This window comes from Danaus plexippus (assembly GCF_018135715.1).
Source record: "Danaus plexippus chromosome 22 unlocalized genomic scaffold, MEX_DaPlex mxdp_33, whole genome shotgun sequence".
NCBI classification, from domain to species: Eukaryota; Metazoa; Arthropoda; class Insecta; order Lepidoptera; family Nymphalidae; genus Danaus; species Danaus plexippus.
The window spans coordinates 2,423,571-2,486,899 of NW_026869856.1; the positions used below are offsets into that span (position 1 = coordinate 2,423,571).

The window sequence follows — 63,329 nt, forward strand, 5'->3', positions numbered from 1 at the left end:
TTTTTGTGAAACGATAATACAATGTTAATAACATTTTAATAGCAAATCGTTTTATATTTATGATTTAATCCAAAACTTTCAACCCTTTTCATCACATAAAACCGTTTAGAAGTCGCCCAGTCACGGAGTAACGTGATATTTTTCATCATAACAGGTATTAATTATTAACGAAAAATATTTGAATTCATATTGAAGTTATATTAAATTATAATTAATATGTTTATTTTAAATATAAAACTTAATATTTTTTATTTACTTATTAATAAAATGCAATCTTGATTTTCTCGAATTTTAATTTCCTTAAATAGACGACCAGTTTACGTATAATCAGTTTATCTATGTCAAGTAGATTGAATCTGACGTCTAGCAGACGTTAGTTCGTTTCCGTTACGGCTATATATACTTGTGGCTTTCCAGACTTACCGAAATAGTCGCATTTTAAGATTTAGCTCCTTCTTTTTAACACAATATCTTAAAACATAAAGCAAGCTCTATTAATTTAGGGTCTTATAAATTTCGTTCCGTAATTTTTATTTCTGTGATATTAATAACCGCTTTTAAAGTTTTATCATGCTATTTCGGAAAAAACAACTAATATGTATTTAATGGAACAGAAAATTTAGGCGTTTTAATAGTAAATTACAATAACGAGAATGACAGAATAAATTGTTTAGATTTTATATTAGAGTTATGAACTGTTTACCAGGACTATTAATTATGAAAATATTATATTTGTCTATATACCATAAAATTATTCAAAATTCCATACAGATATGCATTCCAGAAATATAATTGACATAGATTTCACTCGAACCAAACCAAAATGCATTTTTATCGAGAATACCAAATAACAACTAATTTTTTTTTTATAAATAAAACAATGCAGTTTTTTTTCGACACAAACAATAATGTACATTTATAAAGAATACTAAATTCCAAATTTATCTGTATATAAAAAATTCTTAACATTGAGTTGTAGAATATAACCAATGGATTGTACATTAGTAATATTAAGTATAAAAAAAAAGTCATTTAAATTCCATAATATATTCTTAATGTACATTGATAATTTTATTTTTTATAAAAATAAAGCGGTTTAAAGATTCTCTCCAGCCTTCTTTCTGTTGCTAACGCAAATTACAATCATTTGTTTCATCATGTTTTCAAATTTAATTTATATCGAAATAGAAACTCAAATGAATGGAAACCAAACAGAAATCAAATCAAAGTGAATACAATTTCAGTCTTTTACTTTGATGAAGCTCTTACAAGAAAATAGAACTTACCTTGAATAGCGTTAGATGGTAGTCCGGAGACGGTAGTCTTTTAGTTTTTCATTTTCGTTTTAAAATTTTTGATTTTACCCATATTTAATTTCTACAAGGCCTTATTTAATTTGCATTGTATGTATGTATGCATGTAATATATTTATCTATGTGTGTGTGTGTATGTATTTGTCCAAATCAATTCTTGATTATTAATTTTGAAGAAATGTTCAACAGACCGAACTGAAATCATTTATACATACTCAGTTTGCACGAGGACACGTGGAAAAATTTGTGATATGATGCTTTATCTCACATGGCTCCATATTTAAAATGCGCTTCTACAATATCAAATCAAATGAAAGGACGTGCAAAGAATAACTCAAAAAAAAAAATGTCCAGTGATGACAACTAAGGCAGAAATATAAATGTACTTTAAAAAATCCTATCTTTTTAAAACGACAGTCTGTAATTTATGTGCTATAACAACAGAAGGTAGAATAACTTGTCTAGAAAAGCAAGTATATTGACAACCTTGATACGTGGCATTTCAATTTTTTAATTTACAAACCAAGTAAATAGTAAATTTTCAAACCAACTTAAATTTAACAACATGCATACGTTTCATTTAATATATTTTAAAGTTTTTATGTATAACATATATATATATGTATTATTTAATTTTAGATCATTCTAATAACAGCTTATTTTTATATTATTTTATTAAATTACTTTTTTCAATTTCGAAGTTCAATTAATATTTAACTCCTGTTAAAAAAAGATTAAAAATTCTAACATCATTATGTATATTTTAATAATTTATAACCTAAACGAATAGAATCATATATTAATAAACATTAATAAAATTAATTATTTAATAATTTTTTTTATTACATAACTAATATTTACACTAGATAAATCACGTAACACAAATTTCTTTAAAACAACTTCCATCAAAATCAGCAACCTAACGATCTAGTTCAGCCGGACAGTGCAAGCTCAGCACTTCATTTACATAATGTTTAAATTCAACGAGTTTAACTTCTACCTACGAATCAGACGTTTCCAAAATGAAAAATTAATGTAGCTTTATTTCGTTAACATTCGTGGTTATTTCATTTAATTACTATTAAAATAAGCATAAAATAATAAATGATATGAAATCATTTAAAACGTAATCAGTTATATTTGGTCAAAAAACCACGCTTACATTACGTATGTATTAATTAAGTTGATTGTACTTAAACCATACCCGGATATTCGATATGTTAGTTAAAAATATTATTTAATTGTGTGAATGGTTCGGACGAGACTTAATCTGACATCATCTCATTTGTTTTGCGGATGAGCTTAACCCTGCGTTAATGATGTGAAAATAATTACCAGGACAGTTCACAATCACCCTAATTTTATCGATGGTTACAAAAAAAGACGCTTTAATTTTAATGAACAGTTTTTTACGGCACAAGTTCATTTGTCAATGAAGCGGCCACTAAAAAATTTAAGGAACAAAGAAGATTAACATTGAATAAATATGTGTTTCAAATTTGCCCTGGGTCATTGTCTTTTTATTAACCGAATTATCTTGTTACTGTCGAAATGATTATTCTTTATATCTATTTGTTTCTATTACCCTCTAATTAAGATAAATTATTTATACTATCTTTAATAAAGATTCTCCTTGTGGTTTAAACATTAAAGATATTTTAAAGCTAGTTATTGCAACTGTAGTCGGAAAGTTGAAAAGTACTATCATTCTTTCTGTTCAGCTGTTTATAGTTCAGTCTAGCCGATGGTTAAGTTTACTCGACAGTTTGCTTACTCTGCAGTATATGTGAGTTCGGCCAGATGAAAAGAGAGATAACACTAGAGATACCACTATCAGAAGTCCGGTGCCAACAAAAAAAAGAAATGAAGTCACGTAGCGGTGAAAAGTTAAAAAATGATAAAAAAATACTTGGTACTTTTTGTTGCAGTTAAGTCACCTGCGGTACTTGGCCATGGCAATTGTATAGAGGTTAATTTTATATGGTATAGTTTAGTATGGACATAATAATATGTGAAGAATTTTCTTTGAGAGATCACGAGGACGTGTACAAGCAGGAAGATCGTGTCAGAGATGTCATTATTATGGCAGAGGATTTCACAACGAGGCACAACAGTGGTAAAGGTCGCCCTTGATTAATTCTAGATTAATATTCACACAAACTGCGCATAACTACAACGCTTTTAGTCACCATGAACACAGGAGGGCAAAGTTCTCATCGTCGTGCGGTCTGTAGTTATTTGACAGTACGACCGAACCGACACAGAATGAAGTATCATAAAATCTGGTCGGCCACCTCACATTCGACTAACATACATGTTCGTTTTGTGAGATATATATATATATCTCACAAAACGAACATAATTTCAGAAGGTCGCAATAAAATCCAGTTTCCTCCCATTTACCAAAGAAAGTTAAATATTTCAAGGTAATTTATTACACTCTTTTCAACTCTGATTTAGAACCTCCGATCTCGTGTTATTTTTTGAACATCTTCTTGAGCGATCCTTTCAAATTAATTGGACGACTTTCTTCCGTCCGATTAAGCAAAGCAATAATGAAAAAAATTGTTTTAAAACGTTGGAGTTTTTTTTTTTTTTCATTACAATATTTTATTAATCCTAATAATCCAGAAACGATTTAGAATGAATGATATCTCTTTTCAATATTATTTTCAATAATGTTATATTCAGAAACGTATTTTAACGTTTAAGTGCTTATTATTATCTCTTCGCATTCTTTTTAGTTGACTTTCAGAAAATATAATTCAAACAAAATATTTTTTGATAAATTAGTAAGACATTTTAAGATTTCAATACTATATACCTCTGTATATAAACAGTGCTACGCTTCATGACAGTGTGATAATAAAGGATCTATATGGAGCTTATTTCAAAACTAACTCAAAACCAATTTCCTGAGAAAAAGTAAAATAAAGTACAGAATTTCCTTTTACTATCCTCAAACATAGAAATCCATGTAGAATTGCTATAAATATTGAATATCAGGATTATATAAATGTATTTTAAGAGTTTTTTAGTAAAACAGTTTAAATTAGGTTACCTATTAATATTTAATTAATATTTAAAACGTCATTGTTTAATAGTGAAAGAAAATTTAAATCTAAGATATTTAGTTAGTTACCAGACGGTAATGAGTGAGGAAGATACTTTTATATCGTCTGCCTGTGGTCACGGCTGTTGTAAAGGAACCTAAACTTCGGAATTAAGTTATTATAAAATGATAAAATACTCTCAGAAAATCTTACTTCCGTTTAGATGATTACATTAAAAAATAATTATATCATTCAGTAAAACAGTATTAAAGCAAAACATATTATATTATCATTAAAATAATTTTAATTTAGTACTAAAATCCATTTATTTAAAATTATCTGCAAATTTTATTTTAGTCAATATCATAAACGTGGAATTGTCGACAGGCAGACATCTTTTGTTCTTTCGATAGACAGATATCTTTTATTATCACTTTTCCGAAATATCCGTATATTTGTCGCAGATATTTATTACTTCCATTCCCACCTGATTTCCCAACCAACTAACTTTCCTAATTTGGAAATATATTTTTAGTGCATTAACAGAAATTTCATTTAAAAATAAGTAAAACTTAATTTATCTAACTTTGAATACATATATATACAAAAGAACACATTACTAAGAAAATAAATCATATATTTTAGAGTATTTTAATTCTTGTAATGTTTTTAAATTTGAAGCAATTAAATATTTAAACCAAAATATTGATATCTTGGTAAAATCAAAAGAAAAAATTATCGACACGAAGATATCCCCTCAAAATTGCTTTTCAAATTAAGAATTTGTGCCCTCACTTAAGACGACGTAGAAAAAATATTGAAAGCCTCAATATTTTTTTACCGCCATATAAAATTATTCATATGCTACAGTCAAGATAGTCAAAAGTTAGGGCGTGATTTTTTTATTGTTCATCATTTTATAGATGACTAAATAATATGTATTGATTCTACGCTAACTTATGTTAACAAATTGTCTGTCTATATGGTAAAAGCTAACAATATTCCAACCGCTGAACTTTGACAACACCAAAGAGAATTTAAACGAAGCTTTTGTAGAGTTGCCAATTAAAACGAACGAATTGCATGCCGAAGCTAAACGAATACAGTACAAGTCGGTTACAAGTCATTTTATTACATAAAAAAGGCAAATTATTATTACTTGATATTTTTTTTTTATTTTTCTAATCTCTGACTGATCTCCATTATTAAAATATATTGTATGTAATATCGGAAAATATATTAGTCTCTATAACCATTGTACAAGAGACTGGAATACATTGTGCGCATAAATCAAAATCTTGGATTTGTGTAGTCAACAGAGTTCCAAAATGAAAATATGTTTTCTTTACAGAAATACCGTTTTCGTTAACTTATTATGATTGCTAAATGAATAATGTCAAACTTATATTTATTTAGTTATTGCAACTGTAGTCGGAAAGTTGAAAAGTACTATCATTCTTTCTGTTCAGCTGTTTATAGTTCAGTCTAGCCGATGGTTAAGTTTACTCGACAGTTTGCTTACTCTGCAGTATATGTGAGTTCGGCCAGATGAAAAGAGAGATAACACTAGAGATACCACTATCAGAAGTCCGGTGCCAACAAAAAAAAGAAATGAAGTCACGTAGCGGTGAAAAGTTAAAAAATGATAAAAAAATACTTGGTACTTTTTGTTGCAGTTAAGTCACCTGCGGTACTTGGCCATGGCAATTGTATAGAGGTTAATTTTATATGGTATAGTTTAGTATGGACATAATAATATGTGAAGAATTTTCTTTGAGAGATCACGAGGACGTGTACAAGCAGGAAGATCGTGTCAGAGATGTCATTATTATGGCAGAGGATTTCACAACGAGGCACAACAGTGGTAAAGGTCGCCCTTGATTAATTCTAGATTAATATTCACACAAACTGCGCATAACTACAACGCTTTTAGTCACCATGAACACAGGAGGGCAAAGTTCTCATCGTCGTGCGGTCTGTAGTTATTTGACAGTACGACCGAACCGACACAGAATGAAGTATCATAAAATCTGGTCGGCCACCTCACATTCGACTAACATACATGTTCGTTTTGTGAGATATATATATATCTCACAAAACGAACATAATTTCAGAAGGTCGCAATAAAATCCAGTTTCCTCCCATTTACCAAAGAAAGTTAAATTTCAAGGTAATTTATTACACTCTTTTCAACTCTGATTTAGAACCTCCGATCTCGTGTTATTTTTTGAACATCTTCTTGAGCGATCCTTTCAAATTAATTGGACGACTTTCTTCCGTCCGATTAAGCAAAGCAATAATGAAAAAAATTGTTTTAAAACGTTGGAGTTTTTTTTTTTTTTCATTACAATATTTTATTAATCCTAATAATCCAGAAACGATTTAGAATGAATGATATCTCTTTTCAATATTATTTTCAATAATGTTATATTCAGAAACGTATTTTAACGTTTAAGTGCTTATTATTATCTCTTCGCATTCTTTTTAGTTGACTTTCAGAAAATATAATTCAAACAAAATATTTTTTGATAAATTAGTAAGACATTTTAAGATTTCAATACTATATACCTCTGTATATAAACAGTGCTACGCTTCATGACAGTGTGATAATAAAGGATCTATATGGAGCTTATTTCAAAACTAACTCAAAACCAATTTCCTGAGAAAAAGTAAAATAAAGTACAGAATTTCCTTTTACTATCCTCAAACATAGAAATCCATGTAGAATTGCTATAAATATTGAATATCAGGATTATATAAATGTATTTTAAGAGTTTTTTAGTAAAACAGTTTAAATTAGGTTACCTATTAATATTTAATTAATATTTAAAACGTCATTGTTTAATAGTGAAAGAAAATTTAAATCTAAGATATTTAGTTAGTTACCAGACGGTAATGAGTGAGGAAGATACTTTTATATCGTCTGCCTGTGGTCACGGCTGTTGTAAAGGAACCTAAACTTCGGAATTAAGTTATTATAAAATGATAAAATACTCTCAGAAAATCTTACTTCCGTTTAGATGATTACATTAAAAAATAATTATATCATTCAGTAAAACAGTATTAAAGCAAAACATATTATATTATCATTAAAATAATTTTAATTTAGTACTAAAATCCATTTATTTAAAATTATCTGCAAATTTTATTTTAGTCAATATCATAAACGTGGAATTGTCGACAGGCAGACATCTTTTGTTCTTTCGATAGACAGATATCTTTTATTATCACTTTTCCGAAATATCCGTATATTTGTCGCAGATATTTATTACTTCCATTCCCACCTGATTTCCCAACCAACTAACTTTCCTAATTTGGAAATATATTTTTAGTGCATTAACAGAAATTTCATTTAAAAATAAGTAAAACTTAATTTATCTAACTTTGAATACATATATATACAAAAGAACACATTACTAAGAAAATAAATCATATATTTTAGAGTATTTTAATTCTTGTAATGTTTTTAAATTTGAAGCAATTAAATATTTAAACCAAAATATTGATATCTTGGTAAAATCAAAAGAAAAATTATCGACACGAAGATATCCCCTCAAAATTGCTTTTCAAATTAAGAATTTGTGCCCTCACTTAAGACGACGTAGAAAAAATATTGAAAGCCTCAATATTTTTTTACCGCCATATAAAATTATTCATATGCTACAGTCAAGATAGTCAAAAGTTAGGGCGTGATTTTTTTATTGTTCATCATTTTATAGATGACTAAATAATATGTATTGATTCTACGCTAACTTATGTTAACAAATTGTCTGTCTATATGGTAAAAGCTAACAATATTCCAACCGCTGAACTTTGACAACACCAAAGAGAATTTAAACGAAGCTTTTGTAGAGTTGCCAATTAAAACGAACGAATTGCATGCCGAAGCTAAACGAATACAGTACAAGTCGGTTACAAGTCATTTTATTACATAAAAAAGGCAAATTATTATTACTTGATATTTTTTTTTTATTTTTCTAATCTCTGACTGATCTCCATTATTAAAATATATTGTATGTAATATCGGAAAATATATTAGTCTCTATAACCATTGTACAAGAGACTGGAATACATTGTGCGCATAAATCAAAATCTTGGATTTGTGTAGTCAACAGAGTTCCAAAATGAAAATATGTTTTCTTTACAGAAATACCGTTTTCGTTAACTTATTATGATTGCTAAATGAATAATGTCAAACTTATATTTATTTAATTGAAATTTTTCCAATATATTTCGTAGGTAAATCAAAAGGCATAAGGAACGTAAAATGATTGATATATTTGTACGGCGCTCTACAAATAACAGTTTTCTAAATATTGGAACATGAATGGCTTTAAAAATATTTATCGAACTCAAATTACAAAAAAGTAGAATACCTAATTATTCTTTTTTTTATTATAATTAAACTATTTTTTAAATTAAAAGTATTTCTTTTATTCACTTCATTTTTACTAAGAATATTAATATATACTATAATATATTTATTATGGTTATCTTTGAAAAGATTTTTTTTTGTAATTTGGCTGGGTACGAAGATATATGTCTATATCCTTAGTACAATTTACGCTTTAGTTCGTAAATACCAATTTATCTTCACTTAACATACTTTATAAGGGTGTTAGGAAAATATAAAATTATTACTCTACTTCCTAATGTTTTTATTTGAAACGATTGAGACTTTTTAATGAGCTTTACAGGAAATACTAACAAGGACTTAGTTTATGAGCAAATTTATCGGTGTTGATTTCATATTCATATAATTAATTTAATTGCTTACAATAATAGTAGTTATAAGGACATTGTGATCGACAGGACACCTTCCAAAACAGATTCAGTTATCATTGTGCTTAAAACATCGATTAAACAGATTAAAGAAAAAATAATAACAGTGACTTTGACTTTTCATTATTCCTGTTCCTAAAGAATTTGACGTTTTAATGAGTATGCCGCCAACTTATATTAGTGGGTAAAATTAGAAAGAAATAATTGTTGACAACATTACGGTGACGAATAAAAATCGCAATATTTTAATTTTAATTTTTTGTTTAAAATTATAATTTACTGCCTTATATATGACTCCTTGAACTTTTTTTACATTTCTTGACATCTCGAAATACATTCAAATAATAATAAAATTTGTAGCTTAGTACGAACACCGAACTGTTGAGAAATTGTGATTTTTGGACATATCTTGAGAGTATCTCACTAATACGAATTTACGGACGGTGTAAGATAAGGGCAGCTTGATATAGACATTCGTTAATGAAAAATATTTTTTTTATGAATGAAATGAATAAAACAGTCTATATTGATAAATGTCAAGTGAAAATTTATGTATTAATATTATTTAATGATCTGTATAAAATATTACGAAACAGAAACTAGAAAAACGTTGACGAAATCTGTACAAAAAATTTATATTTTATTTTGAATTATAAATATATTTTTATAAACAAGCAGTCGTTTACTTATTCATCACATTAAATTTGTGACATTCAAGGAATAAGGTATAAAACAAAATAGCGAAAAAAATCTCTCTGTAATGTAATTATATAATACAGAAAAAAAAACGAAGTAATAAAAAAATACTATAATAATAAATAGGTGTAAATATAGATCATAGCATTGATCCACATTGAGGTTGTCGTACTCGATAACAGTCATCAGAAATAAAAATCATATTATTATTAAATAATTAATTATTGGTTAGTAATTACAAATTTCTTCGTAATTACAGATTTTACGTCTGTAATTAAATATTTCTTTGTAATAGTTACTTGTATATCTGTTCATAAAAGCTTCAGTTTTAATGGGTGTGGAACGATAGACTCCTTCTATTTTGTCATATTACAATAACTCGAAATCCTCAAGAAAAACTATTTTTTTTTTAATATTTGAAGTTTTGTAATCGTTATTTTTGTCAGAGAAAATTTCTATTTTTATTTCGCTAAAATAAAAATAAATGACAAAAAAAAAAACATTAAATATTCGCCGTCGTTTTAGTTTCATATATAAAATAATGAGTTTTAAGTCGCTATATCTATATTTAAAAAAAAATTAATGAAATATATGAAAATAAAATTTAAATGTATGAGAATGAGTTGATTCTCATTCTACCATAGTACAAGAGAAGTTAATAATAAGTACACAAATAAACATTCGTTAATTGTCTTTAAACATGAGTAATTTAACTCAAAACAACTATTATGTCTCGGTAATAAAGCCAAACAGTAATACAATTACTAGACTGAGAATTTCAAAGAGAATGTGAGCTGGTAGCTAGAGGATGCGTATTAAAATAAGTAATTTACATACGAAAGATATTAGAACAAGGTAAATGTTATTTTATAAATATATGTCGCGCCGACAGCCTTCTCGTATCGAAAATATTCCTTTTCGTGTATTCGTTCATTATAATTGTTTTCAAATTACCCTCTTCACCGATGTTAATAACTTTATTAATACATCAGGTGATTAGTTTTTTCCAAGTACCCACAATTGTAATATAGAATTTACCATATAAAAGTCAAAGCATAATCGTACTGAATTCATTCTACATTGGTCGCTCTTAGGAGCCACAGTGGTAGAATCTCCGCTATACAATTCTTGACATTCATTGTAAGAATTTGTTAGCAATAAACAAGTATCATTTTGAGTAAAGACTATCTTTGCTTCAAAATGGAAGTCTGTCCATTGTCATCGGTACTTAACGCCCAGACTCGAAAGCCTTTTAAAGGACTAGGGTCTTGGCCAAGGTTCCACGAGGATCCCCGCGCTCTCACATATACTTTTTTATTCTTATCCCTAATATTGTTATATAATTAAAAGATTCAAGGTGGACATAGTTTATTTAAGTTCTGACCTTTTAACATTTATCAATTAAATTCCTAATATTTCAACAATCATAAGCTCATATACATTGCAACATTTAAGATGGTTCTTCCTCAACTGCAATACAATAGAATGATTGACAAATCCCATTCTACTTTACATATAAAAAATATCTAGTAGGTGTATTTTTGCTTTTTATGGTACTCTGAATACTTTATGTATTATTATTTATTTATTTAAAATCGAATAAGATAAACGAAACTGATCCTTATTTGAGATTATATAAAATATAATATATACACACTTCACATAAAACACCGTAACTTTGTGGTTAAATAAAAGCATGTATAAGATTTTAAGAACGCTTTGGTTATAATGGGTTCCAGAATTTATTACCTTTAGCCTTTATAACAGTTGTGCTGAGAGGGAAATGCAAGGTAGTAATATAAATAACATTTTCAAGCGCCTATCGTGGACACTAAATGAAAGGTACATTTGACAGGTTAGTAAAAAAAAATAAGAACTCTTTGTAACTATAATATAAATATATTTATACCTATTTATAAGCAATTGTCAATCTGTACACGCAACAAAAATGTATCTATCAGTGTGTGTACAAAGTTTTAGGTGGTCTTTGTAGAACCAGTACCCAAAACGTTTTTTATTACAACCTATCTCCTTAATATTCGTTATCGTATCACATGAAATAGTTTAAAATTGGAAATTAATTTCTCAGATAAATTCTATTAAATTATTAATTTAGCTTACAAGTTCATACATTACTTCCAAATTAACAGCTTAATGAATTGCAAAGCTTTTCTGTACATAATATTCTAACAAGTTAACGACTACAGTTCACTTTTAAAAAATATTAAAACGGAATATTTTATAAATTTTACAACATTTTTAAAGATATTTTATGTTAAAATCATTTCATCAACCATTTCTTATTTATGTTTATCTACAATAACAATAACAATAAGATACAATAACAATACAAAAATAAATGTTTTTAAGTTAATATAACAAAGTTTCACTTTGTATGTAAAAGTTAAAATTACATTACTATATTTAAGCAGGTATATTATCCTATGTTTATTTGTTATCACATAAAAATCTATAAAATTTTAAGTTGACTTGCTTAAATTTTAATTGAAATCATTTTATAAATCCCGAAATAAATAGTACATGGGAGCTTTATCCCAGTCTTTGTCTCAAAGTAATGCCTGTGATAAAACAAGGACAGGTTCAATTGAGCGTGTTGGCTAACCATCAATTTGTAGGAGTCAAATCTTTTAGATAACAACGTTGAATTCGGAACGTATTTTTCCTGCAATGAAATGATATTAAAGAAGAGATGTTACTTATTACACATAAATAATCCTGAGTATTAAAAACTGCTCCTATTGAATTTATTATTAAAGAAAAATATATCACATTATATAATGACAAATTTGATAAAGTAAATTAACGTTTAAAAGATATTACACAAGATAAGATAAGATTAGATAATAAAATGTACATAGTATTTTAATACTCTGAAATGTACGAAGAAAAGTATTTTCACTTCCAGTATAATGATAATGGAAGTAAGCAGGGATGGGTGACAAATAGTTGTTCGAAAAGCACGGTAATATATTATATTTAAATACGTATGTATATGTATATTATACCACTTAGTATATTAAAAAAATAATATAAAAAATATTTGAAAAAAAAATATTATACCTAATGACACAATAGTGTTTTGCGAGAGAAATGCTTAACAATAATTTATGTAATCTCAGCTCCAGATCCTTAGATAACTGGATAAAGTATTAGGTATAAAAAATATCAAAGTTTGAGCATAAAATTCCTAGTTGTTATAGACTCTAATGGTTTTCCTACACGTTTATAGAGATGAAATTATTTTATAACAAGACAAAGTTCTTATTTTCTCTCAGTTTATAAAAGGTACTTCCTATATTTTTTCTTTAAACACTATATACTATACTTGTTACCAAAATTCATCTGAGATTATGTAAAATTACGATATATAAAAAATTCATTTAAATTTTAAATGTTACATTCAGAACCTTATTTCCAATACTAAAAAGTCTATTATAGCAATTTACTGGTTCATTTAAAAGTATAAAGAAATATCACGAAATGGTAACATTATTAAAAAGTATAATAACTAAGATTTTCTTTAAACGACCACTTCGAAACTTTTTAATTGATATTATTAGTTTCTTCAAGTTTCTTCAAGTAATTAGAGCTGTTAACAACGAACAACCGTAATATCTTTTCTAAGTGTTTCTTGGAAATGCTATAATTGTGAAGAAGATATGTTATAAATGTTCATTAAAGAAGATATTGGTGTGAAAATATAACAATTGTAAAAAAAAGAAAAATTTGGATATAATTTATCTTAATATTTAAATTCGTTGTCTTAGTTTTCTCATTTACTCATATTAAAATTTAAAGTTATCTTAAATTGTATCACATTCTAAAACTTAATACTAAGTATAAAAGACGCTTCTTTACTACAAAGGATTTTTATTTAACGTAAATAAACTTACATACAAACACATCGCCAGAAAGAAGCATTAATTCTATATTTTTTAAATAAAATTCTCGTATTGGAATCTAAACGTGATACATATATACATATATATATATATATATTGAAAGACAAAAGGCAATTGCCTTTTTAAAGAAATTATATACCATAACCTTGTCAGTAAAAATAAGCAGACAAAATATAATTTAAAATAATTGCATGTAGTGTAAAACTTAACGAACAATGCATTTATTTGCAATGATAATTATAATAAAGGTCCCTACTTGTTTAAAAATATCAGTACACAGATTATTATAAAAACCAAACCAAAAGTATAAAAACTTTAAGAATTAGTTCCACTTCAAAATTTATTAACATGACTCAATCGTGTAACATATTGTAACTCAAGTTATAAGGAGAGATTTTTTGTAAAACAATATGATAATTATACACACATTTAAGCACGTACTTTTAGGAAATGGGAGGGGAGGCTTACTTAGAAAATGACATTAATTTTCAATGTTGAAAAGACACCTACGTATAGGATACGAATACATATAGAGATCTTATGCACTCAGATATATAAATTATGTATATTATTTATAAACAACTGGTGTCAAAGTAGGTGAAGACTTATATGTTGATATTTTGCTTTCCTTTTGACAAGTAAATTTTAATCAGCTCAGTCCTTTAAATTCTTAAAACATAAAATTAATAAAATTTATTTAATTTAAAATTAACCTGAAATGTCTGATTTTTGAATTTGAATTAGCCTCAATTACTTACTTGGCCGATATATGATATTAAAAATATATATAGATTATATTAAGGTTCCCTGCTGGACATAAGCCTTCCTCATCTACATCCTTTAGCTTCAGTCGGAAGTGGCCTTCATCCACCGTGAACCCTCGGCCTTGACTGAGTCGTCCGTCCATCTCGTGGGTAGAAGTCCAACGCAGCCTTTTCCGATCCATGGTTCCCATTCGAGAACTTTTGGGCCCCAACGAATTTAATAATTTTATTAATAATTGATTGTACTAGTTTAGATTCAGATAAACCTAAGAAATTTCAATGACCATATATAGATTTGTTTCGTTTCAAATATATAAAACGAATAAATTATTATATACTATTAAAAGAGCCAAATTAAATAACTAATATTTAAGCAGAAGCGCCTAGAAAAGTTATAAAATTATATTAGTGTATAGTAGATTTGTTTCCTTCTCCGCTAAAACTTATAACTTAATTATGCTATGGTATGATTAATACTAAATAGAAAACGAGTGTTTAAACAAATTTAAGATTGTTATTTAATAATTATGATTAAGTCTAAAAATTTTAAAAAAAATGTTTTTTTCAAAATTATCCAAAAATATCAGATAAATTTATCGGAATTTCCAACCCTACACCCAAATCCTTTCTCCCTTTTCGTGCTAATAGCAATAGAACTTTAAAATAAAACAAAGTTATTGTTGATTAATAAAAATAAACGAAATATGCTTTTATATTTTGAATTAAAATATAATCAATGGCTTGGGAGGCAAATATAGTACAATCAAATCATTTAATAATTGTTAACTTCTTCAGGCACTTCTAAGGAATTACACTGTTGAATGAATTTATACGGCTTAAACCAATTAAAAGCTTACATAAACTAAAGTAAGATTAATCTCAAGACTCTTATTAACAAGAACGAACGAGCTTAATTTGCAACACTGTCTTTGTTAAAGCGTTCCTTTCTTGAAATTAAAATTCTATGCTATTTCAAAATTATATTCTCGTCATAATATTTCCTACCTATCCTAAGAGTAAGTTTAGTCTTTAATCTTAATCGGACATGTCGGAGAGCGCAAATTCATTACATAGTTTCTGACTGATGTGACTTTAATGGTTTTATTTTAAATCGGTCATTAATCATCTTAGAATAATATTTTTATCATTAATACAAAACGCCTCACAGCTGCCGTTTTGTTTTTATGTTTAATTAATTTATTGCTATTATTTTTTGTAGACGTCCTCTTAGTTTCATGACGGTGAAAAATGTCGGTCCAAGCTTATATTGTGAGTGGAATATAAGGTTCCTAGTTTGTAGTTTATTAATTCGCAGTAAAATAAATTTATAATCGTAAATTTTAGGCATCAAAATCGTTTAAAATAACCTCTGTTTGAAGTTCTTAAAATAAAAAAAAGAGAAATAAACAATTTTTTTTCTAAATTGATTTTTAACTCTACCGTCATCCTAAATAATAAAAATCTACTTTATATTATATACCAATTAGATTTGTCCACAAATGAAAAACTTTTTGATTATTTTGATAAAAACGTAATTTAGGTTACATATAGAACAAACAAATATCTCTTAAAAATATATGACCTATAGTTACAGATATGAACAAAAGTCTAAGAGCTTAACTGATCTCTAGGTAATTTTCACCTCTTATAATAATAACAACTCTGTCTATTATTTGAATTACTTTAAGGAATTACTCAAGACATCTGACTTTTGACGGCTCTTTTGAAACTTTTAAGTTAATTTGGGATAAAATATATGGGGTTTAAGTTATAGTGTTATCAGTATTGTTTTTCCGCCTTTCATGAAATAGGATCAATTGATATCTACACAGGATATAATATCTTCTTTTTTATGTTCCAAAGGGGAAAACAAGCAGACGGGCTACTTGATGGGAAGTAGTTACCATCGCCCATGAACATCTGCAACATAAGGGGTGTTGCAGATGCGTTGCCGGCCTTGATTGTGGCGGAGGTATCCGAACACGTTTAAAAGACACCACATTGTAGCTCTCTGGGAAAACCTCGGGCAGAAGATCGTTCCACAAACTGCACGTTCGCGGAAAAAATTACCGCGTCTTACGTTGCACCTGAGTTCGTATTACTTTAAGAATTTTCGTTAAATTGTTTTAAATCTTTACATATTACTGTCATCTCGGATAAGATTGCAGATAAGCAAAATGTTTTTTAGAATAGTGCGTACAATTGAAATATATATAATTTTGATCACCTCAATATTGACGAAATGGGTCAAACATCCATCTAATAAAAAATCTCGAAGATTTTAATTATTTAAATCATATCTTTATTATACGTTCATTCAGATAAATATATGATATAATTTAGTGAGATTAGACACAATTTCAACTACAATAAAATAAGATAATTTACCTATTCAGTTTTAAGACCTATACATTATTTTGATTAAGTTAAATGGGTCAAAAAATAAATTCTCTCATTTTTTATTTCATTGTGATATAAATTGCGTTTTAATAAAATAAAAAACGTAATAACAATATACATATGTTATTGTAATAATGTATATATATATATAGTACAATAATTAGTATATAGACAAGTTTTTTTTATTTAATATTATCTACATATACTAAAAAGAAGCTGAGTGTTTAGACTTTAGATCATATTTATAAAATAGAACAAGTACCGAATCCTTAGAAACACCAATGGATATAATATTACATGCAAACGAGTAACACGATACTGTAGCCCGTTATCAATGTACGATGTAAAACATTTATTTAGTTTAACACAGACGACAAAGATTATTATATTTATTTCTCATTTCTTGTCATACTTCTAATAATAATCAACTTTAACAAAAGGTTGACTCTAGTCGGTAAAAGTAACAAAGTTTTCTTTCATCTCTTTTCAGAAAAAAATAACTGTAAATATTATTACCTAAATACCTCCAACGTAACGTTTATTTTTAAGACGAAAAATAACCTTTTTATAAAGATGATTTGCAATCACAAAGCAAATCAGCGCAACAATTAACAAAATACATTTTGCGTCTTAATTATGTTATAAAATATTTGCTTAAACACTGTATATAAAAGTGTAGAATAATTTTAGGAAACTTCGAAGTGAGTTACCTTTTCAGAACATAGGTTTTTTTTTTATTCAATAGTAATAAAATCAATTTCAATAGGTTCTGATTTGCATTTAGACAATTATTTTGGAATATCCCTAAAAATATAATTATAATTATAATTATAATTATATTTTGAATTATAATTCATGTTGTAATAATAAATAAACAATTTAATATCCAAAAATAATACCCCTAAACCATAGTCTACTATTACTTATATAGTATTATTAAAGCCTTTCAAATATTCACTACCATAATATAAACTACAAAGTTAAATTGAGTTCTGACAATCATTTTAACTACTAACATCGACGCGAACTGTTTCATTTCGTTTATACATTTATCCAGGAATAAAAGTCTGCTGAAAAAAAGCAAGACAAGTAGTATTGAACGAATGGATTGACGATGCATTTGTAACGACCATATATTTTGGTAATAACGTTGAATTCAGGATACTTTTTACGGCGTCGAAGCAATTTTAAGTTCGCCTTTTGGTTTAAGAGAGGTTGGCTTGTTTCCCATTTGCTTTTCCACGGTGAAATTTTTAGAACGTTCGAATACTTTACAACGTCAAACACAATTGAACCAGATCTGACCTCCATATAATCTGGGAACCAATTTCCATTGCATACTTCTGAATAATTAATTAATACCAATATTTGTAAAAAGAATAATAAAATAAATTAAAGATAAATCTAATAATTCTTATAAATTTTGCAATATGTTGCTTTGTAACTAATAACATTGCAGCAATTGAAGAGATAAACTAAAAAAACCCTTCTCATATTTGAAGTAACGTTGCTTAAATAGAAACTTTACTTAAACGTAACATTAATTAAATATTTTAATTTCATAATTTTGCCAAATTTATGGATTCTTTATAGAATTATCTACTACATATTTTAAATATGATTTTTCCTATAATCAATTCAGTCAAATTATATATTAATCTAAATTTATTGAACTCATTAATTTTTGTTTAGGTACTCAGAAAATTCGATGGAAATAGGTCATTACATCCCAGTTTAACAAAGAGAATGAACTTAAGTCCATTCATCAAATTGATCTTATGTAAACAATAATTTTTTAATCTCATCATAATTTTATCATTGTTAAACAATATAAGAAAGAATCATTCGAATATATTAAAATATTTATTTTAGATAGTCATGGAAAAAATTATAAATATAGCGTAGTAATTTGGCGCATATATTTACATATATATACATATATTTTTATTTACATATATATGCATATATTTACATATATTTTTTGAAATATAAGTCACCCTTAAGTTTAAATCTATGTGAAATTTAATACCTAATTTTGCTTTATTTCAACCTACTACATATTTGAGTCTAGTGTATCTAGAATATTTTACATGATTTCTGGAATCAATCGAAGACCTTTGATGAAAAAACTTTAAGACAATTATCATTTACATAATTATATACGGTGACAGTCTCTAACAATACTTCTGAGTCCAAAATCATACCTTATACAAAAATAATTTATTCAAAATTTAATCCTTAAGTAAAAAAATATATATACCACTGAACGTTAAAATCCATGTTGCTGTTGATCCTTTCAATTAAGAAATTTTTTTTTTTTTAAACAGTTAAGCCGTTGTAAGCTGTGCTTGTTAGTGTCCATTGAAAATATAGGCCGATATAAACTTTTTTATTGTTTCGAAATGTATTTATAACTCACCGTCACATAAAAGCGACGATAGCTTTTGTTTAAGTTGGAATTCATCCAACCCCACAGCTTCATAGATACGTATATTAAGTGACTGCCTTCTAGACATTATGTAGTAGTAAAATCTAAACTTAGTCATCCATTCCCTACAATTCTTAATATTTTTTTATATTAATTCGTTGTCAACATCACAGCAAATTTAATAAGTAACTAACTATATTATTGTTTTACATATGTAATATTATTCTTTTTCAGAATTTTAAGAGCAACAAGTAAGAGTCTCTTAAATAATTTTTTCTAGTGAGTTAAAATATATAAGGTAATTCTTTCGTATCATTAAAAAATGCAATTTTCTATAAATAAACATTACGCATATGTAAGTAACATTGCGACAAACTCTTGAATTATATAATTATAATTGGCAAAGTGATTTTGTAGGGACTTTTAGGAAGTCACGCCGCAGTTTAATAGAAAACGATGACGCATATGCTGCAGTGCTGCTGGTTTTATGATCGATAAATTATTTTTTTTTTTAGTAATCGTAAACGGTGAAGGAAATTATTTCATTATTTCAGCTGTAAATTTTGTATAAGACAATTTTTATTTATACTTGAATAGGATATGAAGATAAGATTAAATTTAACTGTATAAAATTTCCTGATGGTACCTTTTAAAATGTTTATATTCTAGGTTTACAAAAAAAAAATACTTTGTACCAAAATTAATCTTAGACGTTGCAAGAAAGCATCATTTATCTTTATGAGATGTTTTTCCACAACTCTGGATAAATGGGCTCTACGTGTCTTTGAGCTCCTAAGTGATAAAAAAATAATGACAAGTGCGCACATATTTAGACAACCACAGTGTAGGTACAATTTTCTTTGCTATTCATGCCAAAAATGATATGACTATAATAAATTAAAAAAATAGAAAATATAAAACTATTAATTCCTGATTTAAATTGCATATATGTTCTATAAAATTACAAAAAGATATATGTGTTTTAATTGATAAAGTTGCAAAAAAATTGTATAATAGATTAAACAAATATTGTATTTTCGAAGGGATATTAATCCTCATACCGTTATTATAATTAACCTCCTGAACCTGAAGATTAATCAAGTAAATGTGAAACTTAATACAAAACCTTTTGACCTTTTCAGTTGTAACCAGATTAATATAAAATTATCATTTTTTATTTTTATTTTTCGGAAAAACTCCTTCAATTGAATTGGCCAGTATCTCCATATAATTACTTTTAAAGCATATGTGCAGAGCACGTTAAAAAGTACAGGGAATTTTTTATTTCCGTGAGTTATGTATGTATATAATATAATTTTGTACTTTTTGTTGTTTTATGGCTAATCATATTTAAAACCTGATGTAACAAATTTGATATTGAATAATAAAATAAATTACACAGCTTGTTTTCTTTCTTGTTTTCTTTTCAAAAAAAAAATTCAAAAATTAATAATTCAATTAATAATTCAAACAAAATTAACTGTAATAACAAATGTTAACTAATTGTAAATGTTTATACTTACATAATATGATGAAGACAAAACAAGTCTGTTTTTTTTAGTTCTTCGAAGATTGTGAAAACAGTAGGGAAAATTTGTTTAGTCTCTAGTGGGAACTACCTTGAAGGCAACAAAAAAAGATATTCATGAATAAACAAACAATTAAAAGAAAATAATTAGAAGTTGATATATTATTGTTAGTTTTGAAGTCTCAGGTCTGACGATTTTTTCTATTGTAACACTTGCGTTTCAAGTTAAAAATGTAAAATTTCATAATATTTTAAAAATATTTATATATATATAGCCCTTGATACCCCGTAGAAAGCCCACCTGAATCCTATTATTCCCTAATTGGTTTATACCTAAAAAAATATTGAATAAGCTATAAATTGCAAACAGCAATTTATGTAACTAGCTCGTAAATTACTAAATTAACATAAATGTTACATATTGGAACTTATTTCAAAATCATATCTACCCCTAAAAAATTTTTATTGGATATCATATTAATTTTTAAATTTCATATCATTTCTCTTATATTAAAACAATTTAAATGGAAAAATTTTAATCTATTTAATCCAAAGAGCTAACTAACAATTTATATTTTCTAAAATAAACTGGTGTGATATTGTATCTCATCGTAATTAGTGTGGAAGCAATTAATACATTACACTCGGATATTTTTATTATCTTTAAAGGAGTTACACTCGAAATTCTTTCACGATCTCTTGTTATCAATAATTCATAACACAATCAGGAGACTTTCAAAACATCAACGATATACGATAATGGTTCCATATTAGGAAGGATAAATTGGGAAAGGCCATGCAAAATTGTTGTTAAAATGAACGGCATTAAATATTTTTTATTGCTAATACTATGTCATAAATATTAGAATGATATACTAATGGTTTATTTTAAATGGCCTAACTGGAATTACTTCCACGTAACCTATATTCATTTACCTTCGACACGCAATTTAATTTTAATTGGCAGGTCGACAAAAGCCTATGTCATTTTCTCTTTGGAATTGTCAAGAGTTTGCGGTTTGGCTTTTGTAACACAGTTATAAAGACTAAAATAAAATGACAAATCAGCAGTTTATTTATAAAAATCTTATTATTGGTAAAAAAATAACATAAACAATGATTTAGGTCAAAAAAAAACTCTCGTAGAATATAAACTTTTGTGTATATAATAAATACATATATGTCGAGTTCAAATCATGAATATTGTGTATTATTGTCAGATAAAATCTTTAATAAAGGACAACTTCTGAAGAACCGGGTTGTATCACAAAAATAATTCTTAGGACTTTGCGAAAGGCAGTATTTTTATAATAATAAAATGATAAGCATTAAATAACCATAAATTTAAATTATGGTTTTTAGAAAAATACACATCAGATCAAAGCAGCATTTTAACAAAAAATTAATTGTTTCCTTGTCAACTAAAATCATTGTAGTAACTCTGTCAAATATTGTATTTTGTTGCTTTATAAATTCTACGAAGCCAAAGCTTTTCTGGAATTTTTCACGTCATTACCGAAGAGATTCAATTTCTATAAATGGTCAGCCGGCATATTCAGTAAGACCTATCTTTTTGTACCGGAATTGCAGCTGGAAATTTTAAGCAAATCGTACCTACAGTGAATTTCAAATTTAAGCAAAAATGAAGGGAATGTAAAAGTTAAAATCAATATTATCCAATTTTTATTCGACGAAAATTAGAATTTCCCTTCTTTGGATTTGGTAAAAAAGAAAACAACAGATAATATGCAATGTTGAAGTTTATTTTTAAATGATAATTATATCATTTATTGAATTCACAACAATAATTTAATACCTCTTAAAATTATCTTAACTAAGTAATATCACATATCACCAGCGACATCTAGTAGAGTTGAGGGTGCATTTCTTAAATGTCCTCAATTTGGCAAGTCAAGACAACGATATTGTTGATTTGTAATCACGATAGTCAAAAATACTTAAAAGTTAACCCTTCCTTTTTTGAAATGGGTTAGAAATACACTAAATCGTTTTAGCACTGCCTCAACATAACGGCATTCAATAATTATATAAATCATTATAATACCATGTCTCGTTAAACAAAATACAAATGAGAATTTCTTATTTTCTTTTACGAAATCATTTTAGCAAAGGTATCATAAAATCAATAAATAGATATAAGTACGGCCCAATAAATAATTAACTCTGAGTATGATAATAAATACAAAAAAAAAATAGAGTTATAAAAACTAAATGGCTAAAAAAATATAAAACAATGAATAAGTACGAAATCGTATTTGATTTATTAGAACTAAATTTAACGTTTTTATCAGATAAATATTACGTTCCAGTGACAAATTTTAATATCCATATAATACTTAAAAGTGGTATCGAAATTTGTACGGCGGTAGCCGAAGAGGTGCCATTGACGTAATAAATAGGCCACCAGTGTGTAATCTTGATTACCTGGTTATCACTTGGATTTGGTTTTGGAGTTGTTTCATGCTCCAACATATTATCAGGTAGATAATTTCCGCAGGTTGGAAAATCATGAGGGATCGGCGCCATGTCTTTATGTTCACCGACTTTGAAAATCAGGGCCATGCCAACTTCAACATGGAATTCTATATGACAATGGAACAACCAGTAACCAGGGTTGTCAGCTTTGAACCGTATAACAGTGTACCCACCGTCTGGTACCGTGACGGTATCTTTGAGCGGCGCGTTCTTAAGGTTGCGCTTCAATAAACCAGCTTCATCGAAAGCCTTGACTTCTTCGATTGTCGTCATATTAGATAGCCGTCTCATTCCAACAACTCTGAAGTTGTGACCGTGCAAGTGGAATGGATGATTGGCATCGAAGGTCACACCTTCATCAACAATAATAACTTCAACAACAGAGTTCAACCTAACAGATAACACGTGTGAACATTCACAGTAATCTTCTTTGCAGGATTCGTCTATACTGGATGCGTTGCAAAATTTGTCTGGGGACGGTCGCGATAATAGCAACGGACTTGATGGCATTTTCATACTGATGTGGTTTAATTGAGGCGTGTATAGACGATTGTCTGGGTTCGGTACTGTAATGGGAAACTTCGTTCAACTTTTGTTGTGAGACATGTCTTTCATTTAAAAGAACATTTTTATGTCCTATTTTCAGATTGAAAATTTATTATTCAGCATTTTACTAAATTTAGACAACCTTTTATTTAATTAAAAATCAACTAAATAAAAACAGAATTCTTAATTCACAGAGGCGAGTCTGGACTCGACAGCTTAATTGGCAAAGAAACTCGGACGTGATATTAAGGAGGTGGCGGGTACGAATCCCGCTCGCATCAATGAATTTTTCATTCTACATTTTTTATTTTAATTTTATTTCTAGTATTAATTCAACAATAATTTTATATAACAAAAATACGTGATCGTTAATTAATCTTAGAAATGAATTGGGTAAAGAGGTTGAGGTTTAACATGACCTAAATAAACAAAAAAAAAATAAAAGTTAAAACTTCAACTCACCCTGGTAATACCCATAATATGGTGATCGGTGGTAATGCGAATTGTTCTTAGCGTAGAAGTCATATGCCACATAAAACTGATAATCAGCTATTTCTTTCAAACTGTCGTCATAACCCTGAAGAGATCTCATCTCAGCTACGCTTATCGTTTCATTCTCTTCCTCGGCTTTGTTAAGAGCATTTAATTGCTATAATATATATATTTAATTATAATCTGATATTATTTTAAGCAATAATAAACGATTTATGCTATCAAAAACTCACCAATCCTTCATTATGCAATTCCTCCCAAGTAGGATCTCCCGATGGTTCCAAATCCATAGCGCCTTCGTAATGTAAAACCGCCACTTGCTTTGCTTTTGTGAATCTATATATAATGATATAAAATACAATTAATGAAAAATAAAACAAAATGGAATGGTATGAACTTTGTCAATCAAGCCTTTGTCGCGTCTGGACTCAGCTAGTTAAACATTAAATATATTTTTACTATCATAATGAGATTTTAATTAGTGATCAAAATCTAGTAACTGAAGCTGTAGATGTATTTTAACTCTACATTATATACTTAAAGATCAATTTAGTTCATAGAATTTCAAAAACAAGCTTTCATAATCGAAATGTCTAGCGTATTGTGTTGTATGATAAGTTTGACCCCAACCTCTCGTCGCAATCCATGAGTCCTCTGAAGCGAATCCAATAGTTGTCTATTTCGTTATTCGCTTCTATCACAAAGTCATAACGCTCGCCCGCGTATGTCACTAGAGACGTTGCTGAAACAATCATATACATATGTACGTCTACAGCAAATCTTTGAAACATAAATATTCATATGTTTTATATAATAGTAATAATATTTTTCTCGAATTTCAGATTAAGGTTCGATTACTACAAAGTAAAATATATTTTCTTCAAATTATTCATTTAAGTATTATATTTTAGTCATTTATGAATAGAAACTAGGATTAAGGTATCTATACAAAAAAAAAATATAAACGGTATTTATTAAAAATAGAAATTTATTAAGGTTAATAGAAAATTATTTTCTCAGATTATTATATATAAAATCACTTTCGGCAAACGGAAAAAAGAATTGCGTAAGTTTTTAGATTAGCGTTACAAGGAGTCTTACAAGTCGATTAAATTTTTCTCATTTATGTTAGAAATAGAAAGGTATTTCTTTATTAATATCGATGTGTTTGAAATACATTTTTTTTATATTATGTTATATTAAAAACTGTTGTGATTAATGAAACACGTCTTAAAATTTTGCTTGAATATATAACACCTATTCTTGTTCGGTGTCACTGTTGTTGGCAGTAGTTATTACACTATTGTATAACAAACAAAGATATGCATTTCAGAGAAATAAACCTCGTATTTTAATAAATAAATTTCGGACATTTTCTTACACGAATGGGTTGTCACACAATTAGCTTTCAAGATATGGGACAAATAAATAAAGATTAGAATGCGAAAGGTTTACAAATTGTGCATTTTATTTATCACTGACACAAACTTTAAGACAACCTAAAGGATTGTGCTTTTGCCTTATATTGAATTGAGGCGCAAAGATAATAATTATTGTGCTTACAGATGTAATCATCTGAATGCACAAATTAATTGATAATATAACTTACCATTAATAGGCTCGAGATCGTATCCGTCTGAAGCGATGACTGTGATATTGTGTCCATCGACAGACATTTCGATAGGACAATTTAGGAACTCAGCGTTGATCACTCGAAAACGGTACTTATAGCCCTGCATACAATTGTATTAATTTACTCGGTATTGATTTGAAATAAAAACCATAGTTCGCTATTAAGTCTCGTGCAACAAAAGTTAAAAACAGAAACATGAATTTTATCAAAAGTTAATTCAAATTTAAAAATCTAATTAAATAGTCGATCGAGTTCCTACAAACCTGTTCAACGTTGAACCTAGCAGCTTGCATGTACATAGGCTTCACCGTTTCGTTGAAAATCCTGAACCTTCCAATCCCATTGATCAGTAAGGTCGGTGGTTTGTTGTCACCAGTGGAGTGATGATGGTCAGTGAACATACCGACAGACAGTTCATGTATCCAGTCCGTTACTATCATCACGTGATCCGATCTATGTGTTAATAAATTATATATATATCACATTTCATTCACATTTATCAATAAATGTATCTTGATATTTGGTGACTCATATGAGCCGGTTTTACTGTAGTTGACGAAGATGATGAAGTTATATTTTTAAGATAAAACTCATATGGAAATTCAACATTTCAATAATAAAATTATCGTTCTCAAAAATAATAAATGAAACAAAAACGATATTTTAATTTAGGTATTGAAAAGTAAGCATTGCATCATCAAAGTAATTTAGGTCTTGTCTAAAAAGGTAAGGTATAAAATGTTAGTCATCAGTTACAACATTCAATTTTCGTACCTACAAATGCGAGTAGATAAACTACAATAGATATTGTTTGGAAGATATTTTAATTAGTTATAAATATATTTCAAATAAAATTCTCCTTTATTTAATAGTTAAATTAAAAAGATTGCTTTTGGGTGAAAATTACTGATTATAAAGAAAATAATTAAAGTAGTTACCCTAAATAGCCGTTGATGTTTAAGAGCTTTTCGTTTTTTAACTTTAGTTCGTAACTTAAAAAACTAGTTACCAATCTAAAATAATCTCACCTGTCGTAATCATACAAAGCGCCATGGGGGTCCTGCGATTTTGGTTTCCGTATGATAAGCGCGCCAGCTGCTCCATCAGCTCTTTGCATCCCGGAGTGTGAATGCCAGAAATGTGTACCGGAGTGTGTCGCATTGAATTGATACCTGGTAATATGCATCTATTTGGTAAAACCAAAACTTGCAAGGCGTATTTTACTTCAATTAAATATATTTAAAGTGTTCCCATAAAACACCAATGTGTAATAATACGTATAAGTTAACGTCAGTATCATATAATTTACCGTTGTTATTGAGCTTACCTGAAAGTTGATTCAGGTATTATAGGACACTGCGTGACGTATGGTGTTCCATCCATAAAAGGAGTTCCCCGTTGATGTTGTCCGTGCCAATGAACCGTCGTTCCCTCAGTCATCAAGTCATTCTCGACGTCCACAATTATTCTATCATGTTGGCATACCTAAATTTAGTTAGTATGATTTAAAAATTAAATTAAAAAACAAACAACAATCTATCCTATTTATATATAATAGTTTAGTTGACTAAAACCCAATATTCCTGGAGTCGCAAATTCAAATCCTCTTTCTATCAAATTAGTATTTAAATAAAATTTTAAGATATTTTGTAGTTTAATGCAATTTCATTAGAATTGTTATGTTCTTTAGTCGTCTGATTGCAACATATTATAGTGAAAAATATCATTGCCTATATAGTCACAATAACTCTTAAGTCTATATTTTACCTCAATAGCAGGTCCAGGCATCTTTCTATTGATAACATTGAGGGGTCTGCTCATTCCATCAGCTGGTATACAATCTAAAAGCTTGCAATCGTCGGGGTTGTAAGGACAATTATAACACGCCTTGCTCATAGTATGATACCATTCTAGATTGAAATGATAATAGCAAATCATTGGATCCTCCCCTTCTTTACACTCGCGGTGACAGGGATGATCACCGCCCATCAATTCCCCAGTTACTTCATCGTATTGAACATGAGCTCTTATATCGTTCTTCTTCTGAATTCTCTGACGTTGCAACATATCAGCTATACTTAATTTAGGTTTTACCTCTTTGGCTTCTTGCTTAGCGTTGGCCTGATATTTAACGTTATTAAATGATAGGTTTGTTACAATCGGTTGAATAACTTTGTTAGCGCTTTCTGGAGTTTTTATTTCACCATTATCTATTACTTTTATGTTTGGTGTTTCATTTTTGTTTGTGTTATTGTCTATATAGGTATTTTGATTTTCAACAATGGTTTGGTTTGTATTTAAAATATTTTCTGTTGTAACTGGTTCTGTTGTTGTGTCTAAATCTGTTGGGTACGTCACTGTTAACATACCATTATCTGCAACACTAAGGCCTTTTGCATCTGAAACAAATCAGAACTTTAATAAATAAGACAATTTAAACAAATTAAGAACTAAATATATATATTTTAAGCTATAAAATAAATAGCATATAGATATTTTATTTGATACAAATATTTTTTCATTTCTTATATTTTTTAAAATTACTGTTTTAGTTATTGCAGAAAAAATTACATCATATTATACAAAGAAAAAAGAAAATTATTTATTAAATAATAAAACAAAAAATAAAGGTCAGTTAACCTTATGACTTTAATACAAGAAAATATTATTTTGCATAAAAAAAATATTTTCTGTGAAAATTCATATGAACTAAAAAATTTTATTTTTCTAAACCTACCTATTTTTCTTTAAATCTATTTTTATTAAAATATATTTTATTTTAAAATTTTTGTTTTAATAATGAATTTTGATATTAAAAAGATTCATCATTAAAATATATTTCCATTGTATAGGCTATCATAAGTATATTATATTAGTATATAAGCTTTTGTAAATAAGTCGAAATAATTGAAAAATGTAAAAAATTATACTGATCAACCTCACTCACTTGAGTTAGAAAGATTTTAGATATCACACGAAAAATTCCGATATTACAAAATGTATATGAAACCAATTTAAAAATAGACAAAAAAATAGCGAGACTGGTTTAAAATATATTTAAAAATAAAGAAGAAAAACTCCAATACATAAAAACCTTCCAATTAAGAAACTCATTTTTTCAAGTCATTTATAAATGAATAACATCAACTATTAATTATTTGTTATATTTTGTACGACTATAAAAACATTTTTCAATACTAATAAAACATTCAACAAATTAAATTTAATTATCTATACAAAAAAAATTAAGGATCAAAAACATTTTATCCTTATAACTTAGACTAAAAAGGTTTTTGTTTTATAACAGATTAAAAACTTATATTTTATATTGTAATAATAAAAAGATATAGAAATATTAATCTCATTTAACTATGTGAAATGTTTGACCTTTTTGTTTTTTATCCTTAAACAATTAATTAAAGGAAGTATTAAAAAAAAAAATAATAAACAAATATAATTGAAGATTTTAAGGGATTACTTTGGAGTAAATTTGATGTAAGAGTCCTAGTAATGAAAATTTCAATATCAACAGTTAGGAATAATTTTAAAGAGTTGAAAAAAGATCATAAAAAAAGTATTATGACGTTTTTGAAAGCTCTTTTCGGTGTTAAAAAATATACCACTATTTTAACACTCACAAATAAAATAAGAAAGAAATCTTAACAATTCAACAAAATATCACCAACTATAAGTTTAGACTTTATAATTTTATTTTACATAAGGGAAACAATATTGGATTTCATGAAGATTCTAGTTGGGAATACAGGGACTACTGTTATATTAGCAATTTCATCTCAATACCCAAAAAAGTCCCAAAGACTGCAATCTTCCGAAATGTAGTAAACGTTTGACTGAAAGTGTCCGAGATATAAGAAACATGACGTCACTATAAGAGACGGCAAAGTACTTAATAACAATTGTCCCTTGGAAGCGTGTGCTTTATTTTTTCAAAATGTATATTTCTAGGTTCATTTTTATTTTATTCATTTCTATTTATTCAACGTATACTAAACCAAATATTGGGATTGCTAACATTTGTATATATATTTGTTTATTTTCCAAGGAAAAATTGCTGGGAAAAATGAAAGTTTATATAATAACATTTTTATAGTTCTAAATATTAAATAAAAAAAGTTATGAAATGTTATACATTTATTTTATTGCCACAGAGCTTGAATAATTCACAGATACTTCGGTCAAGTAAATGTTTAGTGTGGAAAATCTATATATAGTGCATTTCAAAGGCAAGCGAATCCGTAGATAATATCTGGCACAAATTTAGGTAATATTTTAAATATCCGCAAAACTTCTCGCTGGCAAACCTTAATAAGAACCGCGCGGGGATTCCTTTTATCTAGAAAGCATTTGTAAACATGGGAAAGACAACTGGTTTCCGGTAATTTTAAGATCGGCTTTCTAGCAACAAATTCCCCGTCTGAATCATAGTGCTATAAACAGATTAAATATATAGGTTTTATCCAATATTCACAAATACTAGTATAAAGAACAAAATGAATAGCAAATGATAAATGCAAATGAAGTCTAATTGCTGTACATTGAGTAATACTCACTGACTGACACAGCCAAGGCTAGGAGGCAGACAATGTCGCAAACCTTCGGGCTATACATCGTGATTCCTGTAACAAAATAATTTAGTTGACTTAAAACAAAGAACTCGTATCAATTGAGTTAACTTAAATAGAACATTTCCTTAATATAAAAAAACGAGACTGGTTGAGTGATTGAAAAGTTACAAATTGAAATAATAAAAGAAATTATGTATAGTATATTAAGTAATACTTTATATAAATTATTTTTAAATCGACTAGTATTTTTTATATAAAAGCTCACTATTTATTGTATTTTTGGCAAATATAGCTATAGTATATTCAAAATATGTATCTTTTTTCCTTTCTTCGTGTGTTAATTTTATGTGACGGTTAATAAAAATAATTTAAACAAATACAATACAGAAATAGTCGGAGCTTAAATAAACAAGAAGTGATCGCTATTTTATCACAATCACGCCAAAGTGAATAAGTAGAGTGTTCATTTCGTTATTTGAACATTGATACAAAAGTATTCTATTAAGTGTGACACATTGAAATATATATAAAAACATAAGTTTTTAACATTAAGTATTTATTACAAAAATAAATATATTCATTGTATAAATTTATCGAAAATAACTTTGCATTCATATATAGACGGTAGTGTTCATTTAAAATGAAAAATTTTACAGTGTATTGGAAGTGACCGTTAAATTTTAACGGCATGTCTGCAAAAGGAAAATTAAAAATGAAAAGGATTTTAAATGGTACGCAATAAAATAAACGTGTAAACTACAAAGATATTAATATACAAAATGAATTTTTAATTTTCTGCTCGAATGTTTTCTTCTCCGTTGTGTTCTTCTGATTTTTTGGGTTCCGTAAATCAAAGAGAAAAACAGAAAACTTCGAGAATACTTTATTAACTCATTTCGAACGTGGTCAAACTGTCTGTCAAAGTAATCTATCTCAGAAACGTGTGGAAATATTAAAATCATATACCTACTTAGCCATAGAGTCTCTTAATGACGATAGAAAAATAGGCTAACCAGAAAACAAAATGTTATTTTATTTATTTTTTTTTATTTATACCGCAATAGTATATTTAGGAATAATACATTTCGATACTTACGTAAATAAAAAATTACAGGGTATTTTTCGATGACTTATAAATATAAAATTTTGTAAATAAAACTTTTAATATATTGCAACTGCAGAAAAAAATATTCAAACCAATAATTTATTTGAAATCCGTCGTTATGTGAGGTAAATTTATCCGGTATAAGTTTTATGTAACTTAACTCTGCACAAAGAAACAAAGTGGAACAGATATTCGAATAGATCAAGCAGTTAAAATTTATCGAGACTAATGATCGTAAGTTGCAAATACTAAACATTAATATTTTATATTAATTCCATATACATAATTTAAGTATTACATTTTCTCAAGTACATGTAAGCTGGTTATAATAAATTATGCTTGTTTAGAGCTAAAATCGGAATGTCGAAACAGCTCGTGACAGATGTATGTACGTTCCGTTGAATGACCTCACGTCTTATTCTGATAGATTTTAAAATCCAAGGTTCGAAATATAAATGCATTTTATCGAAATATTTTTAAGTTTATATATATTAAAAATTTTATATAACTACTATGAGATCCGTTATAATAATGAGAACGTATTGAATATTGATTTGCGTTAAGTTAAATTACGTCTTCTTAGTAACTGCGATGACAGAATATTTATATACAATAAATATAATTATAAAACATACATATACCCGGATATGGTTCATGCAATTATATCAATGGGTTATAAATAAAATATATATCAAAACAATATCTAAAGTTTTAGAAGAAGTTCTTCTGTTTGTAATAGGGTTGTACATTAAAAGAAATAGTAGTTTGTAAATGATTTTGACATCATAACAGACAACCCTGGAAAGCTAGAAACGTAATAAAACAAGCAGTAACTTAAGCAATGTTTACATTACATTTTTTAATCGCAAAACCATCTCAAATACGTGTATGTTTTCCGTAATAAGTACGCATTACGTATCTTTACGGCAGTATGTGTGTCAATGACAGTCGCCATTACTATTTCGTTGACCGATCAGCTGATTTGCTGTGGCATATCAAATTTGTTTTTAAGCATAACACTATTCATAATTTCGTACTTGACTTTTGTTTATTATGTAACGTATGACATTTTTTTTACTATTAATACGAGTTTTTTGAGATAATTTATAATAAAAAATTTGTTATCACCTTCCTATGAAATCGTATTTTAATGTTACATTGAATAAATTAAATTAAATATATCAAATAATGTTTGAAAATGCACAAATATTTTTCTATTTTGGAACATTGCAATATATTGAATAAGCATGTAATTTTTATTACAAGTTATTTTAAAATAATATCTAACGATAACGTTATTGAGAATACCAGTTTTTTACTTTTACATGATATAACAATTATTATTAACAATACACGGAAACGGAGTGTGCCTTGTGAAGGTCGAGAACATCGTTGATAAATTTTATAATTTAATTAAAATTATTGGAAAAAATAACAGCGATGTTTTCAATACATCAGTTATATGTACATATGTTGGGAAAGATATACCACAACTAAGTTATAATATATAATTTAAAAAATTTAATAAATATATATATAAGTTTATATTCGAAAACTATTATCGTATCCGCAATTCCTATCGATAATTTTCTGATGATTCATTCAGTTCATAAGGGTAACGTATAGCATTTTAAAAACTCCTTTTGTTCCTTTACATGTTCCCATTTATGTGTTCTAACAAAAACACATTTCAAACTTTATTCTAAGTTCTTTAAAAGTACCTATTCGTCATAAAGTAATCAACATAAAATATTAATACTGATGTGATGTTTCCATTCAAATATTTGAAAAATAACGAGAAACTCAATTAATAACATTAATAATATTAAAAGTGCCATGTTTATGATATACATATGTAAACACGGATTTGAAGGCTTCAAATCTATTTGCTCAGTAACAAAAAGTTCGATAATATACAACAAAAAACCCCAAATTAGTTTTTATTTGATATTTTACGATTGCGCAATCGGGATATCCTCATAGGCGGTATGAATACAAATAGTTGTGCAACTTCACATTGTGAAACAATTCCATCTAGCATCTTGCCCTTTAGCGAGATGACGTCACTGGTTGCCATGGTTACTCGAAGGCGGAAAACGTAAACGGGTTTAGAGAGAGGATTTAAAGTGTACCGATTTGTAATACCTTTCAAATATCACAAGTAATTGCATACTAGGCTATAATGCGGCGCCGTCTGCGAAAGAACTACATTTTTTTTAATGTACGCAATCGCTATTTATGTTAAATTCTTTTCGTTACTCTTGATTAATCGAAATTTTTATTACCATTCATTGAACGAAAGCGTTAACCCATGTAGATTATTCATAAATTTAACTAAACAGCTCCTAAAAACTGTTTTTACCTTATTAAATCTTAACAACTTAACGTTTGGGAACGGTAACAAATTCATAGGCGAATTTATAGGATGACTAATAAAAGTGACTGTTAGGACAAAACATAGAGCCTTGGTAAGAAGGAAAGTAATGATGCATGTCCAAGTGACGGGTAATGGTAGATATATTGTTTCGATTCGGACACAATACAAGGTTAAGTGGAAAAAATTAATTACAATGACGCTTTTGGAATCTAAACAACTATGATAAAACTATAATAATATGTCCATCGGTGAGTCTATAAATAATTAAAAATAAGACAACAGTTACTGAAAAAATATAGATCAGAATGGAAATACATGGAATGAGTAATATCCTGAGCAAGAAGTTATAGTTGCTTCCTCACACAGTTTTGCTGACAGACGAACACTTATAAAGTTCTTATTAAATGAAATACAATTTGCATACCTACAGAAATGCAAAAAAAATAAATGCCTTACATATTGTTTTAATTACAAACAGATTATATATGAACATAAAAATGCGCACACTCGTAATTATTAAGCATTCGTTTATTCATATGTAACTTTAACACATTGAGTTGGTCAAGGCAACAGTTGTTACGGATTTAAGACTAGATAAAGTTTTTCTTAAATAAAGACCGGTATATTTTACATAAAACTTTATGTTATACGTGATGGCTTATAATTCAGTTTATGTTAGACAAAAGGCCTTACTTGAATTATAATTTATGGAACATAAAAAACTTCGCAGATCAGAAGCCATTCATTACACATGGCTATGTTTAATTCTTCGAATTAAAGTCAAAGTAAATTTTACAACTTGACTAAAGTCGTAAACTGAAGCTTCGGGGTTAAAAACTTTTATTACTGTCAAACATTTTATGGTGAGAATTTAAGATGTTAACTTCATTGTCTCGATTCTATTTAGTTGTATTGTTCTTCTTTGAGTTCTAGTTACTTAAATTGCCTCCCATACCATACTACATTTGTTGATTCGTGGTTTGCCTTAAATAGAAGAAACATAGAAATGCGTGTAAAAGATTTGCTCTGGAAAAATATTACTTGCTGCGAACGCCATACCAAGTACTCTAACACTAAAATAACACTAAGTAAAATCTGATGTAAGAGTCACAAATAGTGCTACTACGACTATGATTTGTTGTGACAGAGTTTTCAAATGAAATATCCCAAGCAAAACAAAAAATACCACAGTAACAGTAGTACCATAACTAAAGGTTACTTTAAGTTCAATTTGAACAACCTTACTACAGAACTGCAAAATTCTATACTTGATATTTAATTTAATATCTTGTTTGAATTAATAAATAAGCTTTAATAAAAAATTTTGTTACTCTCAAATGACCTTGAACTACATGTAGTTGGGTCAAACGATACTTATCTAAATAGTGAGAGTCTATTAAGCATAAATAAGTAATATGTTTAACATAATTCTTATCAGTTCAATAACTGTACATCAAAACCAGTGGCTTGGAGCATGGATATTTGCAAAAAATGTATTAAAACATAGCAACTTCTCAGTCTAATGATCACGTTACTGTTATAAAATAAATATTCAATAGTTTGACACCTTTGATCATTAAACGGATTTATTGATAACATAATAACTATAAAATTCATTAAAAAAGCATTACCTACATTTATTTGAAACTAAGACAACGATATATATGTAGAAGGGGCTTTATTTTGTTTGTAACTGTAATCTTGTATCGTACGTGCTTTGTACATATTGTATGCATGTACATACAATAAAAGAAATATTGTTGAATACCCGGCTCGTCAGATGTAAATTTTAAAACAACAATAAAAGCAAATAACACTATGTATCCCATTTTAGATGAATCATTATAATCTTATTTTTCATAAAAACATATAGCTATGTTTTTATGAGGAATAAAGATCCTTAAACCGAACTATTCTTACTTCAAATAATTTTTGTTTTTTTTTTTTCTAAACATAAGCATACATCCTTAGTGATATGCAATGTACTTCACCATTGAAGATTTTTTTATACTTTTTTTTTTAAGATTCGTGAATCATTGTTTGTGGTCGATAAACAGTTGTCTTACCTACAGCTTTTAATATCTAATATTTTCTCTATATCATTATTCATATTTACTAGGTATGTAGAGATGTCTTAATTACTTTTACAGGTTCTTCGTTGGCTGGTTCTTTAGGCAATAGTTTCTAAATGTGAGTCGGTTAACGTAGAAGTGACACTCGAGGGTCTAATTTCAGTTAAATTTCTGAATACAAAGACTAAAATACAAATTGTGCTCACCCTAAATACGTCCATTTCGTTAAATTATGATTATCAATATTGTGCCTTGCTGTGAAACAAACGTTATTTTGCTTTTACTTTTCAAGTCCATATAATAATAGAAAAAATACTTAACTTTTTTAAATTATTTCTGGATGATAAATAACGAAATTTTTAATGATAAGGAAGTTAGAAGAAGCCAAAATACACCACATTTATTTTGTTTTTCATTACTACATAAATATATTACTTTTAATTCTAGATAAAATGAATACCTTTATTCATAGCACTCCTAGATGCATAATGTGGGTTTGTGATACATTGACGAAATTTTAAATTACAATTTAAGAGCCACAATAAAACTTGTATTCGTTCGTAAAAAAATATGTGTTAACTCTGCAAATAATTCTGTAATTTTGATAAAAATTACATCAGAAGTTAAAATATTACAAAACTACCTGGACACCAAGTTAAAACTAAATATTCGAGTAATGTAAGTTAGTCATTAATTAGTAAGAAAGTAAAGCGTTTAGTAGAAAAATTTACTAATTACATCTTAATATTCGCAGAGGTTTGAGATAATTTTTTTTTGGTTATTAATTTAAATAGTTTTACTAAGTTAACGTAAAGCATACTCAATGTTTTGGGTTCCGCAGTTGAATATGAAAAAAAAGGTTATATGGCAACGAGTTCGACATAAGTTTATATCTCCATATTAGAAAAAAATATTTTTAATTATTTTCAATAGTCAACTTTATTTAATTTAGACAAATAGTTTTTAATTACAATTCAAAAGAAACTCACAAGAAACGTCTCTTTTTTTAAATGAATAAAACTCGCAAAAATCTTAGATCTCATAACGTCACATTGTTACTACACTACAGTAGTTTTTGTCTCATTTTAAATATAAGCAAAATATTCTTTTGTTATCAACTTTTATCTCTAAATGGTCACGTTTTTGTATAACAACACCGGTAATGTCTGTCTATATAATAGAATTGTGATTTAGTTTTAAATAATCACTTAAAGGAAAGAAATGGTTAAGGAATGAAACGATTACGTTATTCATTTCCCACACATTTTCCTCTATCATATTTTTATTACACAACAAAAAACCTTTCCTTGCATATTAATAAATAATTAAGATTTTTAATTTCCGTTCATATCAAATATATTTTTAGTTCTAACACTAGAAAGGAAACCGGTAAGAAATCTAAAAGCTTAATATTGTCTTTACACTAACTTAAAATACTACAATAATAAAAAAACTATATCATAATATATAATTCTTGGAATGATATTATAAAAAAAAATTAACGTAATTTGCTTATTTTTTGCATCCAAACCTTGAGTAAGTCCTTTTTAATGGGAAAACCTACGACCGGTTAATGGCATTAACACCAGACCTATGTCGTATCCGGGATAATCACAATAAAATGTTAATAACCACAACAAAACAAATTAAATGCCAAGTGTGACCTGGATAATGATTATATATTTAACCAAGGAGGTTGATCATATTAATGATATAACAATTCTGCCTTTTTTTACTCTTCCTTTTTTCTTTACATTAATTTCTTTAGTGCTTAATGTTATAGAAATATTTTTATGAAAACAATTGAAACATAAGAGATCTTAATAAGCAATTAAATCTTATTAAACAGTCTTAATTACGTAGGAAGTTAAAGTACATAAGTTGATTTGTTTCAACATCAAAACCAAAAATTATACACGTAATATTCTTTTCTATTAATTTCACATTATTTAATGTTGGTTAACTTTATGCACATTGTTATAATTTCTCAATGGGTTATTTTTATTATTTTATGATAAAGAATATTTCAATTCGTCCTGGATATTTCTAAAAGCTCCTTCATAATTGTTTATAGGTTTTAATCACTTGTATCAATTTAATGGAATGTAAATTAATGCACGAAAGTGAGAGTTTATTTGTTGATGCCGGTTTTACGAAGTGACACAATCTGTCGATTCAGTTGTCAAAACCGTGTTATAGAGTTTAGAATTATTTTATTAATATTATTATTTGTACAAAATAATCGATAAATTACAAAAAATAAGCTGTATGTTTACTTAAAATAAAGTGTTAAACAAGATATTTAAGTTTATTTAAAAATAGATAAAATCACTTACAATTAAATATAGCAATTTAAATAAAATATCCCTTGTATAATCCGATTATCATGTCTCAGAACAGAACCACAGTTAAACAATCACAAGCAAAAGCCACAATAAAATAAATAATATTTTCGAACGCCGGCGTCCGAAATGCGTTCGCCCGCGAACGTTACATATGGTTGGTGGACTGTAAATGACCATAGTGCGGTTGTATCACCTGTTGAACGCATCTTAACTGGCATCAAACAAAAAAATAATTATAAAAGAAAAAAAAACTTTATGTACACAACAATAGGCGCTATTATAGAGTGTGCTGTTACAAAGATAAAAGTACGCAAAGATATATAAGACCTTGATAGGTGCGATGTTGGGAATTCAAGACTATAGTTTTCAAAATGTAACATTTAAGAAAAAAAATATGTATTTTTTTTATTATCTTATTGAAGCCTTTTTACATGTATTCAGTAATACATATATGGAAATGTTTATAAAATATTAAATAACGGCTTATTATTTTTGCAACTGAAAAAAAATGGTAATATGCAAAAATTCAGGTCATGGCCTATTAATTTATCATTTGTACCCTCAAATTAATACACTCACCACCAGCTTCATACTATGTCATTATTTAATGAAATTATATGTATTTGTAACTTTTTTTTCGACTGGATAGTGCTTGACCGTCATTCCACCCGCTGGAAGATGGAAATGAAGTCGTAGGTGGTGAACACATTATCTCAGTATCAACCTATTCACCCTTTTATTGAAATCACCCAAATTATAGCTCAAAGGCAAGAAATCCCATTACAACCTTTATAATACTTTAGAAGACCATTTTAATTTCGTGTTGTATATAAACAATGAAAAATAGAAGATATAGTATTTCAACAAAACGCTTAGTATAATATTTATAAAAAAGGTTTTAAAGACTTGACTTATATTTAAAAAAAAATTCTAAGCCGAAAATGACCAATAGAAATATTTTGAGATATGATAGATGAAGATTTTTTTTTATTTGTAATGGTGGTAAACATATTGAAGAGATTTTGTTAATTCGGGCCTTACCCTTCTATCGGATTTTATGAGAACAATTTGACAATAAGTATATAGTTATTTTTACGCAATAGAATACTCCAATATATTTTTTTCATTCAGTCATTTCCATTGGTTTTAAATAAAATATATATATATATATATATATATATTTACATTAAACAAACTATATATATATTGCTTCTTTAAATGCAACAATAAATTTCTTCAATACCACTGATGAGACTCGAGTTATCAAAACAAATCAAGGTTGAAATTCAAATTACTTCTAGGACGTTTATCTATAAAATAAACACATTATAAACCAAGTATTGAATTCCAAAAAGATGTTGCAATAGATAATAGTTCCTTCAGTTTTATGTATCCCAAAATGCTACTACCTTTATTACCTTTACTACTATAATAATTGTGACAGTAACCATAGAAAATAAGCCTGCCACAGAATTATATACATACAAAAGAAAGGTTATAAAATAGAATTATTAATCTTCAAGCGAGAAAGTTTAAATGGGGAAACAAAATTGAGAAATCCCAAACAGTTAAACATATGAATCTCCTTATCATTAACTCTATATCAGTAGCTCTGGTCGGCAATAAAAATGTAAAATAGAATAAATTTCACACTAAACTACCAAATTCAAAACAAATGAAAGTGTATTCATTTAATTATTTTGTTTTAACTAAATATTAAAACAGCTACAAGGCCACCATGACCTCCGATCACATGACTGTTCAACAGAAAATCGAACACGGATATATGACGGATGCCGTGGCAATGAAAACAAACACGAATTCCAATAAAAGACAAATAATTTAATCAATATTAATGCAAATTTTACAAGGAGATTACAATATAAACTTATTGTGTCATCAGTGACGTACAAACTGACATTTTATTTTATGTATTTTTATACTATTACGAGGATGCTTATAAAGAAAATAGTTATATTAAATTAATTGAAATACTTATTACGTGTGAAAAAGTATGAAAGTGTCCCTAAATATAACGTGTTTGTAAGGTGGCAGTTGTTAATTGAAGCAAAACGGCTTGTCTAAGTGATTTTTACGAAACTTTATGGATAATACATATATTTATTGTATTTAACCATTTTTCCGAAATTACTTTATTTCAATACCTTTACAGGAAGACCTTTAATTCAGTTACAACTTAATCTAAGATAGAAATGTTTTTAAGACAATAATATGTAATTTAAGCAAAGGTATTATAAAATTTGTTCAAAGACTTACGTATAATCATTGTCTATTTCCGTGTAGTTGTAGTTAAAAGTTCTGTCTTATAATTTTTACACAAAAAAACCGACTTCAAGTAGTGAACTAAAAAGCAAAACATAAATTTTCTTCGCTCAAAGTAATACGTATTTTTATTTAGTTAAATAAAAAATAATATTAAATAATTATTTTATTTTTGAAGTCGATGCCAAGTAAAACAATAACTGTGTAGAGATATGCCTATTCTGAATCTTTATAACAACTGACGAAAATATTAGTAGGTGATGATCACGAATTATCTCTTCTGTGGTGATTAATTAATTTATTATTTGGCGTCCACGTACTAGCACAACTACGCTTCCCTTCCCTGCATCAGCACCCAGTGCGCGTTCGCGGTGCGGGAAGGAAGGCCTGCTTGAGAGAGCGACCTGAACGCGGACAGACGTGTGAGGGCAGCCTTCATAAATGGTTGTGTCTAGATGCGCAATTTTCGCTATTGCTATAACGTTGATTTTTCAGGTTTTCTTAAAATTAGTTTTCATTTGCAAGGTTAGGTTAAGTATTCGTAGTACTTATATTGTTTCCAAGTGATTTTGGTGTCGTACTTATTTATTACTTATTTCTTTTAATTTATCTATTCCATTTTGAGTATCTTCATTTTTTATGTAAATGTACAAATGTGTTTTGTATGTTCTTTCATAATTCATTACTAGTAGTTCGTAAGCCAGTACTCAGGTACATAATATTTAAAGAAAGTTTTATAATTAGTAGGTACCACCTAATATATTTTTCTAATACTGTTGTTGGTTTGTTATTGCTTACATATTCAATTATGATTGTGTGTACTTAGTAATTTTATAATGTAATAAGGTTGTTGTAGCATTAATTTGGCACCGACTTCAAATTTATAAATTAATAATTTAATATTATTTTCTATTTGCTTTTTTTTCTTTTTAGTTCTGCTACTACTGCTTGAAGTCTTTTTTTTGTATAAAAATTATTTCATTTCACGATTTTAAGTAATGGGTAGATGGAGCAAGGAGCTTCTCGAATGAAAAAACGACGACTGCTTGAGACGCAAAATAATGGAAGGAAACGATTAGAAAAATTAAAGAAAAAACTAATAAGAGGAGAAAAAATTAAACTCCAGAGGAGCGCAGAAATAGATTGTTGGCTATGAGAGCTTATATATCAAATAGATTAACTAACAAAAGTCAAGAAAATAGTGATCATCGCTATTCATTGATTCGTGAGAGATTATGAAATAACACCCAAGAAGCCCATGATCTCCAGCTGAGTTTGATCCGTGAGCGACTATCAAAAGAAACTGAAGAAACCCACGCTAACCAGCTTAGTTTGAAATGTGAGCGACGATCAAATGAATCTGCTACACAGCAATCTCAAGGATCAAGTTACTTACGCAACCGCGCTGCAGAGAGGGTGCTTAATGAAACTCCAGAAGAAAGGGGTAGTCAATTGATCGTTAAAAGACAAGTGTAAAGTCGTTTAAAAAATACTTGTATATTGGGAGTTGAAAAATTTTGAGCCCAGATTAATTTTTTTGCAGATGTACTATGTGCTATATGCGATAAACTTACAGACAGTAACATTCAGCTCTATCTTACCATTAGAGTTAATCGTAGTTGATAGAATAATAACGTGTTCTGGATGCTCTAATACTTTAAAAAAACGAAAAATTCCATCTCATGCCTATTGGAATAATATGGTCGTTGCTAATGTGCCACAAGAATTAGCCGATTTAAACGAAATTGAAAAAAGATTTGTTTGCAGATTGGTACCATTTATTAGAATAATAAAATTGCAGAATCAATTTAGCCAAAATTGGTGTAAAGGCCAAGTAGTCTTATTTGCCAAAGATGTCGTAGAGTTAGCTGAACAACTACCACTTCACCCAAACCAGGCTGGACTAATACTTATTGTAGAAAGTCTAGAAAACTTTCAAAGTTTAAAGAATAAGTAGTTGATACTGATAAATTAAAAATTGCATTAAGTTGGTTAATGGGTAACAATGTTCTTTATAGGGATGTTCGAACTTATTTCAGCAATGCAATTGATATTTCGGAATCAATACAGGTAGCCGGTGAACTACCGAATCATGAAGAAGAAACAGACGCAATAACGAGAACAATTAGAAATATTGAACATTTTAAGCAATTAAATAACAATACAAGTATTTTGCATGTTTCATATCATCAGGGTGATGCAAGATTTAGTTCCGAATCTGAGGACAGAAAATTTACTGCTATTACAACAGTTTCTTGTGTGGCATTTCATCTACTTGATCCAAACTCATTGTGCTAAAGTGATATTGACTACAATTTGATTATAGGTGACAAATATTATTGTGATTGCATAGCAGCTCGACCGGCACCTAACACCGACGATTCAAACTCCGATTATTTAACGGCTACAGAACTTTTATAACAACGGTAACAAGTAACCTATTTATAATGGTCATTTAGTAAGTGACGACAGCGAAAATCCTTTTCCCCAATTTAAAAGATTGCTCTTAATAGATTTTTAATCAACATTAAAAAAGTTGAAGATTGACAAGTTCACGATTATAATGATTTAATGACAGCAGCAAATTCTTAAGTTCATAAAGTTTATACAATAATGACTGTAGACGAGTCTCGTGAGGTACCCACTTATGGAAAAACACTGTCGCCCAACGTAATACTGAGGGATGTAAACAACTGTGGAGGTTTATTATGAACGTTAAAGTTAGCTCAAGAATCTCGCGTTCTGCTAAGGCGAATGTGTCGGTTTCAAATGGCCTTATAAACGAAGCAATGGGTATTGTAAAAAAAAATGAAATAGCCTGCTCTTCGGAGAGAACCAATTGAAGAAGGGGAATTATCGGAAAGTGTGTTAGTTCCATTTGATGATGATACGATTGGAAGTAGAACTAAAGATGAAAATGACAGTACCGATAACTCCTACTGTTGTAACAGTTCAGGCAACTAAAGGACGGAGATGTCGAGCGCTGAATGTAACGTTTAATTTTATGATGGGTAGTTACGGTCCACGAACTATAGGGAACTAAACTAGAAAAAGCTGTCATTGATCTAGGCAAGAAAAATTTTGCCAACGAACAGGTGTATGTTTTTCTGAGTCGTATCAAAACCTTGGACGGTATGGCGTTGTCTGACTTAGATGCAAATAAATTATGGAGTAGACCACACGACGAAAGAGCATTGCTAGAGATGACGCGATTATTCAACTTTAATTCATAGATTGACTCATCAGACGAATAGGTAATTGTTGTGCTGTGTTAAACTTTAGTGCTGTAAGTTGTTGAGGAAATCCCTCGACTGTCAATGGTCTCCATCATTAAATATACGGCGGACTTTCATTATAATCCATAAAGGTACAAAGTTCTCATCAATATAAGTGAAATAAGTCCAAACACAAGGTAACTGTAAACCGTCAAGGAGTTCCCTGCACTATCCTTCGTCTTCACCATCAGACCCCTAATGACAGTCACCTTCTAATCTATCTGTAAAGTTCTTATCAATACAAATTAATGAAGCGGAAACACAAAATATCTGATATTAAGCGTTGAAGAGTATCCTCGACCGACACTCATCTCATAATGTACAAACTGCAAACCCAGAATTATGTATAAAGTACCGCGAACAGGATTCGAATTCACAACTTCCGGGATACCATGTTCCAGTCGCTTTACCAATTAAGCTGTCATGTCATGTATACGAGACAATCAATTAAGCATTGTATATATTTAAATAAAATGAAATCACGACAACGCTATTACGTTACGTTATATTTTTTACTTAAATTTTATTCTTGTGCCTTAAATTAATCGCTTATAAAAGCATACTCCTATTAAAACGCATACGCGTATGTACCTTGAAGGCGATCCTGACAAAATATTTACAGTTTCCAATAAAGCAATAGATATTTTAATGAATATTTAATTATTTTATATAAATAACCTACATGTAATTAAAAATTTAATCATATAATTGAAATTCCTTTACATACATTATGATAATATATATTTTTTTATCATTTCTATTGTAAAGATTCATCCAAGTTTCAAAAAAAACTTATTCGTCCACTCAGTATGTAAACCCCTATAAAAATACAGCCCCTATAATACTCGTAATATAAAAGTTTGAAATTGAATGAAAATAATATCATTCTTTACAAATCAGAAACCTTTGTGTCTATTTATTACATTTATTTTCTTTCGACCAAGAAAAGTATGCTTTAGATTTTAAAATTATAACAGCTTTTGTATATTTAGTGCTCACAGCCGGAGAATTATATGAATCTGCGTGGATTCTTTAAGTTTCAGGAGACCTTTATCTCCATTAGACCGTAAGTAACTTACTCCGTAAAAACACCAAAGACACATATATCTCCACAAAAGTACGCATCTCTTAAAACAAACTGTTACGAAGATAAATTTTGTCTTATCATACCTTTACTTAATTTTTACCCCTAGACCGATAATTAGAACGTATTTTTTTTTTGTTTTTAGTAACAATATATCACAAAGATAAGTTTTAATTTTGAAATACACGAAAATATAATAAAATAATTTCAATTAACACAAAATAAATAAACAATTATTTTCAATAAATTATATTATAGGTACTAATAAAATCCAAGGATAATTACAGAATTATAATTAACAGAAGTCGTAAAAGATTTTAAGTATCATTCATTCGTCATTATCAAAGCGTTTTTTAATAACAATTTAAATGTTTATGAATTTAATATAGTTTTTATTTGTAGTAAACTAATTTATAGGATATGCACAATTGGTCCTCTTATTGTTGGATCCAAAGCACTTATCCTCTTACTTTATATCAATTATTTAACGTACTGTAAAGTTTTTAGGTCTGACTGAAAATTAGAATATAAAAAATTAAAATAATACTGTAGAATTATGTTTTCTTTTTCAAATCTAACGCCAAATTTTCGAAATAGAATCTTATAAAATGTATATAACATTTGTAAAACCTATTTATTTATATATATATATATATATATATATATATATTTATATTTGTAAAACTTATTTCATCACTCAAACTTTTATATTAACGAAAACCAATTATTTTTCTCTTCCTTCAATAGAACTTATCACAAAATATATATAAGAAAAATATAAATTGAATAATGCGCTGTCATTAAGTCGCGTCCGTGACACACAAAAAAAAATATTATTAATTTACAAAAGGAAATACAGAGCACATAATCCAGAATATTCACACGGATTAAATGTACCGAGACTTTATGAAATAGTAATTAAAATTTCTGTTTAAGATTTACACTTGAAAATTGTCGCCGTGTTGAAACTTTCGGCGCCAAGATTATGTCTCGTGTGATATAGGATATGACGTTCTTAGGACGTAAACACAATATACATTTAAATTTAAAATTTCAATTAATTCTTACATTCTGATTGACAATAGTTATATACAAAAAATATTAATTCTATACAACTAATTACTTAAATATTAGTTTGATATATTTATATTATAGTAATAAATGTAACATTATATATATTTATTATATTATTTAATACATTACATTAATTGCAATATGACAAAGTAATTTTAAGTGTTTATTTATCGTTGGTGTGCATGCTACTTTATTCGCTATGTAAATTAAGTTGAGTCAAGTAACGAAAAGAGCTCGGATATTATGTAATACATATACATTGTATTTTAATGCAATATTTTTATCTAGGTGTAAAATGAAGGTTAATTTTCAGTATTTAATAGTAATATATATTGCATAATTGCGGTTTAATGCGTAATAAGTACCAATAATGTGGTAAGTCTTTGAGTCTATTTGCTTTTTTCTTGTCTTTAAAGTGTCAAACATGACTAAGGTTGTGAGAAACTTGTCATATTCTATTCAATAACTAAGATCCATGATAATATAAAATTTAATAGCTATTATTTGTCACCATAAAGGAAATCCCCTTTATCTGTAATATTGTCAAGATATACATCATGTAGCCACAATTGGTTAAGTCAAACAAATATTAAGGAAGGCACAGTTACCAATAAACTGTATTGAAAGAAATTCAGACTTTTATTAGTTTTATTCATAACTTATTAAGTATAACAAAAAAATTACAAATAATATTTAATGTTTCAAGAGAGCATTCAACAAAAGTTTCTGTAAAATATATCTCGTATTCATGAAGTTACTGGTTACTTTATTAAGTTGATAATGTTTGAAGCACGTGACGCGAACATCATCACATAGTTTATATTTAAAAAACACGTGACTTGGTTTTCCTTAAAAATTCCAATGACCATTGACAGAGAACCGGTATTTTTATGATTCTATAAAAACCCGCTGAATTGTTTCCATTGTTTGATCGTCTTTTTTATCTGCGGTACGATAATAGATGTGTATTTGCGAACTTGTATCCGTAACTAATTACGACCAAAATTTAAGATATAATGTATTTTATTACACCCATCGAAAGCTGTATCAAATCACGAATCAAAAATCACGACGCTGCGTAAGTTATTGTTAGTCACAATAATCACGAAAGCCGAAAAGAAAATCAAAAATTATGTTTCCGACTCACAATTCTATTGGATTTTATATATTTTATTTGATTTTTATTTGGCGATTTAAAAATCTTCAACTTACTTGTTTTTATAACGATTTACAAAACTTACGGACTATTGCACGTTATGTTAAATAGTGTACTGAAAAATTGCTATTCAACAACACGTTACAATTTTTAGAACGCTTTAATTATGTTAGCGTCATTATTTATCACGAATTTTTATATTAAATTAGAGAGATTTTTTTGCGAGATAGCGATCTAAGTTTAGATGTGAGCTTTCAAACTATTTGCGTAAAACTACAGCGACATTTCGGTAAAGCATTTTAGAGACTAGACATAGACTTTGCTCACAATATAATTATATTCAAGTAATACAACTTATTCAGCCACAATTTAATACTGGTCTCGAAGTATGTTTAAACTAGGCTTCCGAAAAAAACCTTGGAACATCTCCATTATAAACCAGTGATTTTTTTCAATTATATATAATATATTTTGTGAATTTGTTCATACCTTAACGTAACACGGTTCTGTTAATTATAATTTCCACAATTTAATTAGAAAACATATTTTTGTAATAGATTTAATCATATTGATATTAATTCTATAAAACCAAATTAAAATCAAGACTTACATAAAATAAATAAATTATATTAACAGCTGAAGACAAACAGAAAATATTAAGACCATAAAAAACATTTAAAATATTTTAAAATCAATCCAAATATAACGGTCTGGGTTTTTACTAAAAGGATTGGGGTCAATGTACTTTAAATATAATTAAATATCTCCTTTTTATAATAAAACTATTATTTTAACATTCCTCTTACGATTCAGGACTTATCGAGAATAATATGTAAATAAATATAACAGGTAAATACGTAATGATATCATAATGATATCATTATATCATAGAGACTCAGAAACTAAAACAATTATACACATAGAGTCACATACACAAGAGTTTGGTATGTAATAAATGATTTTAAAATCCCCACAAGATATATTATAGTGTAATAATTATACTATGAGTCATCAGAAGAAAATATATAAGAGGTACGTTTAGAAAGAGGAAGTTAAATTAAGTCATCTTGCTACGTTTTAGATAAAACTCAGCTGATCTTTATTTCTTTAGCAAGTCGTGATGTTTTAGGACCGAATCTTTTTATGCAAATCCGGTAAAGGTTTTGTCGGAGCTTGAAAAAACGGACTTTTATAACGAGGGCGATTATCGCTTTTTGGGAGATTTTATTTAACTTGAGCTGTACGTTTATTAATATGTTGCGACTTTCTTTCAAATAATCTAATTAACCGACTTCAACTGCAAGTACTTCGAGGTTTTAATATACACTCACATCTTAATTGGAATTTTGCTGGTAGGTATATATATGTTTGTCCATAAATTTCTTAAAACCCATCTATCTGTTTATGGGACACGATAAAATAAATTCTCCAAGCTTCTCAACTTTGAATGTTTGCATGGTGCTGAATGAGCGTGTGCATATGCATGACATTGTTGTATTAAGCAGTAATAAATATGCAACAAGGTATGCAGGAGTTAGAGCAGTTCGTTTATCCTCATATCCAGGATTCGGAACATCAGGAAACTAATTATTGATAATGATAAATGAGCAAAAATTATAACATAAATACGTATTATATTAATTACTCGATAAAAGACAAATACACTAATAACATAAAGAAAGACAATTGGACTGTAAAGTGTCTTTTATTTCATTGCATCTTTATATACAGTCGTTAAAAATATTAATTGACTTTCTTCGATGGTTGAATAAAGATAGTGATTTAATACAAAAACATTTCAATTATTTATTTTTAATTCGTTTTATTATTAATTCAATTAGTTTTAAATCAACAGATTTTAAAACAACATCAATCAATTAGGACATTTAATGATCTTTAATGGAAAACATATAGCTATAAACATACATATAGATCTAGATTTAAGGCTTTGAAACTTGCTAGGATATTATTTTATTCAAGTACATTATGTTATTTTCTTTATTTTTCTATATTTACTGCCTATTTCAGAACGGCATTGTTTTTTACAACAAGAAACAAAAGGCCCTATATGTAAATAGTCACATCGACTTTATTCCATACGCTTTAAACAATAAATTCTCAATCTCCGATTCTCATCGAAGTCTCGTGACCGCAAACTTTTGTTCGCCGCTACCAACGACCTTAATTACTGATGTTAGAGATCATTTTTGCTCATCAAATATATATCACGGCTTGTATAAGCGGATCACAGATTAATTGGAACAAATAAGCCAGCAAAACCCCGCCGGGTAAACAATGTCTGAATTATGACGTCACTTACGTCACGCGCCCCCGAGATTATGAGATAACTGGCTTGTTAAAATTTGATTGTGTTCTGTTTTATGTAATATAACTTGAAATGGGTATTTTTTAAGATTATGAACAAAACGGATTTTCTATTACATTTTTAAAAACAGCATAGACGACAAATAGGGAATGTATTTCTTTAGTGATTCATTGATATTTATCATAACAGTTTTAATGTCAGTTTCTACAATATTCTTATAATTTTAGTACGTGTGTTAAATTCTAGTATGTCATATTTATTCCACCCAAGGATTCCCTTCAATGTTGTACATATTTTCCGTGATGATAACAGGTTTATCGCTTGTTTTATCTAACGTAATTTTGGCTTGATAACATCATAAATCTTGTTAGAAAAATTTAAGAGTAGAAAGAAAAATATTAAAAGAAATTTATTATTCCAATCTCTTAGACCGAATTTTTGTTACCTTTTTTCTGAAAGCTAAGTTGTACTTATATTCATATAACCACTACTATCAATGTTCCACGTAAAACTTCCATTATGTACAAAATTCTCGTTAATTTAGTAGCAAAAATTTAAGACTAAATGTAAAGAGATTTTACAGCTTGCAGTGTGGGTTTAATAAATTAAAAATATCCTAAGATATTCTAAAACTAATTTAAAAATATATCTGTATGTCTATGAACGTTGTAAAGAGTTGGAACGTACCAATAGCAATTGTTTTATCAACTTTAAGCAACCAATTTAAGTAACGTTCGCTTTGTATATGGCTAGTTACATGGAAATTTTAATCTTACATAAAATGATCCTAATAATTTATCGCAATTAAATAACTTTTACACTCTATTTAGATTTATATAGCGATAGCAGCATCTCTTGCTTGGTAACAAGAGTCTTTTAGTCTGTGCACTTTGATTGATTAATATTTAAGAACCGTTCAGTCGTTTTTTTTTATATATAAAATAGTTAAAACTATACAAACATGTTTTTAAATCCATCTAAATATTTCATGACAAACAAATTTACTTTAACTTAAACCTGTATTTATATTGGGACAACTTTGACAAGCTATAACCTTTAAATGTCTCGGATATTACATACTTTGTAGACTCTGTTGCTTGCACTGTAAATACCCATACAGAACTCATGTTCTCCGTTTATTTCCTTAAGCAAATTGATGTAGTTGAAATTGAATAAATTTTTAAACATCTTCTATTGAAATGATGTTTATTTATGAGCACATATTATGATTTATAAGTTGTGTTTAAATACACTTATTTACTGGTAAAGTATGACATATCTTTGAATAACATCACGTTATTTGTAACGTTAATCTTAATGTTGCCATATGTAAACGTTTTTCTGTATATATATATGTATAGTATTGACATAAATATGCACTAACTACCTGAAATTATGCATCTGTGTTTTCATTGTATTAGACAGAGGCAGCCAGGATCTTGATAGCATGTATGTATATATTATGTCAAGTATGAAAACTACAGAAACTAACAAATGTAAGTCTTTTATTATTATAAAAAAATCTTTTTTACAAAAAAGTTAACTGCAATATAAATTTAATACTGAAACTATTTACAGTTACTCTACAGCGTGTGAAGTACAGAAATGCTTATTTCACGGAACTATTTTTTTTTTGATGACGCAGGGAAACTCTTTTTACGAGCCGTCTAACCGGCCTTGGTGGGGCCGGAGAGGATGTGTGAGACTCGGCCTGGGCAGGCCCCTACTCACAAAAACCACTGCGAAAGCCATCGGCCGCTATGTTAGTGCACCCCGGATCTGTCAGCGACAGGGCACACCAGCGACTGGCCGGTCCTGACAAAGACCGGACTTACTCCCTCGGAGAAAGGGGGCGATCCCGGCAATTAGGATCACCCCGACGACGCCAGGCTTACACAGGAGCCGGGTTACCAGCCCGACCCCAGCCCGGAGTGCAGGAGTTATTTCCCGGAACTAACTTAATCGTTTTAAAATGTTTCAATGAGTTACAATTAGTACAAACTAATTATGTACTAAAATATTTTTTCTATTACATGTGGTATGTATGAAAAGTGACACCAAAACCATTAAATAATAAATAATACATGCATGTTCAAGGTATTTATTTCATTCGATTCTCCAAGCAATTTCCATATAAATCCTATGAAAACTAGTAATAAAAAATGTGTCTCTTTTATCACACTCGATGAAAGATTAAAAACTTAAATTATGTCGATTTTTTTTTTACTTTTTATCATATTATAACTAATAACTCCGTGAGATGGAAGCTTAATTTTCAGCATACATAAGTATAAGAATATTGTATAAAAAAATTACACGCCGTATTATTTACGGTTTCGGTGGTAAAATAACGAGCATAAAAGTTAAGAAAATCAATGATGTTTAATTTAATACTTAATATATATGTTTTTGAATAGTAAGTAAATTATTTCATAATAACATATCACAACCCACACAAATTTAACATGGACCCAATATGTAATTGTTATAGAATTAGCTGCAAAAACATTTATGAAATACTGGTTTTTGCCTGCGTTTTATTTTGAATGGAATTCGAAATGAAGCTCATTGAAAAATGTATAGATTAAGGAAACAACTGACAGCGCCATCTGTTATTTAAATCAAGTGATTTCATACACGATTCAACTGTTACGCCTTGAACCTGGAGTAAACAAATGAAATATCAAGATAAATTATAACCTATGCCCCATTCGTATTCCAAAGCTTAAGCTACTTCACTGTAAAGTTACATCAAACCCTATTTAGTATTTTTTTTTTTGCATGAATGTATAACAAATAAATATATCTACATACATAAAATATTCCCACTAACTTTTGCATTTAATAATATTAGGACAGTTGAAAGATTCCGTTCTCAGGAATATAAAGACGTCCTGTTTATCATTAGACGTCAATTAGACAGACAGACAGAAAAAAAGATAGCTTTCATTAAGCAAAAGGGCATGCCCTATAAAAAGATCTCGGTAATATACACATTTTTTACATATATATAATAATCAATCAGGACGTCACAATCAAATAAAATAAATTTCAAATATCTTTAATAAAACATTTTTCCACAAACGTCCTTTAAAAACATGAAAAACTCAAGAAAAACAACGTTTTAGTATGATTAGCGTTAAATGTTTTAGCATACATTAACTAATAACAATATACGTGCTAATAAGGAACAGCAAAACTAATTTGCAGTCACGTAGGTGGCTTTAAAATAAGTAATTTAAAATTTCAAATGACAAATGATTATTTGTTACGTGCATTAAATCTGATGTGACAGTATCAACATTCTTATATTACTGTATAGACGGCATACCTACTGACTGACAAATAGATTTAATCGATTATATATTATAAGGATATCCGTTTCGATGTAATTCCCCTTGCAATCTATCAATTTAAGATGGCTCATATATCGAAATAGATTTTCTCTGAACCAATTAGCAACGGTGATGTTTTAAATAAATAATTATATTATAATAATCTGTTCATAAAATAGATAATAGAACCTCTTTATCGATATTATTCAAGTGGCTTCTTTTTTATTCTTAGGAATTCGGAATACAATAGACTTAATGTGAGAGCGATTCATTTAAAACCAATCGATTAAAACGCTTTAGAGAAAAATTTGTTTGAATCGTTGGCACCTTGTATCATGAGGCGTAATAAACTGATTTTTAGTATAGTATAGGGAGCCACATTTTTACATATTCGTTTCTCACGTTCAAGGTTTTCAAATGATGTTCCCAATACATGAAAGCCTTAATTTCATTTCGTTTTTTTAGAAAAATATCAAAAAGACCTGTTGGAGACTTTGGAATGATGCATACGAGTAAAATTCAGTATAATTTCTAGTATTACACTTGAGACGATGCTATCCGGCAATCAACGCACTCCCACGGAAGAATTAAGAGTGGGTGTCTGGCCAAAGATTCATTGCTGAGAATTTGTTCAAGTGATTAATGTTTAGTGCAGGAATTGACAACATTTAGAAGCTATAAATTATTATTAATATCTCATTTATCAGAATAACGCCGACGTGCCCACCGAAATTCGCTTTAACATTTTTGGTAATAGTATTTAATATCATTACTCACTTAGATGCATAGTTGGACTAATTCTATTAGTAGTAATTTTGCATGATTTTTAAAATACTTAAGATAATGCGCTAGATGATATCTATTTTCTGTTTTTCCCAGTAACATTTCACTAATATAAATTGAAATTAAATTTAGTTTAAATAGAACCAGACATAACTAAAGCCTGATAAGCATACTGAGTTGAAGCAGACTCTCAAGTTGATAATAAATTACTTAATAGACATAACGTAAAGTACCCGATCAACAAACAATTTTTTGCTACCGCTAAGTGTTATACAATATGTTCCTGTATCATCTACGATAACATTGTGAAGCAATCACTGAACCAATTTGTCTTATTGTTGCCCACCTTGGTATAAACGGTGATTGCGTACAGGAGAATAACTGAATGGCCTTACAAACGTGCTAAAATTGGATTAAAATTTATATGAATGAATATTTTCATTGATGTTTTCGTTAAAGCAAAGATTGTTACGAATTACTACTTTAATTTGTTCATTTGTAATATATGTGTTCCCGCTAATTACGTATATAATTTAAATGAAACTAAGTTTTTCGAATAATGCTCATGACGTTTTGATGACTTTTTAGCAACCGTGATCAAAGCTATCCGAGAAACATCTTAAATATTATTAACTTTTTGTTTTTTTACCAACATGGATATATTTCTTTATCGGGGAGTTGTAACTTTTTATTTAAATTATAGATTATAGATAAATAGTTGCATGATGATTTTCAATGTTTTTCCAATTCCTGTCGTCGTAGCGCAGTGTTCAATTTCAACTTATTGTTAGTAAACTACAAGTCGTACCTAAAAATGACACGTAACAGATGTACAATATTTTAAAAGAGGATATCACTGTTCTATATTATTTGATTGTAAACATTATATTTTTGCCCAATATTAATGAACCATATTCTCAAATAAGGAAAGTTTTAATAAGAAAAATTCTATATATTTAAACCTGAAAAAGGAACCCCAAAAACTAAACAGCCATAAGCAGTCTGAACGCGTGATAAACTTACTCTATATTGAGAAAGTTTGAATGATAGAAAACAAAATTTGCCGAGTTAATACAGAGCATTACGTTTGATATTAGCGACATCGAAAGATACTGATTATGATAAGCCTGTGATATTTATTGACTCTGAGAGTAACTTATTCTGTTATATAATTAATGAGAATATTATTATTTGTGCCTGATACAATTATTTTTCCAATATTATCTATTGCTATATCCAGAACTCATCACTAGCTTTTTTAATCATAATTTTTAATTTTAAATATATGAATTCGAAAATTCTGTAACCAGCCAGTACTAGAAATTTGAGTATAAATGATCATTAAAAAAAGATATACATAAATTTTCATTAATAATATTTATTTCTCATAGTTTTCTTGAAAAAAAAAGTTATTATGTTTACTGCGTTTATAAAAAATGTTGAAAAAAAGGCTACCTAATTAAATATATTGGAACTTTCGAAAATAAAAAGCTAAATCTAATTGGTCAATTCAATTACTTACTGGTCCGTCTGGACAAATTTATTTTGTCCAAAAAGCGTATACGCTATATAAAGGTGTAATTCAGTATAGGGTCAATTTTATTGGGAGAGTTCAAAGAGGAAAATTTACTTGTAATCGCATGATTCTTTAGAATAGCGTTCTAAAAAAATGTATCGGAATTTTAGAATGTCTATATATTTTTTTAAAAGGATTCTAACAGTTTAACAAATTTGTAAGGATTTTTTTCTTGATATTTATTTCGAAAACCTACGCAATAGTATATTTTACATACATATTAACGAAGTGGTGTTATAAAGGTGATAAATGTAGATAGAGTTAAAAAGAAGAAAAGTGTTTTCGTAAACACACATAAATGGAATTTTCCTAAGAATTAAGGATCTGTGGTTTCAAAAAAAAATTGTATGACTTATTCAAGTTCATGGTGAATCATTTGATGGTATTATTAAACGTAATGACAAATGTATTGTTTTCTATATATATAGAATACACAAGATTTTAATTAATTAAAAATTGTTTAAGTATAACCGCAAGCAATGTAATGTTAATGGTATAGGAATTACCACTTCAATACAACATTGCAGACGTACAAGGTTGCAGCTTTGAACAAATTATATCAACATTTAATTTTGATCCATAGAACATAAAAGTTTCCAACACAAGAAAATACAATATGAATTGGTTAAGGAAGTCTTCTTTTTGTTCTGCTTTGCAACTTTTTTACGCCTATGTTTTATAGTCTAAATAATTACAAAGCTTGAGAGATATGACTCGTCCTTTTTAATACAAAAATTATCGACTATGTGGAAAATTTAAATCAGACAATATAACACATATATTTTTGTTGATTTTCACGGAGAAAAGATTCAAAGAATTAGAATTAAGTTCAAAGAAATATATTTAATGATTAATTTAACGGACAAGAATCTCAACAGAATAAAACAAACTGAAATTATTTAGTTTAACTTTAATATATTTCGTTAATGCAAAAGATACTCGTAGACAGAATAAGGCAGACCATAAATTCAACTATTCAAATGGAAAATTTGGCTGTTGCTTATAACCCATTTAACTGTAGATTTGAATATATCTTTACTAGACTAATGATTTAAATTCCCAGTATTTATAATTTATGTTCGCAACATAAATCCTATAAAAATACTATTATTATATAATTTGAAATTGATCACCGTTTGTGATGAAATAAGAATTCAAAATATTCACGACCATTATGTTTTTCAGCATCTACTGTTTCTAAGCGGGACGAAGAGAGTAAATGAGTAACACTTAAATCCAGACATGTACATAGCTTCATATAACCTTTTTTCAGATATTAATAAAAAAAAAGTTGATTTCAATCTTTAAATTGGTTATCTCCTTTCAAATTTGGATATTTTTCTCAAGGTTTTTTTGTCTGAATTATGTATCTTAGTCGGGTTTAAAATATTTCCATTTTCGGTTTTTAACACTAAATTAAATCACACTGCAAAAGTTATTGTGCTTTTTTTGGGTATTTTTTTGGACGTTTGACGAATCTATTTCAATAATATTTTTTTTATATTTATTACACACCTACTGTCATATATATATATATATATATTTGTTTAATGTATGTCCATTTATTAACAAAGAATACGATAATTTCCTTCACTACAATAACTGGAAGATGCTTAACTTTGTAATTAAGAACAGACAAAGCGTAAAGTCACTTTGAATTCTAGTGAATCCTAGTTAGAGAATAACAAAACAGAGGAAGAGATTAAAATATTATCTACGCTGTGACGTCATTTTCAAAGAAACAATTGCTAGGTATTTCATGAAGGAATAAACTATTGTCCGTTAATCAAATTAATTGTTGTAGGAGTACCAGACAATGCTTGTAGATTCTGCATGAAATAGTAGGAAAAACTGAGAATTTAACTACTATTTCTCCAATGACAAAAGTTATCCATTCTGAATTGGGGAGCTAGAAACTTTAAGATCTGTGAAATACAACAATTGTCTTTCTTTGAAAAACTGTCTAGTAAACTAGTAAGTGAGACTTGTAAACTTTTTAAAACAAAAAAAGAGATTAACGCTTAATTTAATATTTTAATTTTAAGCTTAATTTAATGATATAAGTATTTTTTTAAAGATTTAATATACATTTATAAGCCATTGTCTAAGTCTGTGCTCGTGCAAGTAGTTTGATCATTTAATATTGTATTTCAGCACAGGTACCTACTGAATTATTTATAAAAAAAAATAATTAATTACTACATGTAAGGCATTATAAAAGATTAAAAAAACTAAATACTAATTATTTTTAACGAAACCCTAAGCATTTGTTAATAAAATATGACCTTAATGTTTCATTATTCAATAAAAATTATCTGTTCTGGTTGAATTATTGTTGTATCACAAATACAAATAAATCAATTAAGAACCTTAGCTTCACAATACGATAGCTTGTAACCACAAGCACTCCAATCTGTCTGAAACCTTAAGCGAGGAAAAGGCTAAACGATAGCGTGAATCCACATTTTAAAATATAATAATAATAGTTCAAAAAATTAACAAACTTAACGAAATTGTAGAAGGAATATTTTCAATATTGTAAGCATGATTAAAAATTTACTTGAAATTTAAACATTGAACATAATGTTGAGTCCATAAGTTTCCTAGAGAATACAAACGCTTAAAATGAAGTCTGAAGGTCTTGCTATCAAAGTTTATAAGTTTTTTTCCAATGACAGCGATTTTGTTAACATTAGGTCAGATTACTTTCCGATTAAACCTATTTCCTATTCCTTTGTGAGTTATACTAATTATATCTGCAGGGTATTTCTTCCAACTACCCCTAAATTTGAAAACTAATATAATACCTTTATATAAAGGCCACACTAATATTCAGAAAATGATATGCAAAAACCCGTGAACTAATTTTTGCTTATAAGATAAGTAAACAAATTCTAAAGATATAAGTATGATTTTACAAATTGTTTCTAATCTTTTATTAGCAGAAAACTCAAGTGCACTTTAATCCAGAATAGTTGTAGCAATGATATATTTTATAAGTATTATTATTACCTTCCAGTTCAATGTGTGCGGAATATCTTGTGCGAATTCCATCTGCATTTAGTTTTGTCATGAAATCAGCCAAATTTGACTATGTTTAAAGTTATACTAATATCATAAATTAACTTTATATCTATGCTTTTTAAAATAACAAGAGGAGAATTCAGATCTGTATGCCTTATAAATTGTTTTCTCGATAAATTTCAAATATTTCCTAAAACAAATTGAGACTGTGGACTTTTCTAATATCATAAGGAACTTTTAAAACACAGATTATTTTGTTACCCTTAAAGAAAATAAATCTAATATAATATGAAAGGGCTAACATTCTTTATGAAGAATGTTTATAAAATTAATATCAAGTAACATTATCCATGTTTATATGCCCAAGTTTGATCTAATAAACGCCGTGTCTAATTTATCTCAATAGAAGTTAACCTTAGGTCTATTGAATTTCATTTATATGCTTTAAATATTGTGTTCAATAAGCGTACAAAAAAAAAGTCTATTCTGTCACAACTGTCACTAACAAAACAGCCAGGACACGGCTTAAACATACATTGTCTTTAGATGTAAGAAAAAATGTCCTTTATCCCCTAGTACCGATAGTCGTGAATCTAAAAAGTATTAATATGTCAAAAGCGTTGATATTATAAAGCGTTATGGTAGCGTTATTAAATGTGGATCAAAAATTTGGTTCATCGCAACTGTAATATTGCAAAAGATCGCAAAAAGATTGCAAAGATACAGAAAAAATACAGTTCTAATAATAATTGAATGCCTCAATTTAGATTAAATCATCCAGATATTTTTAAATGTACGTTAAAAATGTATCATCTGTAAATAATATTGGTAGCAAAAAGATCAGTAGTCTGTCACTGATTGTACTATAATCCCGACAATGTAAAATCGTATTAACAAAACCTATTTATATTATAAACTCAAATAACTGCTTATATAAATACATTCTATTCGATGACAAATAAGATAAAATCCTCCTCAAGGACCGCTATTCAAATACTACACCTTTATTACAATAATACATTTTATATACATTTATACGAATAACGAATTACTTATAAGTGAAATAGCTTTTTGGGGGAAAAAAAGAAATTTTCTTTTTCACGCCATTTGTAATACTCTTTGTAATACATGACATAATATTTTTATAACCCTAAATGTTTTTTGAACCTAAGCACATTATAAGAATAAAACGATACAAAGAGCTTTAAATTGAAAAGATATGGATCTGGTATCAAAGCTTTGTTTTGGATTTTGTTATTTTCATCTCTCGATACTTCCATTAACTGTCAGAGTTATTGTTAAATAATAACTTGAATAACTTATAAAATAATAAAATTAACAGTTTTATAACACAACGTAAAAAATATATATTAAAATAAAACTATAATTTTTCGGACTAACTAAGCTAATTTTATTATTAAAAAATTAATATAAATATAAATTTTAGGGTTTTACCTCTCAAGAGGATTTCTATATATTGCTACCGTGGAAATTAAAATCATATACGAATTCAATAATAGTTGTGAAATATTATAACATTTCAATAAAACAATGCAGTCATGAATTATCTAAATGCTTTATATAATAGTATAGGCAAATAAGGAAAAATAAATAGTTCATGAATAGAATGAAGGAGGCAAAAAAAAACATCTGCGGTAATACGTAATTAAAAAAATTACATTAAGATAATGATAGTAATAATAAAAAGAAATAAAACGAAAAAAATAAAAATATAAATATAAATTACCCAAATCTTGATCATAAAATATATTCAGATGATCTTTAATATATTCAGCCAAAAAAATATTTAAAAAGCAACTAAAAAAACATACCTTTAGTAGAAAAGATGTCCGCTGCTGATATTATGATATACTTTTTTATTATAACGTACTCAACAAAACCGAATTGTCTACACGAAACTATAATCTATCGAAAAACGGAGTTTCTTCTTGAAAATTTTCATCTTCCTCTTTACAAAGGGATCCACTGTGATAATAAAACTTATATCAACTTGATTTTACGACAGCAGAAACTTATTGAGTCCTTCGAAGTCCACAAGAACCATTTGCTTTCTGGCCAATTATTCAACTTTCGCGGCAAAATTCAAAAATAGAATGAACGTCAAACGTTCAGGAAGTGCGAGTATTTTCACTGGTATTATATATTTCTATTGGATGATTAGCCTTTTATTGTCGTAATTGCGAGTAGCCCACGCGTACTCCGCTCACGAAGCGACTGAGCGTACGATCCTTATACTTCGAATACTCTCTTTAATAATTTAAGACCTGACAATATAGGGTACTGTAGATATGTTAGTGACACGCACGGGATCTATGACGGGTTGATGCAACGTAAATTGTTGAAATTCATTTAATGTGCGGTTTATGTTATGTTATGTAAATAAATATCATATGATTCGGAATTTTTTGGTTTGTAAATAACCATGTTTTCGGAAAATACGAGAAAAATAATTTATCTAGAGATAGCGAATGAATTATCATATGTAAATTCCAATATTTGTTTTTCTTATCACGCATTGTTCATTTATAATATTTAGAAGATCCGAAAAAGAGTCTTGCTATAGTTTTGAGATTCTAATTTAATATGGAAGTAGTAAAATTCTATCACTGAAAGATAGTTTTATTGAAGAGATGAAATATTTTCATATTATTCAATTATAAGATACATTAAATATTCTTATATTCTATAAAAAAAAAATATAGAAAAATACTGCTCCTTATCACATCTTAATATACTATTTATAGTTGCGTTCATCAATAATTTTATTGTACACTTAGAACGCCTACGTTGATCTTTGTTCTGTAACCGTTATAGTAGAAATTTGTACGGTCAGCTTATTTTTCAGATGCTTCAGATACATAAGAACGTAACATTAAAATATCTACTTTAACACTGCGGCATAAGGTTTTTAATCAATTGCATAAATCTTCATGTACATGCTATTGGTATTCCATCGTCTGGTATACTCTTTATAACTAGTCTTTATTGATTCATTAAAATCCCATGTGTCTGGTCACGTGCGGGATTGAATCAAATAATTATCATTGATGCTTATAGTAAATATTTCATGTATTAATTGCTGTTGATTTGTCTGTTATGGAATTAAAATTACACATTTCCTTTCTATATAAATATAAGAAAAAAAAAACTTTAATATCTTTCCATAGTAGACGATTTAAAAATTTGAAATATTGTTTGTATAAAAATATATATTATCATGAAAAATAATAGCGTCTCCGCGCATCCAAAAAATATTATGAAAATTTACTGTAAGTTGAATGTACGGGGTCATTTATATTCATAAACTTATGATCAAGATAAAAATCCTTATAAATCCGTGAAAAGATAAGTCTCGAGTTAAGATGGTATGAAATACATGATTTTCTTTATCATATATAAATGTGCATCTTTCAACATATATATATCTTTATCATATATATATTTCATATATATATATATATATATATATATATATATATATATATATATGCATCTTTGGTCAAAGCTTATCTGTCTTAAATTTTATAATTGAAAAATATTAAACAATCAACTAGTTTCCTATTCCCAGTAAAATCAGAATTCTCTGTAGAATATCCTATAATATTCTTGCCATAATAATGACGAGGGTTTTTGTAGAGTTTTATTTCTCTTACACTGTTTGTTATCCATTTTGAAGACCTATACAACGGTGTTGCTTCTCTTGAATTGAAAGGATTTTCAAATATTAATCTGAAACGACCCTTAAATCGAGAGCAACGGAATAGAATTCTTACAAAATTTTTGCATATACAATATGTACTCATTCATTGAATTACTAATATTTTTTTGCTTGTGTCCCATACAAAAAGAAATTATAACATAAAATAAAATCCAAAATATTATACTGGCTGGAAAAACAAGAAGTAATTTTGGTAATATGTATCATATTTTTCCTTAAATATCTCATAATAATAGTAGAGGATATGTGTTGTGTAGTTATTGAACAATCAAATTAAGAAACGAGGCCACGGTGGGTCAGAGGGTCCTTTGTCATGTCGGTGAACTCGAAAAAATGTTTTTTGACGCTCGTGAATTGCTACAGAATGGTGTTTGTACATGGTTTAAAAAAGTTTTGCTGAAATGAGTATCTATATAAACCCTGCTACTTTTTGGAACCATATTATTTTTTTTAATCTGTATTTGATAATTAGCGGCTATGTCGAACAAAAATCAAACGAGAATAAATAAAAAGTACTGCTATTTTAAGCAATCGACACAAAATATGTTATGGCATCTTCACTAGGAAAAACTTAGATCAAAATATTCTTTAATTCAGGAAATTTTATATTAAATATATATATATATATGTGTTATGTTATATTTTCTTTTATTTTCTCATTCTACTGATTTGATTACGTTTATTTAAATTCTTTAGACGACTTAACCCTTCTCCGAAGAAAAGAATAACATTTCATATTGTACAATAATAGCTATTTAAATTCAACAATAATATTATCCTATAATATCAACTACATTAAATTATGCTTAAAATAATCACTCAGTGAAATTGTTTGAAACCAAAATAGTGTAGTCATGTCTTTAATAAAATGGCAATAATTTATTGCGATATTAAATTTCTAAGTCAAACAAAACGACTTAGGAAGCCGGATGAAGTTTTGTTTCTCATTCCAAGAAACCGAATGATTAGTACGCAGATGTGCCGCAAAATGACTTATATTTAGTGTTATATATATTATGAAATTCATTCATTACTTTAACGGAAAGACATGTTAAATTATATAAGTAAATTTCAGTGTATACTGTTAAATTTTTATATATTTTTTTATAAAAGAAACCTTTTTCGTTATCTATTA

At 28.0% G+C, this 63,329-nt stretch overlaps 1 protein-coding gene across 1 annotated transcript; it reads right to left on the reverse strand.

The window, feature by feature from the left end:
* Window positions 1-22,629: 22,629 nt before the first annotated feature.
* LOC116773398 (uncharacterized) lies at window positions 22,630-60,701 on the reverse strand. Its single transcript, XM_061528840.1, has 11 exons — window positions 60,288-60,701; window positions 30,626-30,691; window positions 27,822-28,453; window positions 27,382-27,539; window positions 27,083-27,226; window positions 26,318-26,507; window positions 26,031-26,154; window positions 25,052-25,163; window positions 24,655-24,757; window positions 24,392-24,578; window positions 22,630-23,949 (listed from the first exon to the last, which is right to left on the reverse strand). Exons 2-11 carry the CDS (start codon window positions 30,681-30,683, stop codon window positions 23,207-23,209), a joined length of 2,451 nt encoding a protein of 816 aa, XP_061384824.1. The 5' UTR covers window positions 30,684-30,691; window positions 60,288-60,701; the 3' UTR covers window positions 22,630-23,206.
* Between the last annotated feature and the right edge of the window lie 2,628 nt (window positions 60,702-63,329).

Excerpts from the sequence above, each read along its gene's own strand:
- LOC116773398 (XM_061528840.1), bottom strand. The coding sequence starts at position 30,683 with ATGTATAGCCCGAAGGTTTGCGACATTGTCTGCCTCCTAGCCTTGGCT. Across the intron at positions 26,155-26,317 it reads CTAGGTTCAACGTTGAACAG|GGCTATAAGTACCGTTTTCG; the intron begins GTTTGTAGGAAC and ends AATTGTATGCAG. Across the intron at positions 24,758-25,051 it reads CTCATGGATTGCGACGAGAG|ATTCACAAAAGCAAAGCAAG; the intron begins GTTGGGGTCAAA and ends CATTATATATAG.